At 33.0% G+C, this 72,089-nt stretch overlaps 1 pseudogene; it reads right to left on the reverse strand.

Annotated features, from left to right (window-relative positions):
* Window positions 1-25,787: 25,787 nt before the first annotated feature.
* Window positions 25,788-27,384, reverse strand: LOC139860136 (tetrahydrocannabinolic acid synthase-like; annotated as a pseudogene).
* Between the last annotated feature and the right edge of the window lie 44,705 nt (window positions 27,385-72,089).

Here is a 72,089-nt window from a genome sequence, read left to right on the forward strand (position 1 = left end):
ATAATAACAATAATTAATAAATACAAAAATAATAATAACAATAATCATAATGATAATAATAATAATAATAATAATAATAATAATAATAATAATAATAATAATGAAAATGATGTTATAATAATAAAAATTAAACTACCTCATATCAGCCTTTTAAAGAAAAAGTTTGCACCCCGCTGGGTTCGAACCCAACCGCTGCTCTGCCCTGCTTAATCTGTTCTAATTCTATACTTATATATATATATATAAACCGATAACTTGTGTCTTCTTCTTCCTTTTAAAATCAAACAGACCGTGAATCAAATTCTCCTAATAACTAAATTAATTGTTGGATTTAAGAGTTGTATTTGAAACCAGCAACGTTCATGTGAGTACTTGATTTAAAAAGAAATAACGAAGCATAAAAAATAACAAAAAAACAAAAAAAAAAACAGTCTGCTGCCATCGTGACTTTAAATATAAAAAAAATCATGATTTTGATTTCGAGAGCATTTTAGACTAAACTTATAACATAAAATAGGTTGTAATCCACTCCTTGAAACTATTGGAATCGTTAATTGCAGTTGATTTGTAACAACAAACTCGAATTTTATTCAAGAACAGATTCGTTGACTTTTATTTCAAATACTTTGACCTCCCAATTCATTCACGATATGAAAAATTACCACTTGAAACTTTACAGAAAGTTCATGTGAGATATTTCAAGCATCTTTGCATTCTTAGTTTTTAAAATAGGATTTAAGTTCGAGGTTTTTGGAAAAATGCTAAGGAACAGAGGTACCGGCCCTCTGGGTTTCTTAAATGTTATGTTTTCATTCGATTTTACAAATATAATTGGATAGAGTAGGGGTTGTTGAATGATTCTCTTCGAAACATATCCAAATTCGTTTTATTTTTAGCGGATGGTGGTCAACATATCTGTTTCAATCGTACAAAAAATAATAAAAAATAAATAAAACTACTTTAAACAAAATCTTATAATTTCTCTGGTAATATTTGATTCCATGGTAATTCGTAATCAGTTAGAAAATTTAGGGAACATAAATATAAAGCTGATTGTGATCCCTAACTGCTTTTGTAGTCTACCTGAATTATTAGTTAATAATTATAAATAAGTTAAATAAAAATACTAATAAATATAATGAAATTAATTATATTATTAATAATAATATCAAGTAATAAAATGTAATAGAGAATACTGATATAATAGTATTAATAATAAAGAAAATGGAAATTTATATAAAAAGATAAATCAAATAAATAAATAAATAAAAATGATAATAATACTAATAAAAATGTTAATAATAATAAAAAGTATTAGTTCCTAATAATAATATCAATTAATAATTTTTAATAATAATAATAATGATTTATAATAATACAATTGATGTAAGAGATATGACAAGTTACATGTATTCTATTTTCATATTAGAATAATGATTTTTAATAATATTGATATAGATTTTAATATTAATAATAATAAAAGTAATAATAATATTACACAATTATGTTTTCAACTTGTAATTACATTTTATATATTAATGTTACATCATATATTATACATGTAATTACGAATACATTAATAATATTTGATATATATATATATATATATATATATATATATATATACTTATTTATTTATTTATTTATTATATTATATTATTTCATAGTAAAAATAGGTATTATAAATTTCAAAAATTAATATTTTTACCATTTATATATATATAACATATAATAATAATTATGTATAGTAATTATATATATTCATATATAGTTTCTTTTTAATAACAACATTATTATATATTTATTTTATTTTACATATTTAATTCCACTGATTAATTTATATTTTATTATTTCACTTTTTCATATATATATATATATATATATATATATATATATATATATATATATATATATATATATATATATATATATACATATTTATTAACAATAATTGTTCGTGAATCGTCGGGAATGGTCAAAGGTCAAATGTATACATGAACGCAGCTCAAAGGATTTTGAGACTTTAACATTACAGACTTCGCTTATCATGTCGAGCTTATATAAAGATTAAGTTTAAATTTAGTCGGAAATTCCCGGGTCATCACAGCTAGCTCCCTGTGGAATGAACTGGACTTACTAAAAAATACACTACTGTACGATTAGGTACACTACCTATAGGTGTTGTAGCAAGGTTTAGGTATATCCACTCTATAAATAAATAAATAACTTGTGTAAAATTGTATCGTATTTAATAGTATTTCGTAGTAAAAAATATAACTATTTCGTATACACCTCTGCGCACATCAAGTATTTTTGGCACCGTTGCCGGGGACGCCGAAGCAAAACACTATAAAAAAAAGATTTTTATTAATGTTTTAATTTCTTTTTGTAAAAATATGTTTTAAATATTAAAAATACAAAAATATAAAAAGAAAAACGAAATATATATATTTTTAAGAGTTTGTTTAAAATATATAAAATTATAAAGTTTTTTCTATTTCTATTTTAGTTTTTAAAAATTAAGTTTTTATTTATTTTTAAATTAAAAACATAAAAATAAAAAATAAAAAATAATAATAATCGGGCCACTATACTGTAGCGGCCCAACATCTGAACTGGATCCGAGGGTCATGCGACCGCATGAAATTATAACATACACTCCATGCGATCGCATGGAGTGATTTGACAGCCCAGGTACCTCTGCCGACACAATTAGGGTTACGTAATTAATAATAATTATAATAAATTAAATATTAATTATCGTTTAATTATTTAATAATTAAGTTTTAGTTTATTTTATTTTGTATTTTTAAGTTTCAATTAGTTTTATTATTTATAAAATTAATACTTTTATAAAATAATAATATAAAAATAATATTTTTATAAAATTGTAACTTTAGTACTTTTTATTTCTTTTTATAAATTGTATATTTTAATCATTTATTCGTAATATTTGTATTTTTATCGTTCGTAACTAGTTTTAAACTTAGTATTTTGCCATAGTAGCTCTAGATTTTTAGGCTTTGCTGTAAAATCCCTTAAGTACTTTTTCTTTAGACTAAGATATAGGTGCTTTAGAATTTTGCGACGCCGTCTTAAGATTTTAGTACTTTTTAAGTTATTGCCGTTTTGGATATAGAATTCCTTTTAAGCTTTAATACCTTTAGACGTAAGTTTTAATTTTTAGTTTTTAGAATTCTAAGTTTCGACGCTTTATTTTCTTATTTTTATTTTTTGACTGTTTGTTTTTCGACATTTGTTTTTCGACGCTTATTTTTCGACCTTTTATTTTTTCGACGTTTTTCGACGCGCTCTTTTTCTTTCTTATTTCTCGACGCTCTAGTTTTTAGGACATAGAAATTTCTATTTCTTCTCTAAAATTTCTTTAAACTTCGACGAAAAATTATTTTAAGCGGTTAAATTGATAGACATCCAAAATTTTCTGGTTCGTAGTAATAGTTGGATTTGTTAGTGGCGAGTTGTGGGCTTCCGATTTAAAGGGTCCTGGCTACCTGCTGTATCTATTGGCTATTAGAAACGTGGGTAAAATCAGAAAAGTCTATTAATTTGATAACTTATATAATTTTTATCTTTATAACTAATAGGATATTCAGTGAATGCACCGAGCAAAACGTTCACCACCTTTCATACGTTCACCACCTTTCATACGTTCACCACCTGTAACTCGATCAAGACATCTAACCAACATTGTTGCCGTTGATTTTTCTTTAGAATCGTCATCTAGTCGACCAAGTACTCCAATTCAAATTTTCGATAATCCATTTTTTGAACCCGACCTCACAATTGAGAATTAGGAGGATATTCAGGGACAATTCAGAGATCCTGAACCACTAATCATTCCTCCTGAACCATAAATCACTCATCCAGAGATTGTCGAGGAAGAAACCATTAAGTCAGAATCCTCTAGTGATTCAGATTCAACAAATTCAATCATGGAAAATCTGGAACCTTGAAGTATGGAAGACCGAATGAGGGCTAAACGCACTGGCCAAGGTCATGCAATTACTCAACCAGACATTAATGCACCAGATTATGAAATCAAAGGACAAATCCTACACATGGTAACTAATCAATGCCAATTTAGTGGTCCGCCTAAGGAAGATCCAAATGAACATCTTCGAACCTTTAATAGGATTTGTACTCTATTTAAGATCAGAGAAGTTGAGGATGAACAGATCTATCTCATGTTATTTCCCTGGACCTTAAAGGGAGAAGCCAAAGATTGGTTAGAATCGTTACCTGAAGGGGCGATTGATACATGGGATGTTTTAGTTAAAAAATTTCTTAAACAATTCTTTCCGGCATCCAAAGCCGTGAGACTTCAAGAAGAAATAGTTACGTTCACGCAAAAGCCCAATGAAACTCTATATGAGGCGTGGACAAGATTTGGAAAGTTATTAAGAGGATGTCCGTAACATGGCTTAGACACTTATCAAATAGTACAAATATTCTACCAAGGATGCGATATCACTACACGCAAAGACATAGATATAGCAGCTGGTGGTTCCATTATGAAGAAAACCGTAACTGAAGCTTATAAAATTATTGATAACACTGCTTCCCACTCACATGAGTGGCATCAAGAAAAAGATATCGTTAGATCATCTAAAGCGGCTAGAGCCGATTCTATCCATGACTTCGATTCCATGTCTGCAAAGATAGATGCTGTCGAGAGACGAATGGAAAAGATGACTAAGGATATTCACTCAATACGAATTAGTTGTGAGCAGTGTGGAGGACCACATTTGACAAAAGATTGTCTCAGTATTGAACAAACAATGGAACAAAGAGAGAATGTTTCATACATGGACCAAAGGCCTGGAAATAATTATCAGAATAATTATCAACCGCCAAGACCAATCTACAATCAAAATCAGAATTATAACCGAAATATTCCATACAACAACCAACAAGGTCCTAGCAATCAACAAGTATCCAACAATACTTACAATCAGCAAAGGCCTATTTTTCCAATTAAACCACCACAAACCGATGATAAAAAGCCAAATTTAGAAGATATGATGTCAAAGCTAGTTGAATCTCAAACTCAATTTTTCACATCTCAGAAACAAACCAATGAACAAAATGCTCAAGCATTTAGAAATCAACAAGCTTCAATCCAAAATTTGGAACAAGAAGTAAGCAACCTAGCAAGGTTGATAGGTGAAAGAAAACTGGAGAGTCTACCTAGTGATACAAATGCTAACCCTCGGAATGAAACAGCTAAAGCCATTACCACGAGAAGTGGTATTACACTTAAACCACCTGAAATACCTGTAATTTTTGATGACTCTATTCCTACTCCACAAGAAGAACAACCTGAGAAAGGAAAAGAAACAGAACCGGTAGTTGAAAAGGTTAATGAAGATAACATAGTTACGGCTAAACCTTATGTTAAACCTTACCAACCACCGCTTCCTTACCTGAGTAAAATGAGAAAAGAAAGACTTGAAGCCGAGCAATCCAAATTCTTGGATATGTTTAAACAAATAAATGTCAATCTTCCTTTCATTGATGTGATTTCAAGAATGCCTAGATATGCTAAATTCTTGAAAGATCTAATCACAAATAGAAAGAAAATGGAAGAACTTTCAGCTGTTACTATGAATGCTAATTGTTCTGCAGTGTTGTTGAATAAGATACCAGAAAAACTTTCAGATCCAGGAAGTTTCACAATTCCATATTTTCTGGGTAGTCTAAGTTCAATAGAAGCATTGGCAGACTTAGGTGCTAGTATAAATTTAATGCCGTATTCAATATACGCTAAACTAGACCTTGAAAAAATGAAACCAACACGAATAAGTATACAACTAGCCGATCGATCAGTAAAATATCCTAGAGGGATAATGGAGAACATGCTAGTTAAAGTTGGTACTTTAGTATTTTCAGTAGATTTTGTTATTCTGGACATGGAAGAAGATTCTCGAGTTCCTCTCATATTAGGAAGACCATTCTTAAACACGGCTAAAGCAATAATAGACGTGTTTGGTAAGAAACTGACCCTAAGTATAGAGGACGAGAGTGTCACCTTTTCTGTTGATAGAGCCATGCAACAAACACAATCTGCTGATGATACATGTTATTATATTCAAACTATAGATTCACATGCAGAATTGTTAGAAGAATTTTCAGAATTACAAGGAACAGGAGAATGTTCTTTAGGAGAAGGAACTGAACCAATTGATGAAGCTGAAATGTTAGCTACACTTATGGCTAATGAATATAAACCAACAATAGAAGAACTTCAAATGTTAAAAGAGGAAGAGAGATATCGATATAAATCATCAATAGAAGAACCACCGACATTAGAATTAAAGCCACTTCCAAACCATTTGGAATATGCTTATTTACATGGTGAATCTGAATTACCTGTAATAATATCGTCTTCTCTTACTGATAATGAAAAATCTCAACTCATTTCTGTGCTAAAAGCTCATAAACCAGCTATTGCATGGAAAATTCATGACATTAAAGGCATAAGTCCTTCGTATTGCACACATAAAATCCTTATGGAAGAAGGTCATAAAACGTATGTGCAACGCTAACGAAGACTAAATCTTAATATGCAAGATGTTGTTAAGAAAGAAATTATTAAACTGCTAGATGCAGATTTAATTTATCCAATCTCTGATAGTCCATGGGTAAGCCCAGTTTAATGCGTACCTAAGAAGGGTGGCATGACTGTCATCACAAATGAAAAAAAATGAGTTTATTCCTACTAGGACTGTAACATGATGGCGTGTCTGTATTGATTATGAAAAATTAAATGACGCCACCAGAAATGATCACTTTCCCTTACCTTTCATTGATTAAATGTTGGAAAGATTAGCCAGAAATGATCACTTTCCCTTACCTTTCATTTTTCCGGAATCTACCATTTGAACTTATGTGCGATGCAAGTGATTTTGCAATAGGAGCCGTTTTAGGATAAAGGATTGAAAAACGATTTCAACCTATTTATTACGCTAGTAAGACGTTACAAGGAGCACAAATGAATTACACAACTACTGAAAAAGAACTCCTTGCTATTGTCTTTGCTTTTGATAAATTTCGTTCATATCCCGTTCTAGCTAAAACGGTGGTATACACCGATCATTCTGCTCTTAGATACCTATTTTTGAAACAAGATGCCAAACCACGATTAATCCGTTGAATCTTACTCTTACAAGAGTTCGATATTGAAATCCGAGACAAAATGGGAGCAGAAAATCTCGCCGCTGATCATCTTTCTCGTCTTGAAAATCCTGAATTAGAAGTTTTAAATGAATCGGCCATACAAGATAACTTTCCTGATGAATATCTATTAAAGATAGATTATAATGAAATTCTATGGTTTGCAGACTATGCAAACTATTTAGTATGTGGATTCCTTGAAAAAGGGTTGTCGTACCAAAAACGAAAGAAATTCTTTAGTGATATAAAACACTATTTCTGGGAAGATCCACATTTGTTTAAAAGTTGTCCCGATGGAATAATACGCCGATGTGTATTCGGGGATGAAGCTAGTCAAATCTTAAACCATTGTCACACAGGACCAACAGGAGGGCATTATGGGCCTCAACTCACTGCAAGAAAAGTTTACGACGCAGGATTCTATTGGCCTACAATTATCAAAGACGCACACCTTCTTTATAAATCCTGTGATGCTTGTCAAAGGGCCAGAAAAATAAGTCAACGTGATGAAATGCCACAAAATGTCATTCAAGTATGTGAAGCATTTGACGTTTGGGGTATTGACTTTATGGGTCCATTTCCAAAATCTCATAATAATCTCTACATTCTCGTTGCTATTGATTATGTATCTAAATGGGCGGAAGCACAAACTCTCCCGACTAACGATGCACGAGTTGTAGTCAACTTTTTAAAACGTCTTTTTGCTAGGTTCGGAAAGCTTTAATAAGTGATCGGGGTACTCATTTTTGTAATAATCAACTTTAGAAAGTTCTTAAAAGATATGGAGTAACTCATAAAATTTCAACCGCTTATCATCCACAAATAAGTGGACAAGTTGAAAATACCAACCGAGCATTAAAACGTATTCTAGAGAAAACCGTATTATCAAATCCGAAGGAATGGTCCATGAAATTGGAGGATGCACTCTGGGCTTTTAGAACAGCCTACAAAACTCCAATTGGCACCACACCTTTTAAACTCGTTTACGGAAAAGCATGTCACCTTCCAGTAGAAATTGAGCACAAAGCATTTTGGGCTTTGAAGACATGTAATCTTGATTTACATGAAGCTGGACGTCTACGGTTAAGTCAACTAAACGAATTAGAAGAATTAAGACATGAAGCATACGAAAATTCGTTAATCTATAAGGAAAGAACGAAGAAATGGCATGATAAAAGAATCAGAAGTTCAAAAAAATTTAAAGAAGGAGACAGAGTTCTTCTTTTAAATTCACGATTCAAGCTATTTCTTGGAAAATTGAAATCAAGATGGTCTGGACCATTCATAGTCAAAAGAGTTTTCCCATATGGAACAATAGAGTTGATAAATTCAAATGGAATTGAATTTAAAGTTAATGGTCACAGAGTTAAACATTACATACATGATCCAATGGAAGTTGACAATGAAGTAAATCATAATTTCACCATCCAAGAAAACCTTTAAAATGAAAACATAAATATGTTATCAACAACATATGAAAAACCAAAATTGGAAGACGGGGAAACTTCAAATTGGAGTGATGAAGAAGAATTCCTATACAAACCTGCCATTCCAAGAAACGAAGAAAAATGTGAACAAGAAGTTCAAGTATAAGTGAAAGAACCAAGAAAAGATCACTTGGAAAAGGTTAACAAACCAACTCTACTTACTAAAGTAGGAGACCCAGGTAAATTTATCATTTCTTGCTTGCTTAACGATGGTGCTATGTATAATGGACTCGCAGATCTAGGAGCAAGTACAAATGTTATGCCTCTTTCCTTATACAAAAGATTAGGTGTGGGTAAATTAAGACCAACCAGAATAGGTATTCAATTATTTGATCAAACCATTAAACACCCGGTTAGAATAGCAAACAATTTACTTGTTAAAGTGGGAAGTTTGACCTTTGTTGCAAACTTTATAGTTATTAATATGGAGGAAGACCTTAATATTCCTCTAATTTTAGGTCGCCCATTTTTAGCAACTACCGAAGCGCTCATTGATGTAAGAGAAGGTAGAATGACACTTAAGGATGGTGACAAATCGATTACCTTTGTGAACCGAAAGTTTAGATCTCCACCAACCAAAACTGTTGAACCAATAAAAACGCCTAAGTGTGGGGAAGATGAAGCAACAACCAATGATGACCTGATAACAAAGAACCCCGTTGTTGATACGAAATTAGGTGAACCCGTTTTCAATAGTTTAACGAAGAAACTTTATAAACGGATTCAAGATGCTAGGATTAAGGGGAACTTTAAGTTATGTAACCGATTAGTATCCAATTTGTTGCCTAAAGAAAAGGCAATGTTAGTTGAATTTGTGAAAATTACAGAGGAAATCAACAATTGGCTTGAAGGAAAAGTCAGAGATATACAAGTTGTTGATAGTCCAATTGAAAATGAAGTTAATCACAATTTCGACACCACAGCTAACTAAGTGTGGGGAGAATCAAGTCTTTTTAAGGAAAATATATATTTCTGTTAGATATAGATATTCTGTTTTCGTGTAGTTTCCGAGAATGGAATCCGAAGGGTCTTTCCCTAGCAGACCCTAAAGAACTAGTCTTCTCCCTCCATTCTGAATTTTTATTTCTTTTAGGTTTTACGAGATGAAGAATTCCTTTGATCTGAACCATGGTCTACTACTACATGCTATGATTACTAAACGTAATAATAACATCTTTCCGAGTGAACTGGTATAATTCATAAGAGGCAAAATGGACTAAGTGAGGAAAGAATTCATGAAAGATCATCATAAGACACATTTTGGTAAATAAAAATCAAAATCCGCAACAAAAAGAAGAGCACGACACCTTGAAAGATGTCATAAATGCGGAAAATGGTCACACGAAGGTAAATGTTCAAACAATCAAACATATTCAAATACCGAATTTGTTACTCTATGCAGAGAAGGACCGTTCATATGTTTAGAAGAAAAGTCATTGAAGAATTGAGGTTACGCTTATGTAGCTATGGAAAACTAAATCACATGACTCTCCTATGAGTCGGCTAAAGCAGGTCTCTGAGAATTCTTTCTCACAGGTAAGTATGTACAGTTTTATTTTTATTTTTATTTATTGTTTTTAACCTTTTAATAATAAATGCTGAATCATTCACTATAAAGTATTAAATTGATATTCAATAAAATTAGGTATGCGAAACCGAAATTATTGATATCATACAAAAATTTATTACATCACTGCGAAATTTACCGTTTATTCTTAAGGTATAAATATCTTTAATCAATCAATCCAAAGTATTTCAGAAATTCGTCAGGAGTAAAACTAGGTAATATAGCCGAAATTACTTTACCCAAAAGAGGGGCGTATATTTTTGATAATATTTGATTGATTAAAGTGGGATAAAAGACCAAAAAGATTTTTAATTTTATTTTTACCTTGTTTTTAAAATTAATATATAAATATTAAATTAATATTGTAAATCTTTTTAAATCAATATATTTAAGTTTTTAAATATTTTAAAAATTAATATTTTCAATATAAAGTTTATAAAATTAATGTATAAAAATATTAATTATATTAATATGAATTTTTAATTTTATGCATTTTAAATTTAAGTTTGGTGTGAATTTAAAAAAAAAAAATTACTTTATTTCATTAAGTTAAAAATTTGATATTTAAAATTCGTCGTGAGTTGAAGGCTAGGTCGTTGAACTGAAATTGCTTTACCCGAGGGCGGGACGAGAAATTTTGTTATCATTATTTTTAATCTTATTGATTTAAAGTATGCCAAAAACATTTAAAAAACCTAAAAATCTTTGCTTTTAAAACAATCACTTTAAAAACGACAAATTTTAAATTTCGTCGAGGGACAGACTAGATAAACATACCGAAACTACCTAAAGTAAAAGAAAACAAAATTTTAAAAAATTATTCATTTAAATTGTTTTAATAAATAAATATTTTATATATAAAAAAAATAATAATAAAAATATTATGTATGTTTGTAGTTTATCTTATGTACAAAACATGGTAAAACAGAGCATTTTCAAAGACTGGCATTAAGTTCAGCAAAAGCTACTAATTTTGACGACAAAATGAAAAACAAATGTGATGTAACAACAAGACGGAATGAACAAATGATGTGCACCATTTATCATTCAACAAACAAACGCCAATATATTTGGAAACTTTGGTAAAATTTAATCATTTTTCTAAGCTAATTACCCTCAATAATTTAAATTGTTACTGATTTCTTGCAAATGAGGGCATTGCAAGATCTTAAGTGTGGGAAGGGGTTAAATTCTTTCGAATTTTTAAAATTTTAATTTAAACACTTGGTTACCATTAAAAATACTAGTAACGCAGTAGTTGTATTAGAATCTAGTGCTCTATGATAATAAAGAACAACCCTAGTCTTATATACTAACTACCCAATTCTAGTAAAATTTTTCAAAATTTTCAACTAAATGAACTCAAAATCATGTTTATACATATTTATGAACGATAAAACTAGATGTTAACACCGAAATTATTGTTACCTCGTAAAGGACATAATTTGAGAAACAACCCAAAATGTTAGAATTCATTTAAAATGGAATAGAGGAAAATAAAAAGACAAAGAAAGGAAAATAAAAGCCAAGTGTGGAAAAAATTTACCAAGTTATTTAGAACATATATCACATATTTTTGTACAAATAATTATAGATACTTTTATTTTGGACGATATTAACAAGTTTCACCTAGTTTATTGTAATATAAATAGAATTTATAAGGAAGTAAAGTCTTCCGAGAGAAAAAGACACGCGCTTCTTGATTTAGGTCAGGAAGTTGTCGTCCAAGACCATTTGTAGAGTCTATGAAAAACCTTGAAAAGTTTTCTCGAAAATCAGCTGGAAATCCACGGACCTCAGCATCAAACAGGGTCGCCAAGTGGCCAGACTTATCCGAACCATGAGAGGATCTGTCTCGTACAAAGGGGGGCACCGTGCAAATTAGCTTATAAGACTAATGAATCAGATCCCCAGAAAGGATAATCTCCTTAAAGATCAAAAATCAGCTTTTAAGACTGATATTACTCAATCCTTGAGATTGACCTTAAAGATTGAGAATTCAAACTCATGGAATTCAATGATATCTAAACTCGAGCTTGAACGAGAAAATATTTTGATGAAAATTACAAACCGATTTGTTTTCTGAAAACCCATTTTTAATGCGTTCATTACCATTGAACGTAAAATCCTAGGAATTCACCTGAAATTCATTAGGTCACCTGAACCAAATCGGGTGTCAACCGTAAGAACGGTGGTTGCATAGCATGGTCAAAGGCAGGACCTTGTACCAGACCGGAAAAACTATAGGGTGATCTTTACTATTGCTCCTACAAAGGATAGTAATTGCATCCGACATGATATAGACCATAATCAAAAGCATGTCACGGGACATTGCCTCAACAGTTGCTTGTTCAATGCTTTCCTTTACAACCAGACGGTAGTTTACCAAAAGGTAATATACGGAGCAAGTATACTGGACGTGTTACTTTCCCAATACAAGGTTAGCAAGTGGGTGACACAAAATCGCAAGTTTTAAGCTAAAATTTTCAAATCTGAAACCCACAAAACCCACAAAAACATTTTGCAAACACCGGTGAAGGGTTATTTCGGAAAACTTATCTAGGGTAAAATCTAGATTGAATTTTCAAAAAGATCAAATGTTTTCATAAAGATCCAATTTCCTAAAGGATCTAAATTTTCATAGTCATGTGGGACTGTAAACCACAACGTTACTATCATTGTTCATACCGCCGTATTAAAATCACTGATGTACAAAGTGTGAAGAATAAAGAATTGATTCTAGTAAAGTTATATTCAAGATCTATATTGCATGAGGACAAGCAACGCTCAAGTGTGGAAATATTTGATAATGCTAAAAACGAACATATATTTCATAGCATTATCCCTCAAGAAAGACAAGCTTTTGGTTGCAATTGTTCTATTTACAAATGATATTCGTTTAAATATTAAAAGGTGAAGACAAAAGACAGATTCGACGATTTGAAGACGCAAACGACCAAAAAGCTAAAAAGTACAAAGTACAATCAAAGTGGTTCAAATTATTGATGAGAAACGTCTCGAAATTACAAGAGTACGAGCCACAAAACGCAAAGTACAAGATATTAAATAGTACGAAAGGACGTTCGAAAATCCGGAACTGGGACCAAAGTCAACTCTCAACACGCGACACAACGGACTAAAAATTACAAGTCAACTATGCACATGAATATAATATAATATATAATTAATTCTTAAAATTATATATATATATATATATATATATATATATATATATATATATATATATATATATATATATATATATATTATATTATATATTAAAACCGTCGTCAAACTAGAAAACAAGAGAATGTGGCCTGATCCAGCTGGCCATGCGATCGCATGGCCTGGAAGAACAAAAGCCATGCGATCGCATGGATCACTGTAGCAGCTGAGGTCCTATAAAGTTTGCGAGTTCTGGCCGAATTTTATCCATCCTTTATCAATCTCTCTCTCACAGATATATATATATATATATATATATATATATATATATATATATATATATATATATATATATTTTAATTTTAATTTTAATTCAAGATTAATAATAATAAGGTTATGTTAGCGAATGTTGTAAGTGTGTAAGTCGAAATTCTGTCCGTGTAACGCTACGCTATTATTAATCATTGTAAGTTATGTTCAACCTTTTTAAATTAATGTCTCATAGCTAAGTTATTATTATGCTTATTTAAATCGAAGTAATCGTGATGTTGGGCTAAATATTAAGATTGGGATTATTGGGCTTTGAACCATAATTGGGGTTTGGACAAAAGAACGACACTTGTGGAAACTATACTATGGGCTATTAATGGGCTTTATATTAAGTAAACGATACCTCATTAATTTAATATAAAGATTACAATTTGACGTATCTATATATAACCAGATACGCTTAATCGGGTACGGTGGGCGGGATATCTATAAATACGAATTATTGTTCATTTTACCGGACACGGGAATGGATTAATAGTTAATGGACTCGTTGAAACATGGGTGGATTATATTCAAGGGTAATTGATGTAATTGTTAACAAAGTAGTAAAATCTTGGACTACACGCAGTCGATAACCTGGTGTATTCATTAAACAAAGTATTAAGACCTTGTTACAGTTCGAATCCCCAATTAGTTGGAATATTTGACTTCGGGTATAAGGATAATTTGACGAAGACTCTCGCACTTTATATTTATGACTGATGGACTATTATGGACAAGACCGTATGGACATATCGAATAATCCAGGACAAAGGACAATTAACCCATGGTAATAAACTAAAATCAACACGTCAAACATCATGATTATGGAAGTTTAAATAAGCATAATTCCTTTATTTCATATTTCATCGCACTTTTATTTACTGTCGTTTTATTTATTGCATTTTTATTTATAGCACTTTTTAATTATCGCAATTTTATTTACCGTCATTTTATTTATCGTACTTTAATTTATCGCATTTTATTTATCATCATTTACTTATTGCTTTAAATTAAGTTATATTTATTTTTAATATTTTACATTAGGTTTTAATTGTAATTTAAGACATAAAATCGACAAACCGGTCATTAAACGGTAAAAACCCCCATTTATAATAATAATAATAATAATACTACTACTTATATATATATATATATATATATATATATATATATATATATATATATATATATATATATATATATATATATATATATATATATATATATATATATATAGGGGCAGGTTCAAATGAGAACCACTAAAAAGGTGAGAACTGCGAGAACTATTCAATTTAATAGTGTTTATGTGTTTAAAAACAACAAATTACATGCAAATGTTAATTAATGCACATATCATTAACAAACATATGTTGATTAGCTCAAATTATATGTTAAATTTTTAATTATATGAAACTGTACACATGTTCGGAAATAAATATGCACATGTGAACGAGAAACTATATATTTAATTATATATGTAAAATATAAGTTTTTTTCAACTATTTTATGTTCATTCATACTCTTCATCAAGGTTTATGTGTGATTCAATCTAGTTACATGTGAAAATCTTTATAAATCAAAAGTTCTCGCAGTTCTCGCCTTTTTTATGGTTCTCGTTTGATCTTTTGGCTATATATATATATATATATATATATATATATATATATATATATATATATATATATATATATATATATATATATATATATATATATATATATACAAATATAGTTTAAAAAAAATATATAGCGTTAAACTTGGCTAGCTCCCTGTGGAACGAACCGGACTTATTAAAAACTACACTACTGTACGATTAGGTACACTGCCTATAAGTGTTGTAGCAAGGTTTAGGTATATCCACTCTATAAATAAATAAATAACTTGTGTAAAATTGTATCGTATTTAATAGTATTTCGTAGCAAAAAATATAACTATTTCGTATACACCTCTGCGCACATCAATGTGTGTGTATGAAATTGGAGTGTATATATAGAGTTTAAAAAAGAAAAAAGAAAAAAAACAAATTCATCTCCAACGGCCAAAAATTTGACCGTTGGAGTGTTTTTCCTTCGTTTGGTCCGTCCACAAATATGACCAAGAAGCACGTTGCCGAACACGAAGAGCTGGACGGCGAGCTGGGCGGCCCCTTGGGCGATGCGCTGCCAACGGCGCCCAGCAAGGCGGTTGGCTGGGCGGGGAGGTGGATGGCAACGTTGCGAGGACTCTTAGTAACTATAATTAAGCTAAAAAACTTCATTTTATTATTATTATTATTATTATTATTATTATTATTATTATTATTATTATTATTATTATTATTATTATTATTATTATTATTATTATTATTATTATTATTATTATTATTATTTTATTATTATTATTATTATTATTTTATTATTATTATTATTTTATTATTGTAATCTAAACATAACCTTATATCACTAGTACAATTCATTAGCTATTAGAATGACCCACTTCAATTCACTTTCAACGTGCAAAAACTCAAATTGCAACGGATCTTAATTAAATACTCGAAAATTTAGATTTTCGTGGGTGGGCTGGTGTGGTTATTGGTCAGCAGCGGGCCACTTTCTATTTTTACTAATTTTTTCGTTTTGGAGTTGATTTGGTTTTTGTAGCTTCTTGTACTTTGTTTTGTTTTCTTCGAATGCATTTATTATATCTATTCTTTGCTGACTTTATTTTCCCTTCTTGAATTGGGTGTGTCATATATTCCAAAAGAAGTGTTAATTATAGTCACTACTACATTAACAAGCAAAGACAACATAATTTAACGACAAAACTAGCAAACATGATACAATTTTTTTAACCTAGAAAACCCTCCTATGAACGAGCACATTGGCTCCCCATAAAAGGTAAACCTCGGGTAATCAAGCCCATTGAGAGCGAGACCTGATACCGGGTAAATTGCGCATTATGCGCACCCTCTAGTCACACTCACTTTTTGAATAATTTGGCATAGTCAGGAATTGAACCCGGGTGGTGTGCTTCATTGGCCAACTCGGTGACCACTCAGGTGTAAGACCCGAGTATTCGTAGTGTACATATGTGTATATGGGTTACTCAAGTTTGGGGTTTTTGTTGCACATAATTAAAAAGACAAAAGATGCTGAACTGGGAGGGTCGCGCGCCGCGCGGCTAGGTGGCGCGCCGCGCCATCTGTCTGCGACAGATTCTCCTCTTCTTTTAAAATAGATATTTTGAGGGCAATTGTGTAATTTCACTTTGGGGCCGAATTTAATACCCTAGATCAGTTTTGGGGAGCTCATTTACTACTCCCACAACAACCTTATCTCCTCCAATTGAATTTTAGTGAGAGAGTGCAATCCTTGAGAGAGAGAGCTCCATTAAAGGGTGAAAGAGGTTGAATCGGGTCTTGATGCAAGTTTTAAAGTCGTTCATCTAGTCGATAGCTACGTGGTGATTGTGTTGGTAAGTTATAAAACCCAATTTCGTACTTTAATTGCTTTAAGGGTTAGGGTTTGGGCTAGTGATAAACCAAAGACCCATCTTGTTAGTATTTTGGGTGAATATGGGTTATGAAGGCTCATTGATGACTAACCTAGGGTTGAATGTGTTAATTGGACTTTTGAGTCTTAAATTTAGTTAGTTAGTGCTAGAACACTTTAATAATATGTAAATGGGTGTTATTGGGTATGGATGACTCAAATGGGTGTGTTGACCTTGAAATGGGTCAAATGAGTCTTTAATGACCTAAGTGGCCTAGCAATTATGAAAACGAGTTAGCCTTGTGACCTAAATGTGTTTAAACCCATCTTGACGAATGATTAGGGTTTTGGTGTGTGTTGACCCAATTTAGGGTTAAGGGTGCAAATGGGTTGAAATTGCACCATTGGGTCAAAATGGCTTAGAATGGTGAAAGGGTTTGGTTGACCGACTTGAGTTTGCGTTTGATGATGTGTATAATATGATAGGTACGTTACTTTGAGGTCTTGCAAGCTCGGGTATCTTTTCACAAGACTTTGAGGTGAGTGGAATAATTATATGCGTATGTATATAATGTATCTATTTGTTGTAGCGTGAAAGGTGTAGTGTCGAGGTGTTAAGACACCACGTTTCACGTGAAGAGTGTAGCATCGAGGTGTTAAGATGCCACTCGGGTGTAGCATCGAGGTGTTAAGATGCCACCTATGAGTGTAGTGTCGAGGTGTTAAGACACCACTCCGTAAAATAATGAGTGATGCATCGAGGTGATAAGATGCCACTCGGGGTGATGTGCCGAGGTGTTAAGGTGCCACGCTAGGGGTTAGTGGTGCGAGGTGTTAAGTGCCCTAACGGATGTTGTGAACACCGATGGCGTTTTCGCGAGCGCCGTTCCCTTGTACTATTGGTTAACCATGGTTATTTGTGTTGTAAGCATATTATATTATTCGAGTTATATTCATATGCGGTTGTTATGCTAGCTTGTAGTATTGGTGATTTATAGCTCGTTATTGTGACGGTAAGCTAAATGTGTATGCTAGCGTGTTTGCGGTTTGGTGTGTAAGTGTATGCAAGTAGGTATAATTATATATGTATTCGTATAATTATTGCATTCACTAAGCTTTGCTTACCCTCTCGTTGTTTACCATTTTATAGGTTCGGTTTTGGACAAGGGTAAGGGCATCGTTTTGGACTAGAGATCCCGCTTGATGCTAGGGGACGCTTTTGGCTATAGTAGCTCTTGGAGTTTGACCGATAGTTGGGTAGTTTAATCCCAAATGCCATGCTCATTGTGTAGTTTGGAACTTAAACTTTTTGGTGGTCGAAACTCGTAAATTGTATTAAACTCGTAAAACGGCCGATGTGGGCCCCACTTGTAAAACATCATTTTTATGTTTGAATCGTGATAGTTTTACATATTTGAATGTGTGGTTAAAAGCGTGTCGTCTAAAAATGTCGGGAACTAGCCGATCTTTTTCGCATTTTAAAACTTTCCGGACAGGCCACTTTGGCGCGCCGCGCCCCTACCTGGCGCGCCGCGCGGGTATGCTGCACAGGAATTTTTTTTTTATTTTGTATTTTCGCGTGGTTTGGTCGAGGGTTGGTTTGGGTTGTTACAAGTGGTATCAGAGCATGGTCTAAGGGATTTAGGTGACTTGAGATAGGCGCCTAGACTTAGACTTTTTGTGTGCGCGTTTATGCGGGACTTGTAGGACTTTGGGTCGGATCGGGATGGTTAGTGCATAGGTTTATGTGAACTAATCATGCGCTATTTGTTGTGTTGTGTTTAGCAATCATCAAGCGAGATGGACGTTGTACTAGCGAGTTAACGCGACGTGCTCGCGTAGTAATGACTAGCTACCATCACTACGAGTGCAAATCGTGTCAAACAAGTAATGTACGACGATTGTTGAGCGAGATGAAGTAGTGTGGCGTATATGTATGTATATATGTAATCTGTCCTTCCGTTTTGTGGTTTAACCCAATTCGTTTTATAGAATGAAGACGAGAAACGGTCCCGAACATGATAACGGAAGTACATGCGGGGACGCCGAGTTCTCAACCAAGGTCGAGGCCATCTTTAAGAAGTTAAAATTGGATTTTCTTGCGGACGTTCGAAAGGTCTTCCAAGATTCGGTTGATGAGCAAATAACCGATCTAATTAATGAACGAATGAAGGCCACTATCGAAGAGGCCCTTGACGCTAGGAATATCTACCTTCGCGGTGAAGGAGGTGAAGGAAGGCGGGACTTCCACTACAAGAACTTCAAGGATGCTCAACCCCCGATGTTTAATGGGGTGCGGGATCCTTTAAAAAGTACATGTTGGATCTCCGATATTGAGGGAGCTTTCCGTACCGCGGAATGTCCTCCCGAAAGGAAGACGAGGTATGGTTCTAGCATGTTACGCGAAGAAGCTAAGTTGTGGTGGGACGATAAAATCAACTTGTATGGTGAAGAACAATGTATGGGCTTGACATGGGAGGAGTTCAAGAAAGAATTTTTCAGAGAATACCGAACTTCATCCGATCTCGATAGAATCCGGGACGAGTTGCACCATTTGCAACAAGGTTCCATGGATTTGGTTACCCTCAAGTCTACATTCTTGGCAAAGACTCGTTTTTGCCCGGAATATGTGGGTGATGATCATAAGCTCATGAAGGATTTCTACCGTACTTTGAATGATGAGTACAAGGGGAGGATTAGTCGGGGTATGGCTAAGTCTTTTGATGAATTGTTCGAGTTGGCTCGGGGTTTTGAGCCGGAGGTTCCAAGAAAGAGTGATTTCATGTTTTCCAAAAGAAAGTTTGAAGGGGGGCCGCAAGTGTCAATAGTGCAAAGAAGGGCACTACCGGTGGGTTTTCTTATACGTGCTACAATTGTGGGCAACCGGGTCATATGGCTCGTGAGTGTCCGAAACCATCTTCCGGAAACAAAGTCACTTGTTTTAATTGCAGCAAAGAGGGGCATAAGAAGCCGGAGTGTCCCGACTTGCGAAACGATAATGTGAAGTGGTTAGAGAAGGCGGCGGGTACGGCTAGGGGTCGCAACTACTTGATGACTAATGATGAAGCCAAACAATCGAACGAAGTTGTCTCAGGTACTTTCATGGTTAATTCTAATCCGGCGAGGATTCTTTTCGATAGCGGTGCAAATTTGTCGTTTGTGTCTCCTAAATTTGTGCCTAAACTTAATAGACCGTTAGCTAAGTTAAGTCGTCCGATAGAAGTCGAAATAGCGGACGGCAAGACGGAGCTAGTGGTTGATGTGTGTGAAAATTGTGATGTTGTTTTTGGTGCCGAAACCTTTAAAATTGATCTTATTCCAATGACCTTGGGCGACTTTGATATTGTCGTTGGTATGGATTGGCTCGATCGTTATAGAGCCGATATTGCATGCCATGATAAGTTTATTCGTGTGAAGACCCTAAGTGGGGGAGAGTTAATTATTCATGGTGATCAGCGAAGGAGACCGGTGCCGATATGCACTTTTGCACGGGCACGTCGTTTTGTTGTTAGTGGTGGCATGGCTTTCCTTGCTCATGTTGTTGATACTCGTAATGAGCCACCACCTATTCGTGAAATTCTGGTTGTTAGTGAATTCGAAGACGTTTTTCCGGACGAATTACCGGGTGTTCTGGCGGAAAGACAAGTTGAGTTTCGTATTGAGTTGGTTCCGGGAGCTACTCCCATTGCTAAAACTCCTTATCGTTTAGCACCAACTGAAAAGCAAGAGTTTTTAAATCAAACCCAAGAGTTGCTCGAGAAGGGTTTTATTCGACCGAGTGCTTCGCCATGGGGCGCTCCGGTGTTATTTGTGAAGAAGAAAGATGGTAGTATGCGTATGTGCATTGATTACCGTGAGTTGAATAAAGTGACGATCAAGAATCGTTATCCATTACCTAGGATTGACGATTTATTTGATCAACTTCAAGGTGCAACGTATTTCTCTAAGATCGACCTACGGTCCGGCTATCACCAAATGCGGGTCCGTGAGGAAGACATTGAGAAAATGGCTTTTAGAACGCGGTATGGGCATTTTTAGTTTGTGGTGATGCCTTTTGGTCTTACGAATGCACCGGCGGCATTCATGGATCTTATGAACCGGGTGTGCCAACCTATGTTGGACAAGTCGGTGATTGTGTTCATTGACGACATACTAGTCTACTCGAAAAGTATGAACGAACATGAACGTCAATTGCGTGAAGTATTGAAGACTTTACAAAAGGAGAAGTTGTATGCTAAGTTCTCCAAATGTGAATTTTGGTTAAGGGAAGTCCAATTCCTTGGTCATATTGTGAACAGAGACGGTATTCAAGTAGATCCGGGGAAGATCGAGACGGTGAAGAGTTGGGGACGACCGACTACGCCTACGGAAATCCGAAGCTTCCTCGGATTGGCCGGTTATTATCGTCGGTTTATGAAAGAGTTTTCCAAGATTGCTTCTCCATTAACGAAGTTGACGTGAAAGAATGCTAAGCTTAATTGGGAGAACGAGCAAGAAATTGCTTTTCAATTGTTAAAAGAGAAGTTGTGTCAAGCTCCGGTGTTAGTATTACCGGAAGGTGTCGAAGATATGACGGTTTATTATGATGCTTCGCTAAATGGGCTCGGGTGTGTTCTGATGCAAAGAGGTAAAGTCATCGCTTATGCCTCTCGACAATTAAAGGAACACGAAAAGAGATATCCGACTCATGATCTTGAGTTGGCGGCAGTTGTGCATGCGTTGAAAATTTGGCGCCATTACCTGTATGGTGTCAAGTGTACGATTTATTATGATCATAAAAGTTTGAAACATCTCTTTAATCAACGAGATTTGAATTATCGCCAACGTAGGTGGATGGATGTGGTGAAAGACTACGATTGTGAAATACTTTATCATCCGGGTAAGGCGAATGTTGTCGCGGATGCGTTGAGTCGAAAGAGTCAACATCCGGCGATAAAAGTGGGGTCATTACGTTTGATTATTTCCAACGATTTTCTTGAGAAGCTTGACGAGATTCAAATAGAGGCTTACGTTCACAATAAGCATGTGGAACGAATCGTGGGCCAATCGGAGTTCATTACTATGGGCTCGCGTGGTTTGTTGTCCTTTCAAGGAAGGGTGTGGGTGCCTAAGATGGGTGATTACAGACGGGTGCTACTTGATGAAGCACATAAGTCAAAATATTCCATTCATCCGGGTGCGACGAAAATGTATCATGACTTGAAGAAAGATTATTGGTGGCCGGGCATGAAACGTGATGTTGTGAAGTATGTTGAGCAATGTGTCACGTGTTTACAAGTAAAAGCCGAACACCAAAAGCCGTATGGTAAGTTGCAACCGTTAGAAATCCCGAAATGGAAATGGGTGCACATTACCATGGATTTCATTACAAAGTTACGTAAAACGGAGAGAATCCAATTCGATTCTATTTGGGTTATAGTTGACCGATTGACAAAAAGCGCTTTGTTTCTTCCCATTAAAGAAGCGATATCGTCGGAGGCCTTGGCTAAGTTGTTTATCAAGGAAGTGGTCTCGTGACATGGAGTTCCTATATCTATTATTTCGGATCGAGATACCCGTTTTACATCTCGGTTTTGGGAAAAGTTTCATGAAGATATGGGTACGCAATTGAAGTTGAGCACGGCGTATCATCCTCAAACGGACGGTTAAACCGAACGTACGAATCAAACTTTGGAAGATATGCTACGGGCGTGCATCATTGACTTCGGTGGTAGTTGGGATGAGCATTTGCCTTTGGTGGAATTCTCGTACAATAATAGTTATCATACTAGTATTGGGATGCCACCTTACGAAATGCTTTATGGGCGTAGGTGTCGAACTCCCGTTTGTTGGGGAGAAGTGGGTCAAAGAGAGATCGGAAGTACCAATTTGGTTTTAGAGACTAATAGCAAGATCAATTTGATTCGGGAACATTTGAAGAAGGCTCAAGATAGGCAAAAGTCGTATGCCGATAGACGTAGGCGATTGATTGAGTTCCAAGAAGGCGATATGGTGATGCTTAAGGTTTCGCTATGGAAGGGTATTATTCGATTTCGAAAATGGGGAAAGTTAGCTCCTCGGTTTATTGGGCCGTTCAAGGTTTTAGCTCGTGTTGGTGAAGTTCCATATCGATTAGAATTACCCGAAGAGCTTGCGGGGATCCATAATACGTTTCATGTTTCCCACCGTAAGTGTCTTGCGGATGATTCCTCATGGATGCCTTTAGACGAGATCGAGCTAAACAACAAGTTAGAATATGTCGAGGAACCGATTGCTATCCTTGACGAGAAGGTGAAAATGTTGAGGAATAAAGAGGTGAGGACCTTTAAGGTTCAATGGCGACGAAGTAAAGGTTCTGAGTTCACTTGGGAGCCCGAAGAGTTCGTGTTAGTTTATCTTCCCTCGTGTCATGCGGCTTGGATTGCGAGGACGCAATCCGAATAAGTGGGGGAGAGTTGTAAGACCCGAGTATTCGTAGTGTACATATGTGTATATGGGTTACTCAAGTTTGGGGTTATTGTTGCACATAATTAAAAAGTTAAAAGATGCTGAACTGGGAGGGTCGCGCGCCGCGCCATCTGTCTGCGACAGATTCTCCTCTTCTTTTAAAATAGATATTTTGAGGGCAATTGTGTAAGTTCACTTTGGGGCCGAATTTAATACCCTAGATCAGTTTTGGGGAGCTCATTTACTACTCCCACAACAACCTTATCTCCTCCAATTGAATTTTAGTGAGAGAGTTCAATCCTTGAGAGAGAGAGCTCCATTAAAGGGTGAAAGAGGTTGAATCGGGTCTTGATGCAAGTTTTAAAGTCGTTCATCTAGTCGATAGCTACGTGGTGATTATGTTGGTAAGTTATAAAACCCAATTTCGTACTTTAATTGCTTTAAGGGTTAGGGTTTGGGTTAGTGATAAACCAAAGACCCATCTTGTTAGTATTTTGGGGATTTTGGGTGAATATGGGTTATGAAGGCTCATTGATGACTAACCTAGGGTTGAATGTGTTAATTGGACTTTTGAGTCTTAAATTTAGTTAGTTAGTGCTAGAACACTTTAATAATATGTAAATGGGTGTTATTGGGTATGGATGACCCAAATGGGTGTGTTGACCTTGAAATGGGTCAAATGAGTCTTTAATGACCTAAGTGGCCTAGCAATTATGAAAACGAGTTAGCCTTGTGACCTAAATGTGTTTTAAACCCATCTTGACGAATGATTAGGGTTTTGGTGTGTGTTGACCCAATTTAGGGTTAAGGGTGCAAATGGGTTGAAATTGCACCATTGGGTCAAAATGGCTTAGAATGGTGAAAGGGTTTGGTTGACCGACTTGAGTTTGCGTTTGATGATGTGTATAATATGATAGGTACGTTACTTTGAGGTCTTGCAAGCTCGAGTATCTTTTCACAAGACTTTGAGGTGAGTGGAATAATTATATGCGTATGTATATAATGTATCTATTTGTTGTAGCGTGAAAGGTGTAGTGTCGAGGTGTTAAGACACCACGTTTCACGTGAAGAGTGTAGCATCGAGGTGTTAAGATGCCACTCGGGTGTAGCATCGAGGTGTTAAGATGCCACCTAGGAGTGTAGTGTCGAGGTGTTAAGACACCACTCCGTAAAATAATGAGTGATGCATCGAGGTGATAAGATGCCACTCGGGGTGATGTGCCGAGGTGTTAAGGTGCCACCCTAGGGGTTAGTGGTGCGAGGTGTTAAGTGCCCTAACGGATGTTGTGAACCCCGATGGCGTTTTCGCGAGCGCCGTTCCCTTGTACTATTGGTTAACCATGGTTATTTGTGTTGTAAGCATATTATATTATTCGAGTTATATTCATATGCGGTTGTTATGCTAGCTTGTAGTATTGGTAATTTATAGCTCGTTATTGTGACGGTAAGCTAAATGTGTATGCTAGCGTGTTTGCGGTTTGGTGTGTAAGTGTATGCAAGTAGGTATAATTATATATGTATTCGTATAATTATTGCATTCACTAAGCTTTGCTTACCCTCTCATTGTTTACCATTTTATAGGTTCGGTTTTGGACAAGGGTAAGGGCATCGTTTTGGACTAGAGATCCTGCTTGATGCTAGGGGACGCTTTTGGCTATAATAGCTCTTGGAGTTTGACCGATAGTTGGGTAGTTTAATCCCAAACGCCATGCTCATTGTGTAGTTTGGAACTTAAACTTTTTGGTGGTCGAAACTCGTAAATTGTATTAAACTCGTAAAATGGCCGATGTGGGCCCCACTTGTAAAACATCATTTTTATGTTTGAATCGTGATAGTTTTACATATTTGAATGTGTGGTTAAAAGCATGTCGTCTAAAAATGTCGGGAACTAGCCGATCTTTTTCGCATTTTAAAACTTTCCGGACAGACCACTTTGGCGCGCCGCGCCCCTACCTGGCGCGCCGCGCGGGTATGCTGCACAGGAATTTTTTTTTATTTTGTATTTTCGCGTGGTTTGGTCGAGGGTTGGTTTAGGTTGTTACATCAGGCAAACCTGAGTGGTAACGTGGTACATTTGTGATTGCTTTGTGACGATATATTGAAAGAAAAAAGACATATTTGACGTGGATAAGTGACAGCTTCAGTTCACGAGTCCGATACATGCGCTTAGAAAACTGGTATACTTTGTGGGTGCCTAAAGAAATTATGCTGATCAACTTTAGCCTTGATTCGAATCAACTTCTCTTCTTCCAGTATCTTTCACCCCAAATACTCGCGTCTTCATAAGTTGCACTTCCAACACCCAAATCAAGATCATTGTACTTCAAATATGCTTCCCTTGGGTTCTTTGATACATACGCTTCTAGAAACTTATCAAAGCTTTGCAGCCAATGTATCCGCTTTAGCGATATTTCGGTCTTATCTAAAGGTTGATCGCTAAAGTCAATCATTTTAAACATATGATACAACACTCCAATTCTATGAGGATATGGAATCGCGGTTTCTGAATATTCACTCATCTTTCCACCAAAACAGTTGACTATCAATAATTCTGATCCATCGTTTTCAAGAATCTTTTCCCAAATCTTTTCGAGCCCGGATATAGGGATCGGTGTCCGAATGTAGTCTGATTTGCCTTTAAAGTTCAACTTAGTGATTGCGGATCGATTCATAAAGATCTCTGTTGGGGTTGAGCTTTGGAAGCCTCCAAACACGAGGCTTGATTAAACCATTCGCATTTCTTTGCAAATTTCTCGTGTGACATTTAGCTCCGGGAAGTTTTCGTTTAGCAATGGAAGCAATGTATCAATTGTACCTTGATAAATTCCTTCAAATGACATTAGTATAGTTCTTTTATTATTGTCCATATTACTATTACTATTACTATTTTGGCTGAATATTTGAACTCTTATGTGCAAATTTCGATCTATAATTGGTGCAACGTATTGATACTTATGAAAAATTTTCGTCGCGCTTTGTTCCAAAGTTACCTTCACCATGAAAAGAGTTACTAATTCGGGCACTTGAACTAACCTTAGTTTCCAAGCAAGAACAATTCCGAAACTTGAAGCACCACTACCTTGAATTGCCCAAAACAAATCTTCGCCCATTGAATTTTTATCATGAATGTTTCCATTCACATCCATGAACCGAACATCGACAACATTATCAGCACCAAGACCATATTTCCTCATCAGGTTTCCATAGCCACCACCACTCAAATACCCACTAACACCTACTGACGGGCAAGCACCAGCCGGAAAATACAAAGTGTCAGTCTTTTGAGAAATAGCGTAGTAGAGTTCACCAAGCGTCGCACCACCCTGGACCCACGTGACCTTATTTGCTACGTCCACGTGTACAGACCTCATGTTGTTAAGATCAAGCATGACAAATGGAAAATCAGCTGTGGACGAGAGACCCTCAAAGTCATGACCTCCGCCCCTGATCCTCATCTCGTAGCCGTGTTTCTTGGAAAAAAAAGAGTTGTTTGGATGTGGGTTTCATGGAGGGGCGTTACGATGACTGATGGCTTAGGCGTGTACGATTTATCGAATCTAGCATTGTTCACTCCCACTTGCCAAATTGGCAAAAAAGAAGAGTTTATAGAAGTGAAAATGAGATTTTTGTTAGAAGACATGGATTGGAGACAGGTTATGAAATCTTTAGAATTTGGTGCAACATCAAGAATGGTGAATAAAGCTTCCATTGGAACACATAAAGAAAGAGTAAAAACCAACATGATTAAGTTTAATTGAGGCATTTTCAATGTTTTAATTGGTGGTGTTGATCTATGTGACTTTTATTTTTATGCTTAAAGATGATCTAATGCATAAATATTCTTTGGTGGTCTTATTTTTAATGTGGTTATAATTGAATTGGATATATTAGGAAGTCTGGAGATGAGGTGGGATTGATGAGTGGGTGGGAGAATAAATCAGGTGGTGTGTGTTATGAAAGTCAGATAATGTGTTCCAATTTTATGGCTACAACTCACCTATCAAATTGCACAGTAGTTTATTTTTACTATAAATACATGATGATGTAGTTTGTAAAAGATGCACTCTCTTGAATATATTTCACATATACATTCTCTCTCTCTCCTTTCTATTATTCTTTAATTAGATACTATTTACTAAAGGTAGTTATAAGCCTACTGAATTATAACACGTTATCAGCACGAAGTGCTCCGTATAATCAAGGTTTATCTAAGCAAGCACAAGTCACTAATCAAGGTAATAATAATAATTAAAAAAAATTCTTTAACGATATCTTCTATTATTTATTAGTAAGGTAAATATTATTATCATCATAACTAACATTTATATTTATGTTATATATGGTCGGTTATACCGCCTGAATTATTTCTGTAATCTAACTATTATTAACTTCACTAACATTTATATTTATGTTATATATGGTCGGTTATACCGCTTAAATTATATTTCTGTAATCTAACTATTATTAACTTTACTAACATTTATATTTATGTTATATATGGTCGGTCATACAGCCTAAATTATATTTCTGTAATCTAACTATTATTAACTTCACTAACATTTATATTTATGTTATATATGGTCGGTTATACCGCCTGAATTATATTTCTGTAATTTAATTCTTATTAACTTCACTAACATTTATATTTATGTTATCTAACATTTATGATTACTTATGCAATTAATCATTACTTATTTCATGCATACTAATGTATATTCTTAAATTTATTATTTATGCATAATATGTTTATTCCCTTAATTTTCGTATTTATACTAAACATATTTATACTAAATGTATTTTATAGTAATCATATTTATAATAATAAAATTCTTTTATTAAAATTATTATTAATATAACGAGTACATAACAGTCGTTAACGTCAACTAACAACGCTACAACGGTCATATATACATAACGGTTGTTAACGTCAACTGACGACGTTACAACGACTATATTTTTCAAATATAAAATAAACATCTCCGTTTTCACATTTTCACAAATCGATCTTCATTTTCTCAGATTACCACTCTCAAAAAGTTTTTGTAAAGATGATTCACACAAGGATGATTTTTCCTATTGTATTGGTCATATTTACTATCATCATTGTTGCTAATATACCACCGGGTGAACCTATATTCTATCCTGCCCTTGTGGTTTTGTTATTTGTAATCATACCATTATTCTGTTGTTTGCTACTTATGAATTTAAAATGATTCTAATTTCATGCTGTTAGAAATTGATTATGATTATAATTTATGTTGTTCATCTTTCTGAAAATAGAAAATGTCAAACTTATCAAAGCTTGAGTTTGATGCCCTAGACGTATCAAGAACAAACTACACATCATGGGTCATGGATGTAGAAATAAATCTTGGATCATTGGGTATTCTAGAAACTTTAAAAGAAAACAATACTTGTTCTGATCAAGATAAATTAAAATCAATTGCTTTTATTCGCAAACATATTGATATCACCTTAAAACATATGTATCTCACTATCAAATATCCACATGTTTTATGGGAAAGTATCAAGAGTAGATTCGATAATCAAAAGGAAATATTACTCCCAGCTGCGAGGGAAGAATGGAGAAATCTAAGGTTCCAAGACTTTAAAAAGGTAAGTGAATACCACTCGACCATGTTCAAGATTCATTCAAAGCTTCAATTCTGTGGTCAAGAAATAAGTGATGCTGATATGATGGAGAAAACTTTCTCCACAATGCATTCTGCAAACATTACTATACAAGAAAATTTAAGATTGCAGAATTACAAAACTTTTTCCAAACTTCAAACTTATCTCTTAGTTGTAGAAGTGAATAAAGAATTACTAATGAAGAATCAAGAGTCTCGTCCTACGGGTGCGCTACCATTCTCTGAAGCTAATGCTATTAACAATAATAATAAAAATAAAAGAAATACACCTGGACGAGGACGTGAGCGAGGTCGTGGTCATATTGGCCAAACCCATCATCATGGAAATTACCATAAAAATAATAAAAATCATAACTATGTTCGAAATCACCCTTATGGTAATGGTCGTGGTGGTGTTCGTGGTCGTAATGGTTACGGTGGTCGTGGTCGTGGACAAAGAAATAATAATCCACAAAATTATAAATTTCAACCACCATACAATTTCATAAATCATAATGTTGAAGGAAGCTCTTCAAAGAATATTGAAGATTCTTGTTATCGATGTGGTAAAATTGGCCATTGGTCTAAAAACTGTCGAACAAATCAATATTCTGTTAATCAATACCAGGAATCCCTAAAAGGAAAAGGAAAGGAGGCAAACCTTGTGGATGACCTTGATACAAAAATCACTGAGCCAACAAGTGACTACTTTAATGAATAAATTTCCTATTATATGTCCATATCAAATAAATGGATGTAGATTTACGATCTATACCATATCTACTTTACTATATGTTTCCTTATTATGTACTTTCGTTTATAACATATTTCTAAATGAAATATATTGATGAATTATGTACTCATTATTTGTTTATCATATTTTGAAGTTCATGATGTATATTACTGGAGTGCAAAATCAGTCAAATGGTGGGGAACTTTGTATTGCAGACAGTGGTACCACACACACTATACTCAAATCTAAAAAATATTTCACTGATTTTAAAGCAACAGAAGGAACGGTACATACTATATCAGGTCCTGCGGATTTAATAAAAGGAATGGGAAAAGCAAAATTCATGTTACCAAATGGTACAAATTTTCTGATAAAAAATGCCTTATTTTCTCCCATGTCAAAGAGAAATTTGTTAAGCTTCTCTGACATATACCAAAATGGATATGATTATCAGTCAGTGACTACAGAAAATGATAAATATTTAAGTATCACTGACAAGAAGCATGTGATTGAAAAACTACCAAGACTTAGTTCTGGTTTACATTATACATATATAAATGTACCAGAAACACACATAGTAGTTAATGAAAAGGCATGTGATCCTGTAATGATCAATCTATGGCATGAAAGATTAGGCCACCCAGGATCAACAATGATGAAAAGAATAATTCAAAATACACATGGACATCCATTGATGGATCAAAAGATCCCTCATAATGCAATTATCCCATGTACATCATGTTCACTTGGAAAATTGATAATAAGACCATCACCTCTTAAGGTTGAAAAAGAATCACCAATGTTTCTTGAAAGAATTCAAGGTGATATATGTGGACCAATTCATCCACCATGTGGACCATTTAGATATTTCATGGTCTTAATAGACTCATCTATTAGATGGTCTCATGTTTGTCTATTATCACGTCGAAACATGGCATTTGCAAAATTTCTTGCTCAAATTATTAAATTGAGAGCACATTTCCCTGATTATACTATTAAAAGGGTGAGATTGGATAATGCTGGTGAGTTTACATCTCAAGCATTTAATGATTTTTGCATGTCTATTGGGATTGTTGTTGAACATCCTGTTGCTCATGTGCATATACAAAATGGTTTAGCCGAATCACTAATTAAACGATTGCAGTTAATAGCTAGACCATTGATAATGAGAATAAAACTCCCAGTATCTGTATGGGGTCATGAAATTTTACATGCTGCATCATTAATTCGCATTAGACCAAGTGCAAGTCATACATGTTCTCCCTTGCAACTTGGTTTTGGCCATCAACCAAATATTTCTCACCTTAGAACATTTGGTTTTGCGGTTTATGTTCCTATCGCACCACCACAACGCACTAAAATGGGTCCTCAAAGAAGGATGAGAATATATGTTGGATATGAAACATCTTCAATCATAAGATATATTGAACCCATGACGGGTGATGGTTTTACAGCACGTTTTGCTGATTGTCACTTTAATGAAATATTGTTCCCTAGATTAGGGGGAGAAATAAAAAATAAAGAAAATGATGTTTCATGGTGTGAACCTCAATTAATGTATCTTGATCCTCGCACAAAAGAATGCGAGACCGAAGTTCAAAAAATAATGCATATGCAAGAACTTGCGAATAAATTGCCGGATGCATTTACAGATGATGTTTTAGCAGAGTAGTATATAAAATAGCTTATATTTTTGCAGAAAATACTATTAAATATGATACAATTTTACACAAGATATTTATTTATTTATAGAATGGATATACTTAAACCTTGCTACAACACTTATAGGCAGTGTACCTAATCGTACAGTAGTGTAATTTTTAGTAAGTCCGGTTCGTTCCACAGGGAATCTTTTTAAACAAAGCTTAACACTATATTAGTTTACTTTTATAAAAATACAAATATATATATATATATATATATATATATATATATATATATATATATATATATATATATAAGTAATATTATTATTATAAAGGGGGGTTTTTACCGTTTAATGACCGGTTTGTCGATTTTAAAACTTTAGTCGCAGTTAAAACCAAATGTAAAATATTAAAAATAAATACAAGACTTAAATTAAAGCATAAAGTAAATAACGATAATGAAATTGCGAATAATAAAAGTGCGATAAAATAAACTTGCGATAATTAAAAAGTACGATAATTAAAAGTGCAATTAAATACAATAACAATAAAAATGCGATAATTAGAAGTGCAATTAAATATAAAATAAAGGAAATTAAATATGAAATAAAAGAATTATGCTTATTTAAACTTCCGTAATCATGATGTTTGACGTGTTGATTTTAGTTTTATGCCCATGGGTTAATTTTCCTTTGTCCTGGATTATTTAATATGTCCGTCTGGTTTTTGTCCATAACAGTCCATCAGTCATAAATATAAAGTGCGAGTGTCCTCGTCAAATTATCCTTATACCCGAAGTTAAATATTCCAACTAATTGGGGACTTAAACTGTAACAAGATTTTAATACTTTGTTTAATAATTACACCAGGATGTCGACTGAGTGTAACCCAAGGTTTTAATATTTTTTTATCAATTATACCAAATGTCCTTGTACATAATTTCACCCCTGTTTTAATTATTCTAGTGGCTATTAATCCATTCCCTTGTCCGGTTAAATGAACGATTATTCGTACATATAAATACCCCGCCTATCGTGTCCGATTGAGTGTATATGGTAATTTATAGGGACACCCAATTGTAAATCTTTATATTAACATTAACAAACTATCATTTAGTTAAACAAATATAAAGCCCGTTAATAGCTCATAGTCTAATTTCCACAAGTGTCGTTCTTTTGTCCAAACCCCAATTATGGTACAAAGCCCAATTACCCAATTTTAGTAATTAGCCCAACATCATGATTACTTCGTTTTAAATAAGCATAATAATAACTTAGCTACGAGACATTAATGTAAAAAGGTTGAACATAACTTACAATGATTAAAAATAGCGTAGCGTTACACGGACAGAATTTCGACTTACACCCTTACAATATTCGCTAACATACCCTTATTATTAGAATTATAATTAAAATTAAAATTAAAATATAAATATAAATATTTACGTAGTATTATGAGAGAAGAAGAAAAAGATGATGATTACGATCAGAATGCGCGAGCTTTATAGGGAGTTTCTGAAATTGGGGCTCCGCGACTCGCGGCCTTTTTGGCCTTCAAACTCCGCGAGTCACGGAGTTTGCTTTTACACCTCATAGGAGTTTGGCTCTTTGTTTACCGACGGTTTTAAATAAATATAATATATTAAATAATTATAAGAATTATTTAAATATTATATTATATTTATGTGCATAGTTGACTTGTAATTTTTAGTCCGTTGCGTCGAGCGTTGAGAGTTGACTCTGGTCCCGGTTCCGGATTTTCGAACGTCCTTGCGTACAATTTAATATCTTGTACTTTGCGTTTTGAATCTTGTACTCTTGTAATTTCGAGACGTTTCTTATCAATAATTGGAACCTCTTTGATTGTCTTTTGTACTTTTGAGCTTTTTGGTCGTTTGCGTCTTCAATTCGTCGAATCTGTCTTTTGTCTTCACCTTTTATTATTTAAACGAATATCACTTGTAAATAGAACAATTGCAACTAAAAGCTTGTCTTTCTTGAGGAATAATGCTATGAAATATATGTTCGTTTTTAGCATTATCAAATATTCCCACACTTGAGCGTTGCTTGTCCTCAAGCAATATCGTCTTGAAATACTAGAATCACTTCTTTATTCTTCACACTTTGTACATCAGTGATTTTCTATACGGCGGTATAAACAATGGTAGTAACGATATGGTTTACAGTCCCACATGACTATAAAAATTTAGATCCATTAAGGAAATTGGATCTTTATGAAAACATTTGATCTTTTGAAAATTAAATCTAGTTTTTACCCTAGATAAGTTTTCTGGAATAACCCTTTACCGGTGTTTGAAAAATATTTTTGTGGGTTTGGTGGGTTTCAGATTTGAAAATTTTAGCTCAAAACTTATGGTTTTGTGTCACCCACTTGCTAACCTTGTATTTGGAAAGCAACACGTCCAGTTTACTTGTCCCGTATATTACCTTTCTGTAAACTACCGTCCGGTTGTAAAGGAAAGCGTTGAACAAGCAACTGTTAAGGCAATGTCTCCTGACATGCTTTTAATTATGGTCTATAACGTGTCGGACGCAATTACTATCCTTGGTAGGAGCAATAGTAAAGCTCACCCTTATAATTTTTTGGTCTGGCACAAGGTCTTGTTTTTGACCATGCTATGCAACCACCGTTCTTACGGTTGACACCCGATTTGGTTCAGGTGACCTAATGAATTCCAGGTGAATTCCTAGGATTTCACGTTCAATGGTAATGAACGCATTGAAAATAGGGTTTTCAGAAAACAAATCGGTTTGTAATTTTGATCAAAATATTTTCTCGTTCAAGCTCGAGTTTAGATATCATTGAATTCCATGAGTTTGAATTCTCAATCTTTAAGGTCAATCTCTAGGATTGAGTAATATCAGTCTTAAAAGCTGATTTTTAATCTTTAAGGAGATTATCCTTTCTGGGGATCTGATTCATTAGTCTTATCCAGCTAATTTGCATGGTGCCCCCCATTTTACAAGATAAATCCTTCTCATGGTTAGGATAAATCTGACCACTTGGCGACCCTGTTTAATGCTGAGGTCCGTGGATTTTCTGCTGATTTTAGTGATGACTTTTCTAGATTTTTCGTCAACCTACAGCTGGTCTGGACGACAACTTCATGACCTAAATCAAGAAGCGCGTGTCTTTTTCGGAAGACTTTACTTCCTTTTAATGATGGAATTGATTTATCGTGTAGATCCATCTTTCTTACAGTAAATCAGGTAAAACAGTTTAGTTTAGTCCAAAGCAAAAGTATTTTCAGTTATTTGTTACAGATATATGTGACATATGTTTAAGATAACTTGGTCAATTTTCCCACACTTGTCTTTTATTTCCTTTTTATCGTCCTCTATTCCATTTTAAATGAATTTTAACATTTTGGTTTGTTTCTCAATTTATGTCCTTTCCGAGGTAACAATAATTTTGGTGTTAACACCTAGTTTTATCGTTCATAAATATGTATAAACATGGATTTGAGTTCATTTAATTGAAAATTTTTAAAAATTTTACTAGAAATGGGTAGTCAGTATATAAGACTAGGGCTGTTCTTTATTATCAGAGAGCACTAGATTCTAATACAACTACTGCTTTACTAGTATTTTTAATGGTAACCAAGTGTATAAAGTAATAAATTTTAAAATCCGAAAGAATTTAACCCCTTCCCACACTTAAGATCTTGCAATGCCCTCATTTGCAAGAAATCAGTAATAATTTAAATTATTGAGGGTGATTTGTGTGAAAATGATTAAATTTTTACCAAAGTTTCCAAATATATTGGCGTTTGTTTGCTGAATGATAAATGGTGCACATCATTTGTTCATTCTGTCTTGTTGTTATTTCACATATATTTTGCATCTTGTCGTCAAAATTAGTTGCTTTTGCTGAACTTAATGCCAGTCTTTGAAAATGCGTTGTTTTACCCTGTTGTGTACATAAGATAAACTGCAAACATATATACATATTTTTGAAGTTTGGTATATTACCCCACATTCAAAAATTATTAAAATCTAAGAATAAAAGTTAGAAAATTATAAAAGCTATTGCAATATTAACATAAGTATTAAACGTATCAATAATTACAAATTACAAAATAAATAAAACTAAGTATACTAGGGATGATACTGGTACCAATAGGGGTTCCAGGCATAACCATAGGTGCTATAGAATGCTTCGGCAGGGTCATACGTAGGATACGGTGGCTGCATCTCTATAGACCAGGGAGGGAAGATGGGTTTCGGTGTAGGAATATAGTTTCTACCTATATGTTGGCAATGAGCTATGATTTGGTTCTGATGAACTTGCCAATCTTTAAATGCTCTCTGTCTAGCATTTCGTATTCCTGAGAAGCTATAAACCTTTGCATTTCTTGCATCTCATTCCCCCCTCCTACATTACCTTGCTGTTGGTCTCTCTCCACCTGTGGATGTCTACCATGGTATCGTACTGCGGCGTTATTTCGCCTCTTCAAAACTTTCGCACCATGGTATACATTTAAACCTATAGTATCGCGGGGTTCTGGTTCTTCTACTAATAATCCCTCCCGACTTATATCCACACCGAGATATTCACCAATCAAAGTAATAAAAATACCACCTCCTATTATGCTATGCGGTCGCATCCCTCGAACCATAGCTGATAAATAATAACCCACACAATATGGTATACTTACAGCGCTTTGTGGGTCTCGAATACACATATGGTAAAACAAATCCTGTTCATTTACTTTTTCCTTGTTCTTACCCCTTTGTGTAATCGAATTAGCTAAAAACCTATGTATCACTCTTAATTCGGCTCTATCTATATCCAAATAAGAGTAATTTCCCCCTTTGAAACGGTGATGGCTTGTCATTTGACTCCACACACCGTGTGTATCAAAATTTTCATCTATCTTTCTACCGTTTAGTATCAACCCTCTACAATCGGCAGATGCTAACTCCTCAGGCGTATATATACGTAAAGCCTGAGCCATGTCCAGTAAAGACATGTGGCGCATCGAACCGCCTAACAAAAATCTAATAAAAGATCGATTGGTTAAACTAGTTACCCGATCATTCAACTCTATACTACACAATAATTCTTCACACCATACTTTATATACAGGTCTACGCATGGTGAATAAACGTACCCAGTCATTAAAAGTAGAATTACCATACCTCTGTACAAGTAATTCCCTAATTGGCCCGGCCAATTCTACAGCTTCTAAGGGTCCCCATTCTATGACCCTCGGTACCTCAACAACCTTAGAATGAAGAGTATGCAAACCCCTTTGATATTTTGGATAATCTATCCAAAGTCTGTCAAATCTCAGGTTCGGGTGCAACTCTTCCAAGTGCATATCAGAAAATGTCATGACTGGATGCGGTATATCCTGCATGTAGTAGTTATCCACCTCCTGTTGTTCCGCATTCTCAGCAGGAGCATTGCGAGCTTGGGATGAAGATTCACCCCTTTCAGTCTGCAAAACACATCAAACACAATTTTTGTGCATCCAAATATGCATTAGTGTCAGCAAAATCATCAATGAAAATAATTACAATGACATGATCAATTTATATCAAACTTAAGCTCATTTTCACATTTTTATCAAATCTACACTTTTTCAAATAAGCATATATGAAAATGTTCGCCAAGTTCATAAGCATTTAACTCAAATAACATGTCAAAATAATCATTACTAGCAATTAAACAAGTCTCAAATGGCATTATCTCTCAAAAATCAAGTTCATGAATTTTAGACTTTGAAAAAGTCCACTTTAATTCTCAAAATCATGTTTAGGCTCAAAGTTTGGATCATTTAACTACCTAAACATGTTACACTACTTAATTTAGCAACAATTCATGACAAAAATCGGCCATAACCTGTTTATATCAAAAAGCCCCAAATTTGCTCAAGAACACAAACCCTAGATTACTCAAATTTTGAAGTTTAAGGCTTCTAATCATGTTAAATAGCATCAATCTAGGTTATACAAGCATAATACATAAACAATTTAAGCATAATTACACTAAAAAGCATCAAAATCAAATTGGGGAAAAAAATTGCTCAAGAACACTAATTTCGGATTAAATGGTGTTTAGGTGTAGAAATTTACCGTTTTTCTTGAGTAATTCCTAGATAGCATCCTTCTCAACATGATTTTAGTAAAAGATTTGATGATTAACGGTTAAAAATTGTGATTTTTGGGGGTGTTTTTCGTGTATTTTCGAGCAGTATTTCGCAGTATGTGTTTTGTGTTGTGGGTTGGACTGATCAGTTCTTGCGTTATATTTTTTTTTCTGTAAATTGGTCCTCCCGCGACTCGCGGGGATTAAACCTCCAAACTCCGCGAGTCGCGGAGTTTGCTATTTTTTTTTATAATCATTAACTTATAAAACAATTAAGTACTTAATTTTAAAATTTTGTTTCCCTTGTTATTTAGGACGAGGTCGTTTCGGATCGATGTCCTAGTCCGTCCCTCGACAAAATTTTAAAATTTGTCTTTTTGTAGCGATTGTTTTAAAAGCTAAGATTTTTGGGTTTTTTCAATGTTTTTGGCATACTTTAATTCAATAAGATTAAAAATAATGATAATAAAAGTTCTCGTCCCTCCCTCGGGTAAAGCAATTTCGGTTCAAAGACCTTGTGTTCAACTTACGACGAATTTTAAAAATTATATTTTTAACTTAATGAGATAAAGTAAATTTTTGTTTTTAAATTCACACAACTTAAATATAAAATTCAAAATTAATATTAAAAATTCACACCAAACTTAAAATTTGAAATGCATAAAATTAAAAATTCATATTTTAAAAATTAAAAATTCACACCAAACTTAATTTAAAAATTCATATTATAAATTCACACCAAACTTATATTAATTTTTCAAATATTTACAATTTTAAATATATTATTTTTACAAAGTTTACAATATTAATTTAAGATTTAAATATTAATTTTAAAAACATGGTAAAAATAAAATTAAAAATCTTTTTGGCTTTTTATCCCACTTTAATCAATCAAATATTATCAAAAATATGCGCCCCTCTTTTCGGTAAAGTAATTTCGGTTCCAAGACCTAATTTAAGTCATGACGAATTTTTGAAATATTTTGGGTTGATTGATTAAAGATATTTATACCTTAAGAATAAACGTTAAATTTCGCAGTGATGTAATAAATTTTTGAATGATATCAATAATTTCGGTCGCCAAACCAAATTTTATTCAATACCAATTTAATACTTTATAGCGAACAAATTAGCGTTTATTATCAAAAGGTTAAAAATAAGAAAAAAAATAAAATAAAAACTGTACAGACATACCTGTGAAATAGATTTCTTAGTTATATGATCTATCCCATTCATAAGATAGTCGGTTTAATTGGTTTTCCATGGCTACATAGGCGTAACCTCGAGCATTCAGTGTCTTTTCTTCTAAACATATGAACGGTCAGTCTTTGCATAAAGTAACAAATTCGGTATTTGAATAGGTTTGATTATTTGAACATTTACCTCCATGTGACCATTTTTCGCATTTGTGACATCGTTCTAGGTGTCGTGCTCTTCTTTTTGCTGCGGATTTTGATTTTCCTTTACCAAATTGTAACTTATTATCTTCGCATCTGGATTCTTTTCTAACTCCGTCCATTCTTTCTCTGATTACTGATACTAATTCACTCGGGAGTATGTCATTATTACGTTTAGTGATCAAAGCGTGTAGCATTAGACCATGGTTTAATTCACAGGCAGTCTTCATTTTGTAAAAACCTAAAAAAAATAAAAATTCAGAATGGGGGGAGAAGACTAGTTCTTTAGGGTCTGCTAGGTAAAGACCATTCGGGTTCCATTTTCGAGAACTACACGAAAACAGACAATCTAACTCTAACAGAAATACATATTATCCTTTAAAGACTTGATTCTCCCCACACTTAGTTAGCTGTGGTGTCGAAATTGTGATTAACTTCGTTGTCGACTTCCATCGGACCATGTATGTAATGTTTAACTCTGTGACCATTAACTTTAAATTCAATCCCATTTGAATTTATTAATTCTATCGTTCCGTATGGGAAAACTCTTTTGACTATGAATGGTCCAGACCATCTTGATTTCAATTTTCCAGGAAATAGCTTGAATCGTGAATTGAAAAGAAGAACTCTGTCTCCTTCTTTAAATTCTTTTGAACTTCTGATTCTTTTATCATGCCATTTCTTCGTTCTTTCTTTATAGATTAACGAATTATCGTATGCTTCATGTCTTAATTCTTCTAATTCGTTTAGTTGACTTAATCGTAGACGTCCAGCTTCATGTAAATCAAGATTACATGTTTTCAAAGCCCAAAATGCTTTGTGTTCAATTTCTACTGGAAGATGACATGCTTTTCCATAAACAAGTCTAAAAGGTGTGGTTCCAATTGGAGTTTTGCAGGCTGTTCTAAAAGCCCAGAGTGCATCCTCCAATTTAATGGACCATTCCTTCGGATTTGATCCTACGGTTTTCTCTAGAATACGTTTTAAGGCTCGGTTGGTATTTTCAACTTGTCCACTTGTTTGTGGATGATATGCGGTGGAGATTTTATGAGTACTCCATATCTTTTAAGAACTTTCTCAAGTTGATTATTACAGAAATGAGTACCCCGATCACTTATCAAAGCTTTCGGTGTTCCAAACCTTGCAAAAAGACGTTTTAAAAAGTTGACTACAACTCGTGCATCGTTAGTTGGGAGAGCTTGTGCTTCCGCCCATTTAGATACATAATCAATGGCTACGAGTATATATAGATTATTATGAGATTTTGGAAATGGACCCATAAAGTCAATACCCCAAATGTCAAATACTTCACATACTTGGATGACATTTTGTGGCATTTCATCATGTTGACTTATTTTTCCGGCCCTTTGACAAGCATCACAGGATTTGCAAAGAAGGTGTGCGTCTTTGTAAATTGTAGGCCAATAGAATCCAGCATCATAAACTTTTCTTGCTGTTAGTTGAGGCCCATAATGCCCTCCTGTTGGTCCTGTGTGACAATGGTTTAAAATTTTACTAGCTTCATCTCCAAATACACATCGGCGTATTATTCCATCGGGACAACTTTTAAACAAATGTGGATCTTCCCAAAAATAGTGTTTTATATCACTGAAGAATTTCTTTCGTTTTTGGTACGATAATCCTTTTTCAAGGAATCCACAAACTAAATAGTTTGCATAGTCTGCAAACCATAGAATTTCTTTATAATCTATCTTCAATAGATATTCATCAGGAAAGTTGTCTTGTATGGCCGATTCATTTAGAACTTCTAATTCGGGATTTTCAAGACGAGAAAGATGATCAGCGGCGAGATTTTCTGCTCCTCTTTTATCTCGGATTTCAATATCAAACTCTTGTAAGAGTAAGATCCAACGGATTAATCTTGGTTTAGCATCTTGTTTTGAAAATAGGTATCTAAGATCAGAATGGTCAGTATAGACCACCGTTTTTGCTAGAACGAGATATGATCGAAATTTGTCAAAAGCATAGACAATAGCAAGGAGTTCTTTTTCAGTAGTTGTATAGTTCGTTTGTGCTCCTTGTAACGTCTTACTAGCATAATATATAGGTTGAAATTGTTTTTCAATCCTTTGTCCTAAAACGGCTCCCATTGCAAAATCACTTGCATCGCACATTAGTTCAAATGGTAGATTCCAATTTGGTGTTATCATGATCGGCGCATTAGTGAGTTTTTCTTTAAGAATATTAAAAGATTTGATACACTCATCTGAAAAGATGAATGGAGCATCCTTTTCTAGGAGTTTATTCATAGGAGTGACAATTTTTGAAAAATCTTTTATGAAACGTCGGTAAAAACCGGCATGCCCTAGAAAACTCCTAACTCCTCTAACATTGGTGGGATGTGGAAGTTTAGCAATTACATCTACTTTAGCTCTATCCACTTCAATTCCTTCTTTTGAAATTTTATGTCCAAGAACGATGCCTTCTTTAACCATGAAATGGCATTTCTCCCAATTAAGTACTAGATTTGATTTTTCGCATCTAATAAGCATTTGTTCCAGATTAACTAGACATGATTCAAATGTATCACCGAAGACTGAAAAGTCATCCATGAAAACTTCCATGCATTCTTCTATCATGTCGTGAAAAATCGCCATCATACACCTTTGAAAGGTTGCAGGGGCGTTGCAAAGTCCAAATGGCATGCGTTTGTAAGCAAAAGTACCATAAGGGCACGTGAATGTGGTTTTCTCTTGGTCCTCGGGTGCTATTGGAATTTGAAAATATCCGGAAAATCCATCTAGAAAACAATAGTAACTATTTCCGGCTAATCTTTCCAACATTTGATCTATGAAAGGTAAGGGAAAGTGATATTTTCTGGTGGCGTCATTTAATTTTCTATAATCAATACATACACGCCATCCTGTTACAGTCCTAGTAGGAATAAGCTCATTTTTCTCATTTGTAATGACAGTCATGCCACCCTTCTTAGGTACGCATTGAACTGGGCTTACCCATGGACTATCAGAGATTGGATAAATTAGACCTGCATCTAGCAGTTTAATAATCTCTTTCTTAACTACATCTTGCATATTAGGATTTAGTCTTCGTTGACGTTGCACATACGTTTTATGACCTTCTTCAATAAGGATTTTATGTGTGCAATACGAAGGACTTATTCCTTTAATATCATGAATCCTCCATGCAATGGCTGGTTTATGAGCTTTCAACACAGAAATGAGTTGTGATTTCTCATTTTCAGTATGAGAAGACGATATTATTACAAGTAATTCAGATTCACCATGTAAATAAGCGTATTCCAAATGGTTTGGAAGTGGCTTTAATTCTAATTTCGGAGGTTCTTCTATCGATGATTTATATCGATATCTGTCTTCTTCTTTTAGCATTTGAATTTCTTCTGTTGTTGGTTCATATCCATTAGCTATAAGTGTAGCTAACATTTCAGCTTCATCAATTGGTTCATTACCTTCTCCTAAAGAACATTCTCCTGTTCCTTGTAATTCTGGAAATTCTTCTAATAATTCTGCATGTGCATCTATAGTTTGAATATAATAACATGTATCATCTGCAGATTGTGGTTGTTGCATTGCTCTATCAACTGAAAAGGTAACACTCTCATCCTCTATACTTAGGGTCAATTTCTTACCGAACACGTCTATCATTGCTTTAGCCGTGTTTAAGAATGGTCTTCCTAATATGAGAGGAACTTGAGAATCTTCTTCCATGTCCAGAACAACAAAATCTACTGGAAATACTAAAGTTCCAACTTTAACTAGCATGTTCTCCATTATCCCTCTAGGATATTTTATTGATCTATCGGCTAGTTGTATGCTTATTCTGGTTGGTTTCAATTCTCCAAGGTCTAGTTTAGCGTATAGTGAATATGGCATTAAATTTATACTAGCACCTAAGTCTGCCAATGCTTCTATTGAACTAAGACTACCCAGAAAACATGGAATTGTGAAACTTCCTGGATCAGATAGTTTTTCTGGTATCTTATTCAACAGCACTGCTGAACAATTAGCATTCATAGTAACAGCCGAGAGTTCTTCCATTTTCTTTCTATTTGAGATTAGATCTTTCAAGAATTTAGCATATCTAGGCATTCCTGAAATCACATAAATGAAAGGAAGATTTACATTTATCTGTTTAAACATATCCAAGAATTTGGATTGCTCGGCTTCAAGTTTCTCTTTCTTCATTTTACTCGGGTAAGGAAGTGGTGGTTGGTATGGTTTAACATAAGGTTTAGCCTTAACTGTGTTATCTTCATTAACCTTTTCAACTACCGGTTCTTTTTCCTTATCTTGATCAGGTTGTGGTTCTTGTGGAGTAGGAATAGCTTCATCAGAAGTTACAGGTATTTCAGGTGGTTTAAGTGTTGTACCACTTCTTGTGGTAATGGCTTTAGCTGTTTCATTTCGGGGGTTGGCATTTGTATCACTAGGTAGACTTCCTGATTTTCTTTCACCTATTAACCTTGCTAGGTTACTTACTTCTTGTTCCAGATTTTGAATAGAAGCTTGTTGATTTCTAAATGCTTGAGCATTTTGTTCATTGGTTTGTTTTTGAGATGTGAAAAACTGTGTTTGAGTTTCAACTAGCTTTGTCATCATATCTTCTAAATTCGGCTTTTTATCATCGGTTTGTTGTGGTGGTTTGTTTTGAAAATTAGGTCTTTGCTGATTGTAAGTATTATTGGATACTTGTTGATTGCTAGGATCTTGTTGGTTGTTGTATGGAATATTTCTGTTATAATTCTGGTTTTGATTGTAAATTGGTCTTGGCGGTTGATAATTATTCTGATAATTATTTCCAGGCCTTTGGTTTATGTATGAAATATTCTCTCTTTGTTCCATTGTTAATTCAATACTGAGACAATCTTTTGTCAAATGTGGTCCTCCACACTGCTCACAACTAATTCGTATTGAGTGAATATCTTTAGTCATCTTTTCCATTCGTCTCTCCACAGCATCTATCTTTGCGGAAATGGAATCTAAGTCATGGCTAGAATCGGCTCTAGCTGCTTTAGATGATCTAACGATATCTTTTTCTTGGTGCCACTCATGTGAGTGGGAAGCAGTGTTATCAATAATTTTGTAAGCATCAGTTTCGGTTTTCTTCATAATAGAACCACCAGCTGCTATATCTATGTCTTTCCTTGTAGTGATGTCGCATCCTTGGTAGAATATTTGTACTATTTGACAGGTGTCTAAACCATATTGCGGACATCCTCTTAATAACTTTCCATATCTTGTCCACGCCTCATATAGAGTTTCATTCGGCTTCTGTGTGAACGTAACAATTTCTGCTTGAAGTCTTACGGCTTTAGATGCAGGAAAGAATTGTTTAAGAAATTTGTCAACTAAAACATCTCATGTATCGATCGCCCCTTCAGGTAACGATTCCAACCAATCTTTGGCTTCTCCCTTTAAAGTCCAGGGAAATAACATGAGATATATCTGTTCATCCTCCACTTCTCGGATTTTAAATAGTGTGCAGATCCTATTAAAGGTACGTAGATGTTCATTTGGATCTTCCTTAGGCGCACCACTAAATTGGCATTGATTAGTCACCATGTGTAGAATTTGTCCTTTGATTTCATAATCCGGCGCATTAATGTCTGGATGAGTAATTGCGTGACCTTGGCCAGTGCGTTTAGCTCTCATTCGGTCTTCCATACTTAAAGGTTCCAGATTCTCCATAATTGAATTTGTTGAATCGGAATCACTAGAGGATTCTGATTTAATGGTTCGTTCCTCAACAATCTCTGTTTGAATGATTGGTGGTTCCGGAGGAAAGTTTAATGGTTCAGGATCTACGAACCGTTCCTGAATATTCTCCGGATTCTCAATTGTGAGGTCGGGTTCAAAAAATGGATTATCGGAAATTTGAACTGAAGTACTTGGTCGACTGGATGACGATTCTAAAGAAAAATCAACGGCGGTTATATTTGCTAAATGTCTTGATCTAGTTACAGGTGGTGAACGTACAAAAGGTGGTGATCGTCTTGCTCGGTGCATTCACTGAATATCCTATTAGTTTTTAAAAGGAAAGAAAAATTATAATAAGTTATCCAATTAATAGACTTTTCTGATTTTGCCCACGTTTTGAATAGCCAAAAGATGCAGCAGAGGGGCAGGATTCGTTTGGTCTCAATATAATTGAGGACTGTTTGGCTCCAATAACCCGGTCCAAGTACAAATCTAACTATTACTACGAACCAGAAAATTTTGATGTCTATCAATTTAACCACTTAAAATAAATTTTCGTAATTTTAAGAAATTTAGATAAGAAGTAGAATAAAAATCTATGTCCTAAAAACTAGAATAGCGAGAAATAAGAAAGAAAAAGAGTTCGTCGAAAAAGATCGAAAAAGAAAAATGGTTGAAAAATAAAAGGTGACGGAAAAATTAAAGAAACTTATAAAACTTAAAAGTACTTGACTAACCTAACCTTATTACTACAACTAACTTAAAATTATAATCGCAAATTGAGATTACTAATTGGAATGATAATTGATACATAGGTAAAAGGTGTCTAAAAATATTAAAGCTTACAGGAAAAACTAAATCCCAAATGGAAATAACTTAAAAAGAAACTAAAACTTAAAAAGGCGTCGCAAAATTCTAAAGCACCTAAATCTTAGTCTGAAGAAAAAGCACTTAAGGGATTTTACGGCAAAGCCTAAAAATCTAGAAGTAAAAATAACTATGGCAAAATCTAAGTTTAAAACTAAATATGAGCTAAAAATACAAATATTACGCTAAAACGATTAAAAAGGGACAAAATATAAAAATATACAAAAAGTTGTAAAAAGTACAATTTTTATAAAAATATTATTTTTATATTATTTATTTAATAAAACTACTAATTTTACAATTTAATTAAACTAATTTAACTAAATAAAACAAATTAAATAAAAAGTAAAACTAATTATAATAAAACTAATTATAATAATAATAATAATTAATTAGGGTTTAAAATAATAATTATTAATAATTACTCGTAATTAATACTGAATTAGGGTTTCTGTCAGCGTGTCAGGTTTACTCCGCGAGTTGCGGTATTCAAGGCATCAAACCCCGCGAGTCGCGGGGTTCAGAAATTCAAACCTGGAACAGTTTAAAACTGACGCGTTTTTTTTTTGTTTTTAATTTTTTCTGTTTATATAAAAAAATATGTGTATAATAAAAACTTATATTTAAAACTTAAATAAAAATAGAATTACTTTATAATTTTATAAATAAAAATCTTAAAACTAGATTTATATATATATTTTTTATATGTTTTTAAATAAAAACAAAATACTTAAATAAAACTTATATAAAAATAAAGAAACTTTATAAAACTTAAATATTTAACAAAATCTTAAAAATACATAAATATTTTTTTTTATATTAGCGTTGCGCTTCCGGCTTTTAAGAGACTCCCCGGCAGCGGCGCCAAAAATACTTGATGTTTTAGCAGAGTAGTATATAAAATAGCTTATATTTTTGCAAAAAATACTATTAAATATGATACAATTTTACACAAGATATTTATTTATTTATAGAATGGATATACTTAAACCTTGCTACAACACTTATAGGCAGTGTACCTAATCGTACAGTAGTGTAGTTTTTAGTAAGTCCGGTTCGTTCCACAGGGAATGTTTTTAAACAAAGCTTAACGCTATATTAGTTTACTTTTATAAAAATACAAATATATATATATATAAGTAATATTATTATTATAAAGGGGGGTTTTTACCGTTTAATGACCGGTTTGTCGATTTTAAAACTTTAGTCGCAGTTAAAACCAAATGTAAAATATTAAAAATAAATACAAGACTTAAATTAAAGCATAAAGTAAATAACGATAATGAAATTGCGAATAATAAAAGTGCGATAAAATAAACTTGCGATAATTAAAAAGTACGATAATTAAAAGTGCAATTAAATACAATAACAATAAAAATGCGATAATGTGATGACCCGGAAATTTCTGACCAAATTTAAACTTAATCTTTAACGTTTCCGACACGATAAGCAAAGTCTATGAATTTGAATCTCAAAATTTTGAACTATACAATTACCCTTCGACTGTTCTCGATGATTCGCGAACAATTATATGTAAATAGATACCTATATATACTATAACCTGAAAGCGTAATAAGGTATTAATTGTATGATACCGTACATTGAACTTATTGGTTTATATATCTATTTGAATATATATGATAAGTTGGAATAGTAATTGTATGAATAACTTGCGACGTATATTTAAAACGTGGTTATGAATATTGAATATAATTAGTTCTAGAAAACTAAATTTTATAATATTTATATATGAAATGATAAAAATTTACTATTAAACGATGCTTTTTCTATTTAAAAATTTTACGTATTAAGTCGTTTTATTTTTATGATATAATTTTTGTAATTTTTTTTAAGAAACGAAGTTAAATTAAAAATGTACAATTTGTAAAGCATAACGTACAACAACGTGTAGCTTAAATAGTTGAATTTAAATTAATTCATTTACTATTCATTGAATAGTAAATGAAACGAAATTAATTAATTTACTATTCACATGAAAGCGACATGATAGAAATTATTAATTATAAGTTACATAATATAACCCTGAAGTATTTAATAAATACGACTTTTTTTAAACATTTACGATTCAAATTTGATTCTAAATATATTATTATATTATTATATTTTATTTCAATATTATTATATTATTATATATATTATATTTAAATATGTCGACAAGGAAAACAACAAAAATGATTATTATTTTATTATATTATATTAATGTTTTATTATATTATTAAATTTAAAATATCTACATCTATATCTCTATATATATACGCATATGGATAGATAGATGGATTACACTCAATCATTTTTTTTTATAAAACACACTTGTTACTTCATAGTATCAATATTTATTATTATACTTAATATTATTATTATCAATTTTATTACTATTAGTATTATTATTTTTATGATACAAAAATAATAATATACATAAAATACAACGACGGGGTTATGTTCGGGTGATTTTGAAAACGAGTTTCAAGTGGGTTATAGCTAAGGAGGTTATGGATAATGTTCGGGTGTATTGTTCGTGAATCTCAGACCAACTATGCATTCGTTGTTGTCATTGCATCTACATATTTTGCCTACAATATTGAACCACAATATTGAAATGTGAGTTTCATAAGAACCCTTTTTCTCTCAATATTTTTGGGCTGAGAATACATGCAAATGCTTTATTAACTGATTTACAATATTTATATGGGTGAGTTTCATAAGAACCCTTTTTCTCTCAATATTTTTGGGCTGAGAATACATGCAAATGCTTTATTAACTGATTTACAATATTTATATGGGTGAGTTTCATACGATCCCTTTTTAATTGCTTTTGCAATATATATTTTTGGGCTGAGAATACATGCACTTTATTTTAAACATAATGGATACAAGTACATACTAAATTCTACACCGAGTTTGAACCGAAAATCCCTTAGCTTTGGTAACTGTTAACTGCCAGTTATAAGAACTGGTGGGCGCGAGTAGTAGTATATGGATCCATAGGGTTTGACATCCCCGTCTGTTCCAGGTATAGAAATCCTATCCTGAACTATAAAACAGACGTATGCTATTTGAGTGTATTGTACATGTTGGTTGCATGTTAAACGAGGGGTACTTATTATATAGACGTTAAAGCTTAGTTACCAGGGTGCTCATTCTTGTAGAATATTTTGATAACCATTTATGGAAGAAACAACTGAAATCTTGTGATCCATCTTTATATACAGATTATGCGAAACATATAAACTATGAACTCACCAACCTTTGTGTTGACACTTGTTAGCATGTTTATTCTCAGGTTCCCTAGAAGTCTTCCGCTGTTTGCTTATATGATATACAAGCTATGTGCATGGAGTCTTACCTGACATATTTTTCAAGAAAACGTTGCATTCACCAATTCATCACCATGTACCTTATTTGACTGTATTGTCAATGAAAGCACTATTATAAACTATTATATACGGTGATTGTCTATATGTAGAAATCATCATTTGTCGAAAACCTTTGATTTAAATATACATTTATGGTGTTCCTTTTCAAAAGAATGCAATGTTTACAAAACGTATCATATAGAGGTCAAATACCTCGCAATGAAATCAACGAATGACGTGTTCGTCCATATGGATTTGGAGCGATCGTCACAGTTGGTATCAGAGCGTTGGTCTTAGCGAATCAGGTCTTGCATTAATGTGTCTAACTGATAGATGTTAGGATGCATTCGTAAGTCTGGACTTTGACCGTGTCTGCATGTAAAAAGTTTTGCTTATCATTTCTTGTCGGAAATTACCTGTTTATCAATCTTACGTCTTGACACGTGTTTTTGCATTTATTGCATACACGGTGTATATACAAATCATATCCTATCATATCTACTACAGTGAATCTTATTTGGCGCTTTTCGAAATTTCCTCCGTAAATTACGGAATCCTTTTACTATATATACGTATGCGAGAAGACGAAGGTATCATCCAGTATTCAACCCTCAATTTATACCAAGAATCATTTCATAACTTTCTGTGAACACGTAAGATGGCCTCCTCGAATAGACCAAGTCCCTCCAACTCCGAAGACAGCGTGACGGGACCGCATCGACCGATCAACTACCGTGATTTCTTTAGAAAGTGGAGATGGGTTAGCGAAATACTTACCCTATGGAGAAATGAAGAAGGTACTCCATACCACGAGCCGAACCTACCGCCTAACGTCGGAGTACTCGATCCACTTACTGGCGAACCTGTTCGCAACACCGTTTATACTCTTTTTGCGAGAATTTTTCATCTTGAAGCTACCATTAACGGAACCAGAAAAGATATCCGACCTCACACCGATAACCAACCAGGGTTAGTAGAAGAAGTTAAAGAACTTCGAGCTCGAGTGTTAACTTTAGAGAGCACGGTACACAATTTACAAACACCAGCAGTATCACCAACACCAGTAACATCACCATCCTCAGCACCAACAGCACTAGTACCACTGACAACAACACCAACAGTACCATTACCACCACCAACAACATCCACATCACACGCCTCAACATCACGATCTGTACCTCGGATATCAACATCATACGCACCATAGATACCAAGGAGTATCAACAACAATAAACGATGAAGTATTGATTCATAACTTCATCGGAGAAACATTCTACGGCGATTATGTAATTTCTAAAGTTTAGAGATTATCTATTCAAGCCTTAACCATAAATCAGATAGATTAGAAACCTTGATCGGAATAGTGAATGATTTACAAGTTAGACTTGTTATATCACAATAACAACAATACCCTTAGCCTCACCAGCACAGTCAGTGCTGTCAATATCGTTAGAATCGTCAGCACCTCTAACATCACAAGCTCCTCTAGGTCAAGAATTACCGTGGACATCATTACGAATCAATAACGCATATATTGAATCAACGAGTTATAAAATAATAACTCATTCCCTCCGAAGAAATTATATGTATATCTTATATATATATAAATTTTAAACCCTAATAAATCTTTCTGTGCTAAGCTATTATGTATGAAACTTAACTACTCTGTTAATTCATATTACAAATATGATATGATGTACAACCTTCGTTAACTACAATCTCTGTTTCAATTCAATGAATTTCGTTTCATAATAAACCAAGTGTATTATTCAATAACATGGTTGATTTTACACTTTCATCTTCGATGCACTCGAAACTTTCTAGAAAACATCAATTGCACCTTGCAAAGTTAGCAAGAATTCCACGAATACCAACATCCTTTATTGAGGAATATTAATAAGAATAAATAATGAAGTATTGATTTCATTAGTGAAATACTCCGCGAAGATTATGCAATCTCTAATGTTTTAGAGATTATTCATTTCTAATTCAAGCCAAAAATCAAATGAGCTTAATATGATATTAACTCATTAAATCTGTATTACATCTGAAGAAAATATACATACATATATTTTCATAAAGACTGTAATAAAAATTCTTTTGTACAAAATGTTAATTGTGAAATCTTTAACGGGTAGGTAATACTCGGGAAATATATAAGTTCGCAATTAATATGTTAGATTGTACATTCTTCAACTTTGATTCACAAATCTATTAATCATGCTCACAATGATACCCAATCATCTCATACAAATTCAATTACACATTCTGATATTGACGGATCAGAATCCAATTCATAACTCTGAACCGGTGACATCATTCTTAGATCTCTACATCTTTCAAAGCTATACTTTGACTTCAAAACCGTGCAAGATCCTTTAGCGTTGTTTTTACCGAAAATAATCTTGCAATTCCTTTTCAAGGTATCTAGTGTTATCACCCTTGCAACCAGTAAATTTCGACCTTTCAGATTTGTAACCTTGACATATATGATATTGTTACCGGGGAACCTTTTATGTTCCACCACATTTACCAACAACTTCATTTGTTCTTGACCTTCTGAAAAATCCGTATACTCATTATAACCCTATCATGTACTCATCCACATCTCTTAACAATAATTGCCATACGAATTAAAGGAAATTAGCAATCAGTATTTTGAAATCTTGCAGCACCTCTACGCCAACAGTTACATACTTTGAATGTGAAGTTTCTGAAAAACACCTTGAACTGCGAACTAGTTCTAGAAATGCTGATGAAGCAGCAAAAACTGTAAACGACTTTAACAGTCAAAAGTTTGATGATAAAGAATGGTATGATGGTAAAGCTGAGAAAAGAGGAGGTTGGAACTGGAAAACGGATTGAGCAAAGTATGAAGGAGGATAAATCACAAAGATTGAACCTGCCTTCAAAGAATTCAAATGATTCAGTATCTGCCGAAGCCATTAACGAATACCTTACTCCTTACTCAAAAACCCTTACGGATAATATTCTTCATCATCATCTTATCTTGAATATTCTAAGATATCATCGTATCTTTCATTATAAATATCCTCAATATTTCTGAGAATAATTTCGTGACTATCTGAAATTATTCATTCCTTCACGCTATCTGTGTTACATCATAAAAGAAACTGTGTTAGTTTCTAAATTCTGAAAAATTCAAGTTTAAAATATGAATGTTATGAAGTAGTGTTGAGAACTGAAGCATGAATTAGTATAATATAATGACGTCAGGCCAACGTGATTATATTACAGTAAGTCATGCTGAGTTTCTAATGGAACGTGATGAAGGTTCACAGATCCCACCCTCATCATGAACCATGTTACATAACTCTTTCATTCTATTTAACCTCTAAAATTATCAAGAAAACATATTTCTTGATGATTCGGCCTTTTCCAGATATTCTGGTAATTTGACAAATCAAGATCGTGCCATTACAATTTCTTTCCTTGAACATTAATTATGTTCATTCCGAAATCCATACCTACGAATTCTGGACCATTATTCGCTTGACTTAAAGTCGGGAAGAGAGAACGAAAGCATGGAGCTCCGAAATATAACGGAGGATATAAAACCCTGGAACAACCCCGAAATTACAAACCGTGTATATCAATACGTATAGCAATATAAAGACACGGGAGAATGAAAAACACTATAACCCCAAGGTAATGGTAGAAGAAAGTAACTTCCTCTGGTGGTAGATGAAAAAGAAGAATGACAGATATGAAAGTTAGGAGTATATCAAGAATCAGAACTGGATTAAGCATTTCACAATTTGTTGAAAGTATGAAATAAGGAAGAAGATTATAGGAGTGGTGAAAATAAATGAAACGGAAGTGGTCAATTTATAGCGAAATATCAGATATAGCAATCGAGGTAGATTACGCATTCAATCAAAGGAAAACTTAATTTCCCGAATTCCCGAAGAATCAAATCTTATTTAGATTATGAAGATTTTCTATTCCTTAAATTCCGAAAATCAATCGTTACTACATCAAAAGTTAAGACGAATCTCTATTCCTTCAAATTCACTATTATGCGATAACTTCTCTCTTACGCTTCGAGTAATCGGATTGTTATATCCATATTATTCAACGGTGATAAAACTCTATTTATCGACTCATATACGTCATGAAAACATTGTTATTGTTAGCCATTACGACCTCACTCAAATTTCGGGACGAAATTTCTTTAACGGGGGGACACTGTGATGACCCGGAAATTTCTGACCAAATTTAAACTTAATCTTTAACGTTTCCGACACGATAAGCAAAGTCTATGAATTTGAATCTGAAAATTTTGAACTATACAATTACCCTTCGACTGTTCTCGATGATTCGCGAACAATTATATGTAAATAGATACCTATATATACTATAACCTGAAAGTGTAATAAGGTATTAATTGTATGATACCGTACATTGAACTTATTGGTTTATATATCTATTTGAATATATATGATAAGTTGGAATAGTAATTGTATGAATAACTTGCGACGTATATTTAAAACGTGGTTATGAATATTGAATATAATTAGTTCTAGAAAACTAAATTTTATAATATTTATATATGAAATGATAAAAATTTACTATTAAACGATGCTTTTTCTATTTAAAAATTTTACGTATTAAGTCGTTTTATTTTTATGATATAATTTTTGTAATTTTTTTTAAGAAACGAAGTTAAATTAAAAATGTACAATTTGTAAAGCATAACGTACAACAACGTGTAGCTTAAATAGTTGAATTTAAATTAATTCATTTACTATTCATTGAATAGTAAATGAAACGAAATTAATTAATTTACTATTCACATGAAAGCGACATGATAGAAATTATTAATTATAAGTTACATAATATAACCCTGAAGTATTTAATAAATACGACTTTTTTTAAACATTTACGATTCAAATTTGATTCTAAATATATTATTATATTATTATATTTTATTTCAATATTATTATATTATTATATATATTATATTTAAATATGTCGACAAGGAAAACAACAAAAATGATTATTATTTTATTATATTATATTAATGTTTTATTATATTATTAAATTTAAAATATCTACATCTATATCTCTATATATATACGCATATGGATAGATAGATGGATTACACTCAATCATTTTTTTTTATAAAACACACTTGTTACTTCATAGTATCAATATTTTATTATTATACTTAATATTATTATTATCAATTTTATTACTATTAGTATTATTATTTTTATGATACAAAAATAATAATATACATAAAATACAACGACGGGGTTATGTTCGGGTGATTTTGAAAACGAGTTTCAAGTGGGTTATAGCTAAGGAGGTTATGGATAATGTTCGGGTGTATTGTTCGTGAATCTCAGACCAACTATGCATTCGTTGTTGTCATTGCATCTACATATTTTGCCTACAATATTGAACCACAATATTGAAATGTGAGTTTCATAAGAACCCTTTTTCTCTCAATATTTTTGGGCTGAGAATACATGCAAATGCTTTATTAACTGATTTACAATATTTATATGGGTGAGTTTCATAAGAACCCTTTTTCTCTCAATATTTTTGGGCTGAGAATACATGCAAATGCTTTATTAACTGATTTACAATATTTATATGGGTGAGTTTCATACGATCCCTTTTTAATTGCTTTTGCAATATATATTTTTGGGCTGAGAATACATGCACTTTATTTTAAACATAATGGATACAAGTACATACTAAATTCTACACCGAGTTTGAACCGAAAATCCCTTAGCTTTGGTAACTGTTAACTGCCAGTTATAAGAACTGGTGGGCGCGAGTAGTAGTATATGGATCCATAGGGTTTGACATCCCCGTCTGTTCCAGGTATAGAAATCCTATCCTGAACTATAAAACAGACGTATGCTATTTGAGTGTATTGTACATGTTGGTTGCATGTTAAACGAGGGGTACTTATTATATAGACGTTAAAGCTTAGTTACCAGGGTGCTCATTCTTGTAGAATATTTTGATAACCATTTATGGAAGAAACAACTGAAATCTTGTGATCCATCTTTATATACAGATTATGCGAAACATATAAACTATGAACTCACCAACCTTTGTGTTGACACTTGTTAGCATGTTTATTCTCAGGTTCCCTAGAAGTCTTCCGCTGTTTGCTTATATGATATACAAGCTATGTGCATGGAGTCTTACCTGACATATTTTTCAAGAAAACGTTGCATTCACCAATTCATCACCATGTACCTTATTTGACTGTATTGTCAATGAAAGCACTATTGTAAACTATTATATACGGTGATTGTCTATATGTAGAAATCATCATTTGTCGAAAACCTTTGATTTAAATATACATTTATGGTGTTCCTTTTCAAAAGAATGCAATGTTTACAAAACGTATCATATAGAGGTCAAATACCTCGCAATGAAATCAACGAATGACGTGTTCGTCCATATGGATTTGGAGCGATCGTCACAGATAATTAGAAGTGCAATTAAATATAAAATAAAGGAAATTAAATATGAAATAATAGAATTATGCTTATTTAAACTTCCGTAATCATGATGTTTGACGTGTTGATTTTAGTTTTATGCCCATGGGTTAATTGTCCTTTGTCCTGGATTATTTAATATATCCATCTGGTTTTTGTCCATAACAGTCCATCAGTCATAAATATAAAGTGCGAGTGTCCTCGTCAAATTATCCTTATACCCGAAGTTAAATATTCCAACTAATTGGGGACTTAAACTGTAACAAGATTTTAATACTTTGTTTAATAATTACACCAGGATGTCGACTGAGTGTAACCCAAGGTTTTAATATTTTGTTATCAATTATACCAAATGTCCTTGTACATAATTTCACCCCTGTTTTAATTATTCTAGTGGCTATTAATCCATTCTCGTGTCCGGTTAAATGAACGATTATTCGTACATATAAATACCCCGCCTATCGTGTCCGATTGAGTGTATATGGTAATTTATAGGGACACCCAATTGTAAATCTTTATATTAACATTAACAAACTATCATTTAGTTAAACAAATATAAAGCCCGTTAATAGCTCATAGTCTAATTTCCACAAGTGTCGTTCTTTTGTCCAAACCCCAATTATGGTACAAAGCCCAATTACCCAATTTTAGTAATTAGCCCAACATCATGATTACTTCGTTTTAAATAAGCATAATAATAACTTAGCTACGAGACATTAATGTAAAAAGGTTGAACATAACTTACAATGATTAAAAATAGCGTAGCGTTACACAGACAGAATTTCGACTTACACCCTTACAATATTCGCTAACATACCCTTATTATTAGAATTATAATTAAAATTAAAATTAAAATTAAAATTAAAATTAAAATATAAATATAAATATTTACGTAGTATTATGAGAGAAGAAGAAAAAGATGATGATTACGATCAGAATGCGCGAGCTTTATAGGGAGTTTCTGAAATTGGGGCTCCGCAACTCGCGGCCTTTTTGGCCTTCAAACTCCGCGAGTCGCGGAGTTTGCTTTTACAGCTCAGAGGAGTTTGGCTCTTTGTTTACCGACGGTTTTAAATAAATATAATATATTAAATAATTATAAGAATTATTTAAATATTATATTATATTTATGTGCATAGTTGACTTGTAATTTTTAGTCCGTTGCGTCAAGCGTTGAGAGTTGACTCTGGTCCCGGTTCCGGATTTTCGAACGTCCTTGCGTACAATTTAATATCTTGTACTTTGCGTTTTGAATCTTGTACTCTTGTAATTTCGAGACGTTTCTTATCAATAATTGGAACCTCTTTGATTGTCTTTTGTACTTTTGAGCTTTTTGGTCGTTTGCGTCTTCAATTCGTCGAATCTGTCTTTTCTCTTCACCTTTTATTATTTAAACGAATATCACTTGTAAATAGAACAATTGCAACTAAAAGCTTGTCTTTCTTGAGGAATAATGCTATGAAATATATGTTCGTTTTTAGCATTATCAACAGATACAAAAAGAGTGACTAAATCATATATACCAGCAGCAAATACTCCAGCTCGAATTGAAATTTCAAAAGCTGGTAATAATGTCACTCTTGAGTCTTTGCCACGCCAGAAACGTGGGAGACCAATTGGTTCCAAAGATAAAAATCCTCGAAAAAGAAAATCAGCTGATAATGAGGTAAAAGAAAGTGTTCAAGAAGAACCAAAAATCAATATCCTTCTGCAGAGGAGATTGATGATGTCAATACGGAATTTTCAATCAATTATGCACATTTAAAAATATTATGGAACCGAAATGAAATGAAAAATCTTGATGAGATATTTTCATATAATGTTGCATATGACATCGTGAATGATGATGATGATCCAGAACCAAAATCTGTCATAGAATGTCAAAATAGATATGATTGAGATCATTGGAAAGGAGCAATACGAGCTGAATTTGAATCGCTCAATAAAAGAAAAGTTTTCGGATCTATCATTCTCACACCTAAAGATGTGAAACCCGTGGGATATAGATGGATTTTTGTGCGAAAAAGAAATGAGAAAAATGAAGTTATGAGGTATAAAGCTAGACTTGTAGCTCAAGGTTTTTCTCAAAGACCAGGAATTGATTATAAGGAAACTTATTCTCCTGTTATGGATGCAATTACTTTTAGATACTTAATCAGCCTGGCAGTTTCTAAAAATTTAGAAATGCATCTCATGGATATTGTGACTGCTTATCTATATGGATCACTTGATAGTGATATATATATATATATATATATATATATATATATATATATATATATATATAAAGATACCTGAAGGATCTAAGGTATCAGAAGCAACCAATGCAAAACCCAAAGAAATGTACTCAATCAAGTTACAAAGGTCTTTATATGGGTTGAAAAAATCGGGTCGCATGTGGTATAAATGATTAAGTGATTACTTGATAAACAAAGGGCATACCAATAATCTTATTTGCCCATGTGTATTCATTAAGAAAACAATATCCGGATATGTGATCATAGCCGTTTATGTCGATGATCTTAACATCATAGGCACAAATAAAGAGATCCATGAAGCCATTCAACTTCTAAAGAAAGAATTTGAAATGAAAGATCTCGGAAAAACCAAGTATTGCCTTGGTTTGCAGATTGAGCATATGCCTAATGGTTTACTTGTATATCAAATAACTTATACGGAAAAGATTTTAAAACGTTTCAATATGGACAAGGCAAAACCATTAAGTACTCCTATGGTTGTTAGATCACTTAATGTTGACACTGATCCATTTCGTCCCTGTGAAGATCATGAAGATATCCTGAGACCAGAAGTACCATATCTTAGTGCAATTGGAGCTCTTATGTATCTTACAAATTGTACAAGACCTGACATTTCTTTTGCAGTTAATTTGTTGGCAAGGTTCAGCTCAGCTCCTACCAAAAGACACTGAAATGGGATCAAACACATATTTCGATACCTTCGAGGAACTACTGATTTAGGATTATTTTATTCTAACGAATCAAAACAAGATTTGGTTGGTTATGCAGATGCAGGTTATTTATCTGATCCACATAAAGCTAAATCTCAAAATGGATATGTATTCCTAAATGGAGGTACTGCAATATCATGGCGTTCTCAAAAACAAACACTTGTTGCAACATCATCAAATCATGCCGAAGTGATTGCATTACATGAAGCTACTCGGGAATGTTTTTGTTTGAGATCAATGACACAGCTCATTACCGATTCTTGTGGACTAGAACGCGATAAAAGTCCAACAACTATCTATGAAGATAATGCAGCTTGCATAGCACAGATGAAAGAAGGATATATCAAAAGTGACCGAACAGAACACATACCTCCTAGATTCTTCTAATACACTTAAAACCTCATTAAGGACAACCAGATTGAAATGAAATATGTTCAATCCAGCAAAAACTCTGCCGATCTTTTTACCAAAGCACTTCCAACAGCTATTTTCAGAACGCATGTTCACAATATTGGCATGAGGCATGTTAAAAGGATTTAACGCCTCAATGATGTCTACTTGAGGGGGAGTCAACTCTATGCTGCACTCTTTTTCCCTTTGCTAAAGTTTTTATCCCACTGGGTTTTTCTTTAGCAAGGTTTTTAACGAGGCAGTACTAGTTACTTGTAATTGATCTTAATGAAACAAAAATTGTCATCCAAGGGGGAGTGTTATGAAAGTCAAATAATGTGTGCCAATTTTATGGCTACAACTCACCTACCAAATTGCACAGTAGTTTATTTTTACTATAAATACATGATGATGTAGTTTGTAAAAGATGCACTCTCTTGAATATATTTCACATATACTCTCTCTCTCTCTCTCTCTCTCTCTCTCTCTCTCTCTCTCTCCTTTCTATTATTCTTTAATTAGATACTATTTACTAAAGGTAGTTATAAGCCTACTGAATTATAACATTGTGATTTTTTTTGAAAAGCCAACATATTATTAAAAGAACAAGAAACAATGGAGGGTCCGAAGACCATGTACAAAATCCAGATATTTCCTAACTAGACCCGATTATAGAACATATCAAACATGAAACTATAACAAACAAAGCTATACAAAGAAATCAGGTGGTGTGATAAATTGGTATTCTTTTCTCGAGTCCCACCCTTGTCCGATGTTGGTCTTTTGCTTGTAGCGGTTTGGATTCTTTCATCTTTCGATGAAGATCCTTTTATTTTAATAGTAATCGTTATTTTGCCAAAAAAAGGTGGTGTGATAAATATCTAGAAAGTAAAATGACGAAATTAACTTTTTTGAATAAAAAATGGTGTATATAATAAAATCAAGTGCTCAATTGAAATATTATTAAATATTAATATTAATATTAATAATTTGTGTCATATGCCATGCTTAAAATAATATGTTTGTTGATTAATGTCTTTGCTTTAATAATTTATTTCTCAACTTTAAAATTTTCATAATTATATATTTGAATTTTTAAAAATCATTCAAAAATAATAAAACTTTTGATTGGCATTCTCATGTTTTAATTGCTAATGTTGATCTATGTGACTACTCATTTTTTTTGGCTTGAAGATGATCTAATGCATAGATGCTCTCTGGTGGTCTTTTTGTTTAATGTGCTTAGTTGAATTGGATATATTTTTTGGATAAACGAAACAAATTAGTCATGCTTAAAAATAATACGTTTATTGATTAACATTGTTGCTTCAATAATTTTTTTAACGGCAAAAATTTTATTACTAAAAACTAGCGCGAAACTAGAGAAACAAAAAGAAAATTACAAAGAGTACATAGGATTTTACAACCACACTGTCAAGTTTATTTTGGACTTGTGATATCTCGAAAACAACCAATTAAAACTCGTAACAACAATGCTATCAGTGACATAAGATTTCCCGAACTTGTTGTCTTTGAAAACAATGCAATTTCGAAGCCGCCAAATGTTCCAAAGAGTCGAATAAACCACCATAATGATAATAATCTTCTTGTTCCTTTGAGCCGTAAAAGAATCAATCCAGCTCCAAATCTCATCCACGGAATCCCAAAGCGGAAAAGCAACGTTTAGCCAACGACCGATTCTACACCAAATTTGGTAAGAAACGAGGAAATAAATCTGCGCTTCGCTGCAGCATGATTTCAGTTAATTAACGGGCGGTGGTTTTGATCAGTTAGCAGTCGGTAAACTGGACGCTTATTTAGTCACGATAGGAAGTGATCTTATTCTAATAAAAATATACGGAGTCAATTTTTAAAATTATTAGTAGCATATTGACCGCGCAGTTATTTTAAACTAAGTAGTATTTGAACACAAAATTTTGCTATAATGTAACATTTGTTAACATGTGCTTTTGAATAATTAAAACTTCAAATGGAAGTCATGGATGGTCAAGCATATGATGCATGACAGGTAGGAACTAAAAGTAGTCACTCAGGAAGTTGATTGAAAAAAAAAAAAAAAACTGGGCCCAAAACAATTAAACCCATGATGAGATTCGAACTCAGGTGGTGGAAAATATTAACACGGTGGTAAACCACCCAAGCTGGCAAGCAAATTTTAAAATTTTTGTAAACACTAAATATATATAATAGCAAGAAAGTTTGAAACTGGAGTATATAACATAAAAAAAGGGAAAAAAATAATTAGCAAAAGACGATTATACCCTCGTGAACAGTGTCGAGCTTGTGACGACCCGGGAATTTCCGACCAAATTTAAACTTATTCTTTATATGTTCCGACACGATAAGCAAAGTCTGTAATGTTGAGTCTCAAAAATTCTCGAACTGTTTACATAGATTCATTTGACCTTTAACCATTTCCGATGATTCACGAACAATTGTTTGTAAATAAATATGTAATATATATATATATATATATATATATATATATATATATATATATATATATATATATATATATATATATATATATATATATATATATATACGAATTCAATACATAAGTAATATTAATTATGTAAATGGATATTAAGGAATCAATATATCATAATTAGTAAATATAATATAATTAATAAAATGGTATTATAGTAAAATTTAAATACAAACTTGAATATAATGATTATCTTAATATCATTATCATCACTTTCATTATTATTAATGTAAATAATAATATTAATATATGTATTACTAATATCAATATTTCTAACATAATATATATAAAATTTGATATGTATAAGTTGTTATATTATTATTGTTATTATTATTAATATTATTATTATCATTAATAATACTAATATTATTATAACTAGTAAGATTATTATTATCATTTTATAATCACTCTTAGTCTTATTATTACTGGTAGTATAATTTTGATAAAATTATTATTAATATTATTATTATTATTAGTATTTTTTATATAACATTAATGCATTATTATTAATATTCATTATAAATACAAATATTAACAAATTAAGTTTAAAGAAAGAATTACGTGAATTATGTTGATATCACAATCAACCCTTTCTTATTTGTTCCCTGAATTCCTGTGTAACTATTAGAGATTCGTTTGTTACCAGTAAGATTACAAAAAAAAAAAAAAAAATTGTTATGCATCAACATCAAATTCTATTTTTCTTATTTCCCTTGTCTGCCCATTATCATTGACGATAATAATTGTTACATAAATTGAACAAATTCAATTGATAAGAAAAGCACTCAAACACTACCACCACACTATTCGAATTTCCCCTTTAACTCCATTGGTAACATCTCTTGCTCGTCTTTTTTTTCTGTCTCAAATTCGTTACTCAACCACCATCATCACAGGTCGGTTTATCTTTGGACATTTATGATCGTACCAAAACAATTCTACCACCTTTGCCATGAATCTCAACAAACAACAATCATCAAAACCATGATAACTTCTACCGCTGCTATGCTTGTTTCTCTATTTCAATCTATAACCATACTCCTCACCACTTGCAAACCAAACAACCACCACATGCTGCTTTCTGATCGGTCAGACGCAAAGAAACAAGAAAAGGGTGTGTTCACTTGTTTAAAATTTGTGAATTTATATAACAAGAAGAAAGAAAGTGCACCGCAAAATTTGGTGTGGTTTTGTCAACTTAAAATGGAATATTACGAACTTTATTGAAAGAGCAAGTAGTAAATGATAATGCAGATCAATTTGACAGCTACGTGATTGTTCCTTTCTTTTTTCTTTGAGCCGACCAAGGTAACTTTTGGAGGGACGTTTTATATTTTCTATTTAGCAAAGCATGATGATAACGATTCATGAATCATAACATTAGTCTAGTGGGACGAATTCTATTTTTTTAAAGGGGACTAAAATCGATGCCACTACTCAAACTAATCTCTATTTGTTTTCATAAAGTAAAGGTAAAGATGTTATATAAAATATAAAATAGATCTTTATGTCAAGGGGAAAGTAGGAATAAGAATCAAGCATGCTGTACCAAGATTTCAATTATTGCTTTCTTGTTATTTGTTTGAACCGAAAATCAAAAACCAACAAAAACCTTTGTGACATCTTATTCGCTATTCTTTTCTGGCTATACAATTCGTGTCCAGTGATAAGAATGGTGACGTAAAGATTGATGAGAATGAAGACTCAAAGTCGTAACCCATTATTGATTCTTTTTACTGTTTTACTCGAACAAAAATCAACTTGCAGCTTTCGATTCTTGGCTACTAAAGTAAATGATCAAACTGTCTGTCTTTCAGTTTATTTATACTACAATTTGATAAATTGTTTGAGGTTGCCACTTGAAAGTGATGTTGCTTTTGATAAAGTGCTACTACATTTTTTTGTTGTTGCCGAAAGTTATAAATCCTTTTTCCACTTGTTGATTAAAATAAGGATTATGATAGATTAAAGAATGGTGATTATGATGATGGATATTAAAAGATGATAGGATGTTAATCGAAAATGAGGGATAAATTGTTTACATGTAGAAAAAGTACATGTATTATTTTAAAACATGTCTGGTGTTTGGTTCTCACAAATTTTTTCAAAAGTGTATACGGTGATAAAGTAACACACAATTAACGTGAGAACTCAAATGTAAATCAGGACCTTCAAATGCGTAAAAGCTAAAGTTACACGTCCGCTTAAAACAATGTACCCTGCGAACATAATGGATCACCTTTCTTGCTTATTGTTGATGTTCAGTTAACACTCAAAAGACAAAACCATTCGATTGTTATTCCTTCCAAGCACGCACCTCATTCGATCATCTTTTCGTTCAACCCGAAGGTATAAAATACAAACTAATTTTCTTGAATTTAATACCACTATATTATAGTTATTAAAATTATAATGTTATGATTATGGGTAAAATATAAAATTTCTAAGTTAATGTTCATGATTAATAAGTTTATAAAGATAATATGAAAACTAAACATAAGAATATAGTTATGATTATGACATTAACATAATACAAATATAATGAAGTTCGTAGATATAAGATTAATGATATAAGTATTATGGTTATTACTATTTTGATTATCATTAATATTATTACTACAATTATCATTAAGATAATTATTATTAATATTATTATATTTAACATTATTAAAAACATCATTTTTATTAAAGTTTTCATTAATACTAAAATTAACATTATTATTAAAAAAAATATATATAAATATTAATATATACAAATTAAATATATAAGATATATAATTTAAGATATAATATATAAATTTGTTCGATTACGATTATATGTTTTAATATATATACAAATGATATAGGTTCGTGAATCCGAGGCCAACCCTGCATTGTTCAGTTGTTCAATATAGTCATATGTATTTTTACTACAAAATACATTAGGTGAGTTTCATTTGCTCCCTTTTTAAATGCTTTTGCAATATATATTTTTGAGACTGAGAATACATGCGTTGTTTTTATAACTGTTTTACGAAATAGACACAAGTAATCAAAACTACATTATATGGTTGAATTATCGAAATCGAATATGCCCCTTTTTATTAAGTCTGGTAATCTAAGAATTAGGGAACATACACCCTAATTGACGCGAATCCTAAAGATAGATCTATCGGGCCCAACAAGCCCCATCTAAAGTACTGGATGCTTTAGTACTTCGAAATTTATATCATGTCCGAAGGAGGATCCCGGAATGATGGGGATATTCTTATATGCATATTGTGAATGTCGGTTACCAGGTGTTCAATCCATATGAATGATATTTTTTTGTCTCTATGCATGGGATGTATGTTTACGAGAAATGGAAATATGAAATCTTGTGGTCTATTAAAATTATGAAATGATTATTTACGTTAAACTAATGAACTCACCAACCTTTTGGTTGACACTTGAAAGTATGTTTATTCTCAGGTATGAAAGAAGTCTTCCGCTGTGCAATTGCTCATTTTAAAGATATTACTTGGAGTCATTCATGACATATTTCAAAAGACGTTGCATTCGATTCGTTGAGTTCATCAAGATTATTATTAAGTCAATTATAGTTAGATATATTGTAAAATGGTATGCACGCCGTCAACTTTCGATGTAATGAAAGATTGTTTTTTTAAAAACGAATGCAATGTTTGTAAAATGTATCATATAGAGGTCAAGTACCTCGCGATGTAATCAACTGTTGTGAATCGTTTATAATCGATATGGACTTAGTCCGGATGGATTAGGATGGGTCATCACAGTTGGTATCAGAGCGGTGGTCTTAGCGAACCAGGTCTTGCATTAGTATGTCTAACTGATAGTTGTTAAGATGCATTAGTGAGTCTGGACTTCGACCGTGTCTGCATGTCAAAAGTTTTGCTTATCATTTTTGTCGGAAATCATCTGCTTATCATCCTTAGGAAATTACCTGCATAACATTCTTAGTCTAGACACATCTTACTGCAATGATTGCATGAATAGTGTATAGACAAGATTCGTATCTTAGCGTATCTGCTAATTCATATCTTAGCGTATCTGTTACTGTAGACCTTGCCTGATATCTCTCGTAAATTTCTCTTTAATTTAAGGGATCCTGGTACTATATATATCTATGCAAATTATGCATTGAGAATACCATCCAACTATCAATTGCTGTCACTAAACTCTTCATACCAACAATCTTTCCTGAGATAGCGTAAGATGGCCTCTACGAACCGACCCAGTTCCTCTGACTCCGAAGACAGCGTGACAGGAGCACATCAACCAATCAACTACCGTGATTACTGGAGAAAATGGGGGTGGGTTCGCGACATACTCACCCTATGGAGAAGGGAAGAAGGTACTCCATATCATGAATCAAATCTACCACCTAACCTTGGAGTACTTGACCCGCTCACCGGCGAACCTATTCGCAACACCGTTTATACCCTTTTTGCAAGAATTTTTCGTCTTGAAGCTACCATTAACGGAACTAGAGAAGATATCCGACCTCTACCTCACACTGATAATCAATCAGGGTTAGTAGAAGAAGTTAGAGAACTCCGAGCTCGAGTATTAACTTTAGAGAGCACGGTATACAATTTGCAAGCACCAACAGTATCACCAACACCAGTAACATCACCAGCCTCAGCACCAATGGCACCAGTACCACCAACAACCCAAGTTTCAACAATCCATGCCTCAACATCTCATTCTGTACCTCGAGTATAATTATCGTTCCACGAATCATTCTACATCATTTATCTTCGTTCGACATGGCGAAAATGTAATCTCTAATGTTTTAGAGATTATATATTCTTGTTCTAACGTAAATCAAATAAGTTTAATATCATATTAACTCATTAAATCCATGATTACATCTGAAGAAAATATATATGTAAGTATATTTTCACAAAGATTGTAATTAAAAATTCTTTTGTACAAACTGTTAATGGTGAAAATATTTTAACGGGTAGGTAATACCCGAGGAATATTTAGATTTCACATTAATAAGTTACACTGTACATTCTTCGAATCTGATTCAACAGTCATTTACTGTTTTACTTACAACCACCGATATACGTATCCGTTCACCGCAGAATAACCATTTTTATTCAATTTCATATTCGGATTTTGACCTATCAGAATCCAACAAGTGGCATAATGAAGAAAACATATGACAAAATAAAATTTGTTAGAAACAGACTAATTAACTATGAAAATTTTTTTTTTGTTAAGAATCCACGGTAACTGTTTCCAGCTAACTGTTCCTAGCTAACTGTTAATTCCGTATTACATTTTATTTATCGCAATTTAATTATCACAATTTACATTCTCGCAATTTTATTTATCGTCATTTAATTTCTGTTATTTACTTTACTCACTTTATTTATCGTTATTTAATTTCTGTTATTTATTTTACGCATTTAAATATCGGGACACGTATACAAGGTTTTTGTAGTGACCCGAACTTTTCCATGTTTATATATATTAATTGAGATTGATATTTACATGATTAAATGTTTCCAACATGTTAAGCAATCAAACTTGTTAAGACTTGATTAATTGAAATAGGTTTCATATAGACAATTGACCACCCAAGTTGACCGGTGATTCACGAACGTTAAAACTTGTAAAAAACTATATGATGACATATATATGGTTATATGTATAGTTAACATGATATTATGATAAGTAAACATATCATTAATTATATTAACAATGAACTACATATGTAAAAACAAGACTACTAACTTAATGATTTTGAAACGAGACATATATGTAACGTTTATCGTTGTAACGACATTTAATGTATATATATCATATTAAGAGATATTCGTACATCATAATATCATGATAATATAATAATTTAAAATCTCTTTTGATATTATAAACATTAGGTTAACAACATTTAACAAGATCGTTAACCTAAAGGTTTCAAAACAACACTTACATGTAACGACTAACGATGACTTAACGACTCAGTTAAAATGTATATACATGTAGTGTTTTAATATGTATTTATACACTTTTGAAAGACTTCAATACACTTATCAAAATACTTCTACTTAACAAAAATGCTTACAATTACATTCTCGTTCAGTTTCATCAACAATTCTACTCGTATGCACCCGTATTCGTACTCGTACAATACACAGCTTTTAGATGTATGTACTATTGGTATATACACTCCAATGATCAGCTCTTAGCAGCCCATGTGAGTCACCTAACACATGTGGGAACCATCATTTGGCAACTAGCATGAAATATCTCATAAGATTACAAAAATATGAGTAATCATTCATGACTTATTTACATGAAAACAAAATTACATATCCTTTATATCTAATCCATACACCAACGACCAAAAACACCTACAAACACTTTCATTCTTCAATTTTCTTCATCTAATTGAACTCTCTCAAGTTCTATCTTCAAGTTCTAAGTGTTCTTCATAAATTCCAAAAGTTCTAGTTTCAAAAAAATCAAGAATACTTTCAAGTTTGCTAGCTCACTTCCAATCTTGTAAGGTGATCATCCAACCTCAAGAAATCTTTGTTTATTACAGTAGGTTATCATTCTAATACAAGGTAATAATCATATTCAAACTTTGGTTCAATTTCTATAACTATAACAATCTTATTTCAAGTGATGATCTTACTTGAACTTGTTTTCGTGTCATGATTTTGCTTCAAGAACTTTGAGCCATCCAAGGATCCATTGAAGCTAGATCCATTTCTCTCTTTTCCAGTAGGTTCATCCAAGGAACTTAAGGTAGTAATGATGTTCATAACATCATTCGATTCATACATATAAAGCTATCTTATTCGAAGGTTTAAACTTGTAATCACTAGAACATAGTTTAGTTAATTCTAAACTTGTTCGCAAACAAAAGTTAATCCTTCTAACTTGACTTTTAAAATCAACTAAACACATGTTCTATATCTATATGATATGCTAACTTAATGATTTAAAACCTGGAAACACGAAAAATACCGTAAAACCGGATTTACGCCGTCGTAGTAACACCGCGGGCTGTTTTGGGTTAGTTAATTAAAAACTATGATAAACTTTGATTTAAAAGTTGTTATTCTGAGAAAATGATTTTTATTATGAACATGAAACTATATCCAAAAATTATGGTTAAACTCAAAGTGGAAGTATGTTTTCTAAAATGGTCATCTAGACGTCGTTCTTTCGACTGAAATGACTACCTTTACAAAAACGACTTGTAACTTATTTTTCCGACTAGAAACCTATACTTTTTTTGTTTAGATTCATAAAATAGAGTTCAATATGAAACCATAGCAATTTGATTCACTCAAAACGGATTTAAAATGAAGAAGTTATGGGTAAAACAAGATTGGATAATTTTTCTCATTTTAGCTACGTGAAAATTGGTAACAAATCTATTCCAACCATAACTTAATCAACTTGTATTATATATTATGTAATCTTGAGATACCATAGACACGTATACAATGTTTCGACCTATCATGTCGACACATCTATATATATTTCGGAACAACCATAGACACTCTATATGTGAATGTTGGAGTTAGCTATACAGGGTTGAGGTTGATTCCAAAATATATATAGTTTGAGTTGTGATCAATACAGAGATACGTATACACTGGGTCGTGGATTGATTCAAGATAATATTTATCGATTTATTTCTGTACATCTAACTGTGGACAACTAGTTGTAGGTTACTAACGAGGACAGCTGACTTAATAAACTTAAAACATCAAAATATATTAAAAGTGTTGTAAATATATTTTGAACATACTTTGATATATATGTATATATTGTTATAGGTTCGTGAATCAACCAGTGGCCAAGTCTTACTTCCCGACGAAGTAAAAAAATCTGTGAAAGTGAGTTATAGTCCCACTTTTAAAATCTAATATTTTTGGGATGAGAATACATGCAGGTTTTATAAATGATTTACAAAATAGACACAAGTACGTGAAACTACATTCTATGGTTGAATTATCGAAATCGAATATGCCCCTTTTTATTAAGTCTGGTAATCTAAGAATTAGGGAACAGACACCCTAATTGACGCGAATCCTAAAGATAGATCTATTGGGCCTAACAAACCCCATCCAAAGTACTGGATGCTTTAGTACTTCGAAATTTATATCATATCCGAAGGGTGTCCCGGAATGATGGGGATATTCTTATATATGCATCTTGTTATTGTCGGTTACCAGGTGTTCACCATATGAATGATTTTTATCTCTATGTATGGGATGTGTATTGAAATATGAAATCTTGTGGTCTATTGTTACGATTTGATATATATAGGTTAAACCTATAACTCACCAACATTTTTGTTGACGTTTAAAGCATGTTTATTCTCAGGTGAATATTAAGAGCTTCCGCTGTTGCATACTAAAATAAGGACAAGATTTGGAGTCCATGTTTGTATGATATTGTGTAAAAACTGCATTCAAGAAACTGATTTCGATGTAACATATTTGTATTGTAAACCATTATGTAATGGTCGTGTGTAAACAGGATATTTTAGATTATCATTATTTGATAATCTACGTAAAGCTTTTTAAACCTTTATTTATGAAATAAAGGTTATGGTTTGTTTTAAAAATGAATGCAGTCTTTGAAAAACGTCTCATATAGAGGTCAAAACCTCGCAACGAAATCAATTAATATGGAACGTTTTTAATCAATAAGAACGGGACATTTCAGTTGGTATCAGAGCGTTGGTCTTAGAGAACCAGAAAATTTGCATTAGTGTGTCTTATCGAGTTTGTTAGGATGCATTAGTGAGTCTGGACTTCGACCGTGTTTTCTTTAAAAATGATTGCTTAACATTTTTGTTGGAAACTATATATTTTTAACATATGAATATTATGTGATATATTAATCTCTTAACGTGTTTGATATTATGTGATAGATGTCTACCTCTAGAACAAGTCCCATTGACTCACCTAATAATAATGAAGAGTCAAATGTAAATTGGAATGATTTGTGGACTGATTCACAAGTTCCCGAAGAGGAACCGGAAGAAGAGTCGGAACCGGAAGAAGAATCGGAACCGGAAGAAGAATCGGAACCGGAAGAAGAAATAGAACCGGTGGGGGAAATAATAAAACGGTTAAGTAAAAGAAAATCCTCAACCAACCGACCAAAGTTAATTATGGTCAATGGTGTTTCCGCCAAGGAAGCAAAATATTAGGAGGATTACCAATTCTCCGATGAATCGGATTCCGACGAGAATTCCGATGATGTTATAGAAATTACCCCAACTGAATTTAAAAAGGCAAAAGAAAATAATAAGGGAAAGGGCATAAAAATAGAGAAATCTAATTCCAACCCCGATGAACTTTATATGTATCGTCAACCCCCGAAGTCCTTAAGTTGTAACAATGACCCGGGAACCTCTAAACCACCAGGTTTTTCTAAACCAATGTGGACAACGACGGCTCGTATTAGGGGAACATCATATATCCCTAGAAACTTGGCAAAACGAACCAAAACCGAAGAAGAAGAAACGAGCGAGTCGGAATAAGATAGTTGTATTCGTGTGGTGTAATATATGGAATATAGTGTTCTTATGCTTTATGATATATGTAAAAATTGCTTGTATTAATAAGTATTTTTTTATGAATCTAACTCTTGTCTATTTTACAGTTTAAAAACACAAAATGGATAGACAACCCAATATTTTAAGAGACCTACCCGGAGACATGATTGATGAAATCTTGTCTAGAATCGGCCAGAATTCTTCGGCACAACTATTTAAGGCGAGATCAGTTTGTAAGACATTCGAAGAACGTTCCAAGAATGTCTTGGTTTATAAGAGACTTTCGTTTGAAAGATGGGGGATATCACATTGGGAAACCCATAAGTTACGATGTGTTTACTTTGACGCATATATTGCGGGGAACCCAAATGCTATTTTACGCAACGGGTTAAGAAATTATTTTGACTCAATATATCCGAATATTGGACTTCGTGATTTAGAAAAAGCGGCTAACATGCAACATAAAGAAGCATGTTATGCTTACGGATTAGTAATGTTCGCTTCTCACCAAAGTGAGAACAAGAACATCGGGCTACAACTATTAAACAAAACGTTTCCACAAGTGACGGAGTCGGTAATTGGGGTAAGAAATGAGGTTTTTAGATTATTACGGGACTGTTGGACATTACGTAACCCTCGTCCCTTTGATGACGTTACAACACGCTGTCTTATCAACGGCCATAACGGTTATGTTGCACAAGACCAAGGATGGGAAGTAGTCCTAGTAAAACCAGAATGCATGACTTGTTTCTGGACGTATGAATTACGTGTCTTTATTGCCTTTGCTGAACGACTTGTGTACTAGCTAGAATTGTCTTCACAACTATCTTGTATCAAAGTTATTGTGTGCTATATTTCATGCTTTATGTAAAAAAGCGGTATTGTAAGTTTGTAAAATATTGTATAAAAGTTTGAACGCGAAATATTATTATAATCAGTTTTTCATATAGAATTGTAGTAGTTGAATTGTATATTAGCTACTAAGTATGAACTTAACGGGTAGGTACTACCCGAATTTAAACTTATAAAACGCTAATATGAAGAAAAAGCTTTTATAAATGAGTTCATATTATGCTACGAAATACTATTAACTACTCTTAATATTCTGTATGATTAAC

This window comes from Rutidosis leptorrhynchoides, chromosome 7 (genome assembly GCF_046630445.1).
Source record: "Rutidosis leptorrhynchoides isolate AG116_Rl617_1_P2 chromosome 7, CSIRO_AGI_Rlap_v1, whole genome shotgun sequence".
Taxonomy (NCBI): domain Eukaryota; kingdom Viridiplantae; phylum Streptophyta; class Magnoliopsida; order Asterales; family Asteraceae; genus Rutidosis; species Rutidosis leptorrhynchoides.